This window comes from Pinus tabuliformis, chromosome 7 (assembly GCF_031772625.1).
Source record: "Pinus tabuliformis cultivar Carrire ecotype Pingquan chromosome 7, CPIR1, whole genome shotgun sequence".
Lineage (NCBI taxonomy): Eukaryota > Viridiplantae > Streptophyta > Pinopsida > Pinales > Pinaceae > Pinus > Pinus tabuliformis.
This window is the reverse complement of record NC_142293.1, coordinates 201,502,299-201,574,387: the sequence shown is the minus strand read 5'-3', so window position 1 is coordinate 201,574,387 and position 72,089 is coordinate 201,502,299. Positions and strand designations below refer to the sequence as shown.

At 40.8% G+C, this 72,089-nt stretch overlaps 1 long non-coding RNA gene and 1 other non-coding gene across 2 annotated transcripts; one reads left to right on the top strand and one right to left on the bottom strand.

Moving 5' to 3' along the window:
* The first annotated feature begins 47,509 nt into the window (after positions 1-47,509).
* On the top strand, positions 47,510-48,914 carry LOC149246548 (uncharacterized). The gene is made up of 4 exons (XR_016265568.1): positions 47,510-47,938; positions 48,171-48,337; positions 48,478-48,519; positions 48,729-48,914. It is a non-coding gene; the product is annotated as an uncharacterized LOC149246548 (long non-coding RNA).
* TRNAM-CAU (transfer RNA methionine (anticodon CAU)) lies at positions 47,896-47,982 on the bottom strand. Its single transcript is given in 2 exon segments — positions 47,896-47,931; positions 47,945-47,982. It is a non-coding gene; the product is annotated as a tRNA-Met (tRNA).
* Positions 48,915-72,089: the final 23,175 nt, after the last annotated feature.

The following is a 72,089-nucleotide window of genomic DNA, read 5'->3' as shown; positions in this document are numbered from 1 at the left end:
TCTCTGTCGACTCTTGGGAATACCCTGTAGATTTCCTGGTTCTACAACCCAAGGAAAAGCTTACTGGATATCCTCTCATTTTGGGAAGGCCTTGGTTAGCCACTGCAGATGCTTACATCAGTTGCCGTGCAGGAAACATGACCATCAAAAACAGTCCTATTTCCAAGCAACTAGTCCTATACCCTCCTTCCCAACCTTCCTTAGAGCATGACTTACCACTTTGGTTGGAGGAAGGAGAAGAGGATTAAGTGTACTCAGCACCTCTGTGCACCCTAGATACCACTAGAAGAGACCCCCCAACCGAGGATGACTTGATTGAGACTTTGATCCAGAATCCACCTTCCAGTGCACTATCCTTAGAGAAATTGGTGGAGGACGCCCAAGCCAGCACCTTAGTGGATCTTTGTACCACCAACCCTGTTACTCCCAGAGTCAAGAATGTGGAGTTCGGCCCTAAGAGATCGTTAAAGATCAGTTCCTCCCTATCTCCTTCCCAGGATAAGGAGTTGTGTAGCCTGTTGGCCAGTCACCTAGATGCTTTTGCTTGGAGCTATAAGGAGATGAAAGGAGTCCATCCCTCAGTCTGTACCCATCACATATACATCAAGGAGGATTGTAAACCGGTTAGGCAACCTCAGAGGAGAATGAACCCAACCCTTAAGGACATTGTCAAGGAAGAATTGCAAAAACTGTTGGATGCCGGATTCATTTACCCCATCTCAGATAGTGAATGGGTGTCCCCTCTGGTGTTGGTTCCCAAGAAAAATGGGAAGTGGAGAATCTGTGTGGACTATCGAGAACTGAACAAAGCTACCAAGAAAGACCATTTCCCTCTACCTTTCATAGATCAAGTGTTGGATGGAATGGCAGGAAAGAAGTTCTTCTCTTTCCTGGATGGGTTTAGCGGGTACAACCAAATCCAAATCAGCCCGGAAGACCAAGATAAGACCACCTTCACTTTTCCTTGGGGTACCTTTGCCTACCGAGTTCTTCCCTTTGGGCTATACAATGCTCCTGCTACCTTCCAGAGAGCTGTCTTGAGCATCTTCTCGGAGCTGGTCCATGATGCGGTGGAAATCTATATGGATGACTTCACTCCTTATGGGTCCAACTTCCAGGAAGCATTGTCCAATCTGGGAAAGGTCCTAACCAAATGCATTGAGATGAACCTGTCCCTTAGTCCTGAAAAATGTGAATTCTTGATGACTGAAGGGACTGTGCTAGGCCATACCATTTCTTGCCAAGGGTTACAAGTGGATCCTAACAAAATTGCTCTCATCAAGAAGGTTCCACCTCCCCAGAAGGTAAGGGATGTCCGGAGTTTCTTAGGATTAGCAGGGTATTACCGAAGATTCATTAAAGACTTCAGCAAGCTAGCCTCGCCATTGTTTGGTCTGTTGGCAAAAGATGTGGAGTTTAAATGGACTGACGATTGTCAGAGGGCTTTGAATGAATTAAAGGACAAGTTGGTGTCAGCCCCAATCCTGAGAGGTCCAAACTGGGCCCTACCTTTCCACATCCACACTGATGCCTCAAACAAAGCCATAGGGGCAGCTTTAGGACAAGTTGAACAGAAACTTCCATATGCCATTTACTTTGTTAGCAAAAACTTGTCCAAAGCCGAGTTGAATTACACTATAACCGAGAAAGAGTTCTTGGTTGTGGTCCATGCACTGAACAAGTTCTGTCATTATGTTACTGGCTATCAAACCTTTGTACATACGGATCATGCTGCAATTATATATTTAATGAATAAACCAGATGTGAATGCTCGTATTATTAGATGGTTACTTTTGTTGCAGCAGTTTGACTTGACCCTTGTTGACAAACAAGGTAAAGAAAATGTTGTTGCTGACTTTTTATCTAGATTGGATTTGTCTGCAGATGAGGATGGAACAGTGGATGACCAGATGCCCGATGAACATCTGTTTGCTATCTCAGTACTCTCTCCATGGTTTGCTGATATAGCAAACTACCTTGTTTCAACACAGTTCCCTCCGCACCTATCTTCAAGAGAGAAGAGCAGAATCATCAGAAAAAGTGCCTCATTTACTTGGATCGGGGGCAATCTGTTCAAGCTTGGCCCTGATCAGATCTTAAGGCGTTGTGTAAGGGAGGAGGAAGTCTTTGATATCCTCCTCACCTTTCATGATGGGCCTTGTGGAGGACATTTTGCAGCAAAGAGGACTGCCTTCAAAATCCTGCAGGCAGGCTACTATTGGCCCACACTTCATCAAGATGTAAGAAGGTATATCAGCCAATGTGACCGATGCCAAAGAATGGGGAAACCAACTCCAAGGGATGAGCTGCCTCTCCAACCTCAAGTGACTCTTGAGCCATTTGAAAAGTGGGGTATGGATTTTGTGGGTCCAATCAACCCTCCTTCGAGGCAAAGGTCTTACATCATCGTGTGCACTGACTACCTGACAAAGTGGGTAGAGACTAAAGCAATCAAGGCAACAACAGAAGAGAAGCTGGCCAAGTTCTTAACAGAAAACATCTTCTACAAATTCGGCTACCCAAGAGAGCTGGTCACCGATCAAGGGAGCCAGTTCACATCCAACGTGATTGAAGACTTGCTAGCTCACCACAAGATCAAGCATAGGACTTCCACCCCCTATCATCCACAGGCAAATGGGAAAGTGGAAGTCACCAATAGAGCATTGGAAGGGATTTTGACTAAGGTGGTGAGCAGCAGTAGGAAAGATTGGGCAGATCGCTTGGTTGAGGCCACATGGGCTTACAACACCACATGGAAGACCACCATCGGCTTCACACCTTATGAGCTGGTCTATGGGAAGAAAGCTTTGCTGTCCATTGAGTTCGAGTACAACACTTTGAGGATGGCAGCTCAGCTAGATCTAGATCTCAGCCATGCACAACAAGAAAGGTTATTGCAACTGAATGGACTGGACGAGCACCGGATGCAGGCCCTCCTTCACTCAGAAGTGGTTCAACTTCAGAGAAAGGTGTGGCATGACCAACATCTCCATGACAAGCAATTCCAGCCAGGAGATTGGGCCTTGTTGTATGACTCCAGATACAAAGATTTCAAGGGGAAGCTGAGAACCAGATGGCTAGGACCATATGCAGTGGAAAAATGCCATGACAATGGATCTGTTCTTATTCGAACCATTGATGAGGAAGCCATCCCCATGCTTGTCAATGGGCATCGCTTGAAGTTCTACAGGAAGCCTCTCTCAAGACAACAGTTCATCAAAACTATGGAGAAATCAGTGATGTTCATAGAGAAGGGTTCTGCCTTTGCTTTGGGCATACGCTGAAGGATTTAAAATAATAATAATAATAATAATAATAAAGATCCTTGGGTGAAAACCTTTCTGAGGCGCCCAAGGCAGGTGGTAGGGGTGAAAACCTCATTGAGGCGCCCCTATTGTCTTTCAAAAAAAAAAAAAAAAAAAAGAGAGATTTGAAAAAGATCCTTGAGTGAAAACCTCTCTGAGGCGCTTAAGGCAGATGGCAAGGGTGAAAACCTCATCGAGGCGCCCCTGTTATCTTTCAAAAAAAAAAGAAAAAAAAAGAAAGAAAAAAAAAACAATAAGAAAAAAGACAAGGACAACAAGTTCATAATGTAAAATTGCATGCAGGTTGCAGGTGTTCTATGGAGGAGAGGAGGCCTCTCAACTCAGAGCCAAGGATCCTTAGCATGCTGTCAGGAGACCTCACCAGCACCTCGGCCAAGAATACTCCTTTTCTCCAAGGTATGTGCACAATCTCATTACGGCTTGAGTCTTCTACAGGAAGATGCAGATTTTCTACAGAAAGATGCAGACTTTCTACAGGAAACGCAAACTTTCTACAGGAAGCTCTGTATTTCTACAGGAAACTTCCTGTAGAAGTTCGGGACGGCCCAGAATTCATTTTATGAGGAGATCTAACGACTAAGGATCAGTTTGGACGCATGCAAGCTATTGTTTTCACCCTTGCACACTGCTGTCACCTCGTTCTACCATCCTTGTCGACAAGCAATGAAGTTACCTGCACCAGCAAAGCAGATCGTTGAGTTATCAAAGAGAAGGAAATTTTTAAGATAAAAAAAAATGCTGAGATGTCATACCATATCCATCCCAGCCATCCATGAGCTCAGGGAGTGTGATCGTGAGGCCAAATCCTTCGTCGTGCAGCATGCACCCGAGGAGGAAGAACGGTTACAAGACATCCTGCGGGAGTCCTGTAACAGTTAAGCCCGCTAGAGTGTACACCATTCACAGCGCTGGCCATATGCAATGAAAACGCGGGCGCATGCAGCCAAGCATCAAATCCATCGTCGGCAGCCTGTAAACATGAACCTCCGGGCCTGTGCAAATTCATCAGCGGCAAACGAATCCACTCATCATCGTCCAAAAACCGAAAAATCGTGTTGCGGCCGCACAGGTAAGTGTCTCGACCCTTTCTTCCATCAGATTGCATGAATTTTACTTTGAAATTGTTTGCGAAGTGTGAAGTGAATGGGTTGAGCGGTTGTATGGCCATTTGACTGGCCACGTCGACCAGTTAATGGTCTAGTCGGATGTTTGGGTGGCGGCCATGAAAAAAGGAATGGGCAGCACACACGTGAGAGCAATCCCGTCGGGAAAAACGTATTTAGCAGAAGAGACGGCGGCGGATCTGCGGGGGGAATGATGCGGCAGTAAGGGAACTCGCAGGAAAATGATGGGACGACGTCATCCAACGGTCCGGCAGGGACAGCTCACCCCCGCGCCACGGATTCCGCCGATTCAAATCTAATCGGCTAGATTGCCACCCCATGCATTTATCATTCACCATTTGAAACTCGAGTGATCATCCGGATCCCTCTGCAGTTCGATACTCCGAGCCTTTGGCCATCAGAATGCCTGTGAAGCAACACCAAGGGCGCAGACAACTGCAGTCTTTCCCAGAAATCACACGTTGCTCCTACAGTAACGTTGTTTCTACAGGAAGGCGGGTTCCTCATGTCAAAAGGTGGCGGATTAAAAAGGTAAACCTGAAATCTCCATGCAATTGGCTTTTGAAGGTGGCAGAATCGTCGTCTACAATCTGGTCGTAGAAAATTGTTGCAATTGTTGTCTGTTGTGCATAAACTGTCATTCTACAGGATGTCAATGTAATTAAGCTATGTTAAGGTCCTCAGAGATAAGCTTCGTGGATTATATGCATGACAGAAGCGTAATTCTACGCTCTGTCTCAGTAGACCAAATTTCTTCTGCATTCGCCACCTCTAGCTAAAGCAACAGTTTTATCATGCCGGGTGGGTTCATTAGAAGGGAACCCACTGATCCAACAAAGTTAAGGGAAAATCTTGAGGTGGTGGAACTCTTCACATGAGCACAATGGATATCCTTCTGTGACAAATTGCAGGGTTATGACGACGAAGTGGCAGAAGAGTTTTTGCAGGCTCTGAGGCCGAAATCCAAAACATTGGCCACCGTGAACTTTAGGGGCCTAAGCCTCAAGCTCACCCCGCAATATATCAGTCGAATTACTGAACTTCCAATGGGTTTGCCATGGGATAAGGAAGAAAGGAAGTTGAGCCAACAGGCCAAGAAAGAATTCTTTCCCCCAGAGGAGGAATTCTCGGAAGACAAGAATGGGGTGCGTAGAACCAGTTTACTGCCACCATGGAATGAAGTTAGCCTGCAGATCATGAAGTATATAACCTGCGAAGGCCGTTTTAGCATTTTGTACGGGTATCACTTTAGGTTGCTTACTGAATTGAGGCACCAGATTGATCTTCCTGTAGAAAATAAACTGAGCATCCCCTATTTCCTGCTACAGTCTCTGATTGAGTGTGCAACCAAGCTGAAAGAAGGCATACCAGACCAGGTAGCCCACCATGGATTGATCAAACTTCTCGTGGAGGATGCGCTTCATTCATACAAGGTTCCCCTCTCATGGGAAGCATTCAGAAATTTGACAAGGGATGGAGACATAAGGATGTTGACTGAAGAAAGTGGTTCCTCCAGCAGTGAGGAGAAATAACCAGTGGCCGTGGGAAAGAAAGAAACAGGCCAGAAGACCCCGACCACAGTGCAGAAGAAAGAGCAAAAGAAGAATCATGAGAAAAAGGATGACAAAGAAAAAGATGACGCACCCATCTTGACAACAAGAGAGAAAAGGTTGCAAGGCAAAGTGGACAAGGCTGAGAAGGTCCACATCAGCAAGAGTGCCTCGACAACAACCGCAACTAAGTCAAAAAGAAAAACTCATGCAGCAAAGCAACCCAAGGCGGCAACACCTGTTTCTACAGGAAAGCCGAAACCGGCTTCTACAGGAAGCCCGAAAATTATTGAAAAAGGGTCTTCTACAGGAAGCCCGAAAATTACTAAAACAGGGTCTTCTACAGGAAGCCCGAAATTGACTAAAACAGGGTCTTCTACAGGAAGCCCTGAAAAAGTGAAACCCAAGGAGAAGAAAGTTGATATTCGTGAAAGGGAGGCAGCAGCTGTGCTGGCCGCCCTCAGCACGCCACCTAAGCCAAAGGAGAAGAGAAAGAGGGAGACCCCTCTATACTTTAAAGCTCGAAGAAGTGTCAGAATAAAGACGGGCAAGCCATAGCCTTCGTCCAGCAGCCCGATTGTTATTGAAGATGCCCCTACTTCGCCCAAGGAAAAGTCCCCCTCGAGGATATCAGTCACCTACGAGAGGGGGAGCCCAAAGAAAACTGCGTGGCAAGAAAAGTTAGACCTGTTGACTGAAAAAGCTCGGCTACAGGATGCTGAAAATGTTCTACAGGAAACTCTGGCCCGGCTACAGGAAACAGAGAGGATGGAAGGAGAAGGACCCTCATCACCACCAAGGGAGGGTGAGGTAGAGCCACCCAAAGAGGTAGAAAAGGAGCACATTCTAGAGCCCAGCCCTCAGCCAAGTCTGAGTTCAAACTACACCTTTTTAGAGGCTGGCAAAATTATACCTCAAAAATTTACTGTGCCACTGTTTTTTGCATTGGAGGAAGAGAGAGTCCGTACACACACGTGGATGAAGATAGCAAAGTCAAAGGGTGTGGCGGACATAGGTCCTTTACAAGAGCAACTCAAGGAGGCCAGGAGTGAATTAGCCATGGCTAAACATGTGGCCAATTGTCAAAGAGTGTACCTACAGGAAGAAAACCAGAAGCTAAGATTGCAGCTACAGGAGCTGAGGGCAGGGACAGGTACATCCTCCAAGGACACCACAGAAGATCAGCAAGGCAAAAACGAACTGACCACCGGTCTTGGGGAGCCAATGACACTTCTACAGGAAGCAGAACAACAAGCACAAATTGAAGTGCAAGCTCTAAAAGAACAGTTGCAACAAAAAGAGGCACAATTGGCCTGCATGGCCAGTTGGGCCATGGAGGCAATACAGTGCAGGCAACCTGCCAAGTCCTATGGTTTGTAATTGAAAGACCAATGGTTGCAGTTCCAAATAAATACCTTGGCACAAAGAGGTATTTCTCAGATCCAAGACCCACAACAATTTTCTGAGTTGTGCAGTACTAGTTCATCAGAGGATAAAGCCAAATTAGCGGAGTTTTACCTCCATAATTTGGCCTTGCCTAATGTAGTTTCCTGGGATCCCAATACTGCCTTGGGAGATATGCAATTAATGGCATTCGCTTCATGGTTGAACCATGAGGGTCAAAGAGCAGCATAAGCAAAATCGGTCATGAATCGAGAATTGAACAAGCCATTGCTGATTCGGGCAGAACCAGAGGATCCAGTTGCACTCATCTCAGCACACCAACACTTGTCTACTGATCCTACAGCTTCACTAAGATATATGGATCAACAGGCCCAAGCCATAGCTCATTTTGAAGACATGGAGAGACTGTTAGGAGAAAATGTTGTCCAAGCATGCACACGCAGATGGAATACATTAGCACACAGTTTGAAAATCCGAGAGTACCATACCCCAACTTGGATGAGGGAAGCTCTGGTAAGGGTAGCCCTTTACAAGAAATCCATGCAAAACCTCCAGGCCAGCTGGATTGGCCTTAAACTCAGCCCACCACTGCTGCTAGGATTGATGGAAGGCAGCACAGAGACAGATGATAATGAACAATGGGAAGAGGTAGACAGAAGGGCTGGGTTTCATATCAGCAAATAGGACACTACTACAGAGGCTTGGGATGTAAGGGTAGCAGTAAAGGCAATGAATGATGAAGAGTTGGACTAGTTGCTCAAGGATGAGCAAATATTTTAGCTGGGGGGTGATGATGAGCCCCAAATTTTGGTAACAATTTGGGCTCATTTGGCCTACTTACCTTGCTCAACCCTTCATATTTTTATCACTTATGCATCATTTCTTAGTATATTCGTGTTATTTGTAGGAAGAAGGGCAGTCATTATGCCTACGTAGCTAATACATGATGATTTCAGGTTTTTTGGCATTAAATGGAGCAAAGACCATGCAAATGGAAACAAGGAGACAACCAAGGTGGCATTGCGGGTTTATAGGGAGGTTGTCCACAGCCTTGAATGACCTCCCTCGTGATCTCCACCCTAACTCCGAGCTCCAACAGCTATGACCATCGAGCTAGAAGGCAGCCAACGGATTCTATAGGAACAACAGTTCACTTTCAGTTGGACAGCCAAGCTCCACTAATTTAGGAGGCCAGCTTGGCCCTCATCATGTATAAATATTAAGGCTGTTGCCTTCGCTGAGACTCTTGAACTTTTGTTATAGATTTTGGATTACGAGCTGTAGCTCTGTTTTTGCTCTTTGTAAGCCAATTTTTGGCATGTTGTTAGACTCATGGTTATGATCTTTTAATAAAGGCAGGTATATTTGGATTCAATCCTGAGTTCTTAAGAGGAGCTATAGCTCTCAGGTTAGGGCCCAACCTGAGAGCAATAGACCTCCTTCTCTTTGTATTGTTACTTGTCTTTCCTTTCAGCACTTTGTTTCTTTGTTTTGACATGCATTTGGAAAACACAGTCTGCTGATTTAATTTCTTTAATGTGATTGAGTAGGATTAGTTTATGGTTAAAGTGCTATCAGCAGTTTAGATTAGAGTAGGAGGATTAGAATTCATTAGAGCTCCAAGAAAAGGTTGATAGTGCACTCACTGCCATCTCTGTTTAGAGATTGGGGGTGTAGACCGTACCAACCACCAAAAAAACGTAGTCTTATATGTTCATGCAAGCTGCAACACAGTCATTTCCGTCATAGAACCGTCCATGCATTCTGATCTTGAGCAATACTTCTTCGTTCCAACACCATGCACGATTTCTCTCCACAATTTACATTGTTGTTCGTTGGTTAAATAACACAGTTAGAATAGGTTGATGGAATTCTCGGTTTTGTGCAAGACATAGAGGATTTGTTCCATTTACACTGCGCAGCATTGTTCTATTATCTTCTTCTTCTTCTCAACTGCGCCTAAAGTCACCTACTCATCCTCTGTTCAGCTCGTTTGCCTTCCAACCCTTTTACTTCTCACGTAGCTCCATATTTTTGACTTTTCATTGCTTCCACCCTTCTATCCACCAACCAACTTTACCCACTCTTTCTCCATCTTATCTCTCTGTCCCTGAGCCATCACAAGCTCCCTTTTCATCCTACCTATCCACCCATACAGCTCCTCGACTCCTCCATCACCCAAAACTCCAACTGTAGAACATCCTGTAGAAGTTAGCAGACTTCCTGTAGAAATCCCGAGCTTCCTGTAGATCCCCTGCAGACATCCTGTAGAAGCCTGCAAACTCGGTTTCCAAGAACCTGAACGTTGTGGACTTCTGTGGAATGATGTTAGGAATCCCCTGGAACCTCTCCTAGCCCTCCTGACCTTTTCCAAGCCTTCCTTCCCTTTGAACTACCCCTGCACAGTCAAAACCCAATAAGAAACAAAATCACAATAACTCCAACCACCTAAGCAAAAATATAAAAACAATGTTCTCTTCAATAGAAGTAGTTTAAATTCATGCATCTCATATCACTAGAAGTAATGGCATGATTTTTAGGAGTTACATTCCCATCGTTGCATTGTAAGGATTAAGCTAGTCAGATCAGGGTTTACTAGGGTTTCCATGTTTGGTTGGATTTCAGTTCATTCTTGCAAAGTAGGTTAATTTCCTTTGAGATAGTCCTCGTTCATCATTTAGAAAGCTTCTTCTGAGAACATATAGAAGTTGGCTTGAGCCCTAGCGGACTTGTGCCAGTTGGCCAAGTGACAACTGCGACAAGAGCTAGTACTTGTGCATACAGCACCGTCGCTTCCAAGTTTGTTACGAACTACCGGGTTGATAAAATTAGAGAAGGAAGCCCCAGGAGTTGTAGCATTATTGCTACAATACTGGAGCCCACCACTAGTCATCAATAAATATCATTTTATATTTATTTCCATTTTCAGAAGGAAGATGCATTGGACTGCATAAATCTGAATGAATGAGTTCAAGTTTTCTATGTGCTCAGGAATGTGAATCATGAAAAGACTGTTTGCTATGCTTTCCTAGAATGCAAGCATCACATTGCTTAAGTTTCCTAGGAATTGTAGGCAAACTAGTAACACCATTTTTCTTCAACAAGCAAAGGTTGTCATAGTTCAAGTGTCCAAATATAGCATGCCATAATAGACTTGATGGAAATGTACCTTCATCATAATGAGAACTGTATGAGAAATTTTGTGCATGAGCAGAGGTACCTTGCAGCTTGAGAAGCCTTTCTTCTTCTATTCCTGTCATGACAAGTGAGTGATATGATGTGTTTATCACCTCAACCTTTCCATCAAACATATGAATGGAGTGTACTTGCTGGCGGATGTGGACCAAGGACAACAAGTTTCTCCTCAGCTATGGGAGATATAAAACATTATGAAGAAGAAAGTCTAGAAGACTAGGCAATTTGAGCCTAATTGTGCCAAGCCCTGATGGCTTGGGTTTTGATTTGTCTACAAAGTATATTGCTCCATCAACATTGCCAGTAAATTCTTCAAAAAAATCCCTTCTAAAAGTCACGTGGTAAGTTGATCCTAAATCAAGAAACCAATCATTTTTCCAAGAAGTAAGTGAAGAATTAAACAAGTCTTCATTTACTCCAATATTACAATGTGCCACAACATAGTGAGCAAATTCAGGTGCTTTACCTTTCTCTTTGTCATTGGTTTTATCTTTGGGTTGATTTATTTCTTGCTCAATTATGTCCCAAGGAAACTTGCATGTGGATGCATCATGTGATCCATCTCTATTGCAACATATGCAATGAATATCAGAATTTTCTCCTTGAGAGTGTCTACTCCCCCTGCCTCTGAAATTTCTTTTTCCTCTGCCTCTTCAACCAGCTCTTCCTCTGGAAGAATATTGAGCAAGATTCTTCTCTCTATGTGCAAGACATACAACTTCTTCAGAAGACTGAGGAGTTGTCTTCTTTCCAAAATCTTTCTCTCCCTCAACAAATTTATTTACAAGGGAGTCAAAGGTAATTTCTTTGAGGTTTCCATTTGCTTGCAATGACACAAGATAATTTGAATAAGTGGGATAAAGTGCCTTGAAAAAATATATTAGAGGAATGTCTAGTTCAACATTAGTGACTTTGATATCATGCATAATAGATTTTACTTCTGATTCAAGAGCAAGATGATCATCATTTTGTAATTCAAGGATGAACAATTTAATCATCAGTTGGACAACTTCAAGCGCAAAGTGTGAGTCATAGAGTTCCTTCAATTTTTGTAAGGCTTCAAAAGCAATAAAAAATGGTGAAATATGGCGACTCACCTCTTCATTTACAGAAGTTGCAATCAAGGCATAGGCCTTGCTGTTCTTTTTTTCCCAAATGGAAAATTCCTTGTCTGAAGTAGACTTTGCCAGTTCATTATCTCCTTCTCCTACACAAACTCCTTTCCACAACTCATTGAAAATGAGAGTGTGTTTGATCTTTCGAGATCACTCAGGATAGTTCTCCTTCTCGATAAGAACCATTCCAACAATAGTATCAATGAATGCATTTTAAATTCTGTAAACTGTGTAAAAAAATGTACTGTGCTAGCAATATACTATAAAAAATTGCACTTTGTTTAACATTGGAAAAAAATAACGATGGATAATACATCATAGTTATTAACTAGGGGAGGGATTATGTGGTGGAGGGGATATCTGAAATGGTGGATTAAACGTATAGGGAAGGGGGTATATACACCACGATCTCGAGTCGACAAGTAGGAGTGTGTATGGGAGGGGTGACTATGTATGGGAGCTGACTAGAGTGGAGAGGGCCGAGATAGTGTGCAGAGGGAGGGCCGACTGTGCAATAGAGGGAGGAATGATTACGTATGGGAGCTGAATGGAGTGGAGAGGGCTGAGACAGTGCGTAGAGGACGGGATGACTATGTAATGGAGGGAGGGAGGGCCGACTATGCAACAGAGGGATGACTGTGTTATATAATACCACAGTAGCAATTAAAAAACACGTCAATTAAAAAAAGAGAGAGGTGTTAACCAACATGCAATGTGGATATGAGGGAGGCGATGTATTATATATGACCAAGCGGAGCAGAGATATAATGAATAGTGTAGCGGGTTGGTAATGGGATTGCATAGTGGAGCACGAGATATAATGCACAATGGAGAAGATTGCTAATGGGCCAAATGGCGTGCATTTCGAGTTTCAATGCACATCATTCAACCACATTTAACCTCCAACACAACACCTTCGACACACATAATTTGATGCACTTCAATGCTCTAGGTAGAAGGTGTTCTGCAATGGCAGAGGTCTCAGTTCTACAAAATAAGCAGAAGGGAGTTACAAGGGTAGAGAGAAGCCAAAAAATGAAGTTGGCTCTGATACCTTGTCAGGCCAAGAGGTAACTCCTCAAATGAATTATGTTTATTCATTAAGATTACACATGGTTATATACATGAGGGAATGAATCTTGGGTTTCACCTCCCGATGACTCTTCATTTTCCATTATTTACTATTTAGATTATTTACAAGTGTTCACCCAATCCCCATGATTAGGTGTCAATAGTTGGCTCAGTTAATTCAAGCTGATGGTCTAACTTGAGTCATGTAGAGTGTCTCTTACTTTTAGGAGAACTGGTTGAGTTTATTTTGGGTTCTAATTATGTAATTCAGTTTAACTGAGTTAAAGTTAGTTAAACTAGTTCCAAATGATGGAGGAATTAGTGGGGGATCCAGTAGGAGGTGTAACATGCAGTAGTGGGGTGTAACCACCACTGATCAACTAGTAAATTGAATATTCACTCATAATTAACTCATGCATGTCATATCAGAGAAAGACCCAATTGAGATTGGAGTTCAAGGACAATGTATTATCAGTTGTATAATCCTCTGAATTGTATAGGTTGTGCATGCAATCAGAGAAAGGCCTGTGAGGATTGTGCAATTCATATTTGTGGAATTTCCCAATTAAATATGGGCTAATTCCCTAGGAAACTACGCAAGGAAATAAGAGCATGGCAAACAACAAAATTGGCTAAGTATTGGCTTGAACTTGTCTAGGAATGTTGGGTCCCTATAATACTAGTGATTACCCCATTAATATTGTAGTTGCATCCCTTATTAATATTGTTGTGCCGATTGGAAATTGGGTAAGGCGAGGTGAGCGAGCTCCCGACTGTAGGCGATCCATCTTCCCGTGCCCGACTGGTTTCGCTCCCCAGGCTCTGCCTGGCAGGCCCCCTGCCTTGCTGCCTCCCTCCCTCCTGCGCACTACGATCTCATCCTCGGGCCTCCTGACCCAGCTCCACGCTGGGGCCCATCCCTGATCTCGCCCTCTTGAAGCTGGCTTCTCAGTCTTGAATGGCTGGGAATGCCCCCCCCCCCCTGATCCTGAGAACCATGCAGAGCTCTTCGCTTCCCTGATCCCCGATACCACCTCTGCAAAATCTCGCCCCTATGTCTCTAAATTTATCAAGAAACTGGATGAAATCCCCGAGGTATCTCTTCCTCCATCTCTGCCAAGGAAATCTGCAATCGCCCTCGCTGAAAGAGGTCTCGTAGGTCAGTTCACTGGCCTCTGGCCTTCCCCAAGATCAGTCCAAAAATGGGTGGAGCGCAACTGGGCCGTAATGACACAAGAGAAAATAGCCATCAGATTTTTTGGAAGGGGCTATTATACATTCATCTTCGAAACAAAAGAGGACAGGAATCTCATATTTAGAAACGACCCCTACTTCATGGACTCAAGAGGCCTCTATGTGAACAAATGGACTCCAGACTTTGATCTGGAGATGGACATCCCAAACACAGTTCCGGTCTGGGTCCGCCTACCACACCTGCCGCTCCACTGTTGGGGAGATGAATCAGTAAAGGCAATAGGGAATGTGGTCGGCAAATACATTGACAGATCCGAGCAAAGGGAGAACATGCATGCATGCGCCAGGATTTGTGTAGAAGTAGATCTCGGGAAAGGCCTGCCAGAAGCTATCAAGATCAAGATCGACCAATGGACGCACATCCAACAGCTGGACTACGAGCAACTGCCCTTCAAATGCAAGGTATGTCACGAATACAGACACTTTGCAAATAGATGTAGCAAATCAAAATCAAATGAATCCATTGATAATGAAGAACCTTCGGATGGCCAATGGGAACAAGTAAAAAAAAAAAATCTTCTGCCTCTCAAGGGCCTAGCTCTAAGGCCCCCCTGGAAACCCCCCCCCCTCCCTCCCCTCCCCCACCCAACTCAGCTCCTTCATTTCCCTCTACCTCCAACCCCTTTGAATCCTTGGAAGTTGAAGATCCCTCTTCTCCTCCCCCTTCCCCTTGCATCAACTCTCTAGCTGTCATTTCATCACCTTTGATCCCTCTGCCCTCCCCTCCCCTAACAATAGAGAGAATACTCACCAGAAATAAATTGAAAGAATCCAGTCTCCCCTTAGATCTCCCAAGAAAGGCAGGAAGAAAGTCAAACAAGGAACTTAGGGACGAGGCAGCAGCAAAAGAAATGGCTACTGGAGCACAGCAACCAATGGACTCCTATCTAGACAGGAAAAAAGGGAGTGGAGACAAAACCAAGGAAAGAAGCGGGACTCACCCAAAAACTGGTAAATGATGAATCTGGTCTCTTGGAACTGTAGGGGGATGGGCTCCTCCTTAAAAATAAATTCAGTTCGTGACTTAATAAATCAGGAGCAGCTAGACATTGTCCTCATCCAGGAGACCAAAATCTCAAATCCAGATTTCCAAAAGCAAGTAAAACGATTCAAAAATTTTGAAGGTTACTCAATAGGATCAGAAGGAGCATCAAGCATTATAGGAACACTCTGGAACAAGAATAAAGCTACTCACATCAACCTCCAATCTTGCAATTGGTGGATAAAAACAGATCTCAGAAACAAAGCCTCTCAAGAAGTCTACAGCATATACAACATCTATGCTCCAAACCATTACAGGGACAAATCAACGTGTTGGGATTCTCTATCCTTAGATTTACAGTCCTCCCATGACAATAACATAATTCTGGGAGGAGACTTGAATCTCATCAGAAATGTGGATGAAAATTTAGGAGGAAATTTTCATTCGGACCCCTCAAGAGAAGCGCTGGAGGCTGTAATCTAGTCTCATAATCTCATTGATATACCTCCCTTCAACGGGAAATACACATGGAGTAAAAAAAGGACAGGCTACCACAATATCAAGGAGAGGTTAGACAGATTTCTTGTGCAGGAAAGAATCGCAACAAGCTTCTCTACCATCAAGAGCAAAATCATTCAAGCTTCGGCCTCTGATCACAAACCTATGGTGATGAGTATGGAGAAAGGGAGAAATTTGGGGCCCCTCCCCTTCAAATACAACAAAGTATGGGATTACAAAGAATAATTTCGCTCCCTCGTTCAAAATCAGTGGGCAAAGGAAGTGTGGGGATCGCCTTACTACGTTTGGGAAACCAAATTAAAATCTCTCAGAATAGTCATTAAACAATGGGCCAAGGAATATGCAGCAAAGGAAAACAGGAAAAAAAATGGATCTGCAAATTCAAATGGAACAGTGGAACAAGGACAAGGAGAACAACCAATCCACCAATGAAGATATAATCCACGAAAATGAAATGTACAAGGAGCTATATAGACAAAACTGAGCTGAGGAAGAGGAACAAAGGCAGAAATCAAGGTGCCTATGGCTGAGGGCGGGCGACAAAAATACCTCCTTCTTCCACAACAGCATAAAGCTCAGGCGCGCAGGGAATCAGATAGATAAAATTGAGGCAGAAGGGCACGAATACAGGGACCAAGAATAAATTAAGGAGGCAACCTTCAACCACTTTAAATCTCTTCTAGCAGCAGCCCCACAGCAGTCAGACAGCTCTGACTTCCTTAGCGCAGTCAAGAATAAAATCTCAGACCATCAAAACAGAGAGCTGGATCAGGAGGTCACAGAAGAGGAAATTAGGGAGGAAGTATTTAGTATGAAACAGGACAAGGCTCCGGGGCCTGATGGTTTCACGGTGGCCTTTTACCGAAACCATTGGGACTCCATCAAAAAAGACTTTGTGCGGATGGTCAAAAATGTTTTTAAAAATCACAAGATGGGAGACAACACAAAATCCTCACATTTAGCTCTCATCCCTAAGGAAGTTAACCCTCGTTCTTTCGACCGCTTCTGTTGTGGGGAAAAGTATCCGACTCAGATGACCCTATCCCTACTCTAAAGGTGACAGTCTTTAGCAACAACTGAAAGTAAAGCTTTGATATTTTCCTTTATGAAAGTACAGAGAGAAGGAAGAAAAGATTAACCAACCTGGTGTCTTTCGCTTAGTCGATCCTTATCCTCTCTCTTTGTCTCTTGTTCCCAGCTCCTTGCTCTCTTTGCCGGTCCAGCTACACACAGATCCTGCACAAAACAAGAGAGGAAACTACAAGATACATGTACTCATAACTGATGCATGGATCAGAGTGAATCAAATATACAAGTAAATACAATACATCAATGCAATACAAGTATATAGGAGAACATGCAAAACTTTATTGATAGAAGTAACAGGGTTCTGAGAAGGTTACAACCATTGATGGCTCCAATCCAGCAGCACCTCCCCAGCAGCAAGAACTCTCCTCTTCACCTCTAGTAAAACAATCACCCAATAGCTCTAACTGTAAACCAACAGCACCTCCTTGCTTTACACAAAATTCCAGCCTCCTTAGACCTCATAGAAGAGCTCTATATATAGGAGAGAAGAAGAGAGGATGAGTCAGCTTGAGGCTGGCATAGAGCTGACTAGTGTCCTCTCCCTCTTCAGTTAATCTTCAGTTCTTGAGTCCACTTGGAGATCCTTGCTTACACATGGTGATCAAGTACCTCTTACTCATCACAGGGCGAATCTCATGAACCAAGTGTCAGTTTGGAAGCTTCCTGGGCAGTTGACACCTTGCAGAATGACTGTGCCACTTGGCCAATCTCGCCCAGCGCAGGTAGCCTTCATTAGATTTGACTTCCAGCGCAGGTACAAGGAGGAGCAGTTGCATTCCAGCGCAGATGCTCAGTGGAGCAGCTGACATGATCAAAAAATAGCCTGTTTTGAAGTGCTTTCAGGTGGAGAACTGATTGGAAGTGCTGTGGTTTGATGACCTTGTTCTCTTAGGGGTAAGAACAACATGTTTAGGGACTGAGGATCCCTGTAATTATTGACATTTCATGCTCAATGTCGCGAGGCACAAAAATGTCTATAACAGTTGCCCCCTAAAGTATGAGGCCGTTTATCGGGTGAAATGCTTTATCTAGAGGGTCCGAAGTTCATTCCAGTGCTGAGGAGGCGCCCTGTAATACAATACAATACAATACATTATTTTTCATTCTATTTTCATGATCTAGCTGAGGCGGGCATTCCCATGCTCAGATTTTATAAATACATTTTGGTACATATGACAGACGATCGTCTGAAGGTAGACTGATAATTTTCTGCTGAAATTATCATCCTTTGAATAGGATGATCATCTGCTGCAATGATGTACATGGCAAATGCTTTTATATTTCCTGAATATATATCGCAGCCCGGATGGATGGAACTAGATCCGGGGTCTTCAAACTCGTTCGATCTTCACTCTAAGTACAAGTCGATCCATGTGAGAATTTCGCTGAAGTCGAACATGGAAAGACATCGCTTGATTACCGGTCAATAATGAAAACCGTTAACAAGCGCGAGAGGAATCACCAATAATGACAATGATCCTCAAGGTACTGCAGTACAATTCACGTGGCGTGAATAAAGGACTTGGCGTCGAACGCCACGCAAAATCTTCTGGTCGAAGGTCATTGATGTATACCTGTCGCCGGAAGTGAGAAACTTGCCATTGAGGCATGCAAGCTTCAAAGTACTGATGGGGGTGTTCCTAGATCAACTTCTTGGATAATGAGCTGAAGTCGACAAGAAGCGATCCGTCAAAGGAGGGCCTTAATGAATCCCACATCAATGACACGGAACGGAGCTAATGATTTTAGTGGAGGTGAAAACAAACTGTGACATATGATTCAGGGTGGCGATCATGAATGGATGAAGGATAATGTATGGCAGTGGATGGGACACGGTTGACACTTTCAGAATGACCCCTCTTGAACATATAACGACACTGATGCGATGGATCGGTAGCATTACCCCAAATGTGGATGGTTTGGCGAGGACCATGGTGATGAGACCGGTGAATGAAACAACCCAACCCGATGTGGTACGGAGGAAAAGTGTCATGTTCAAGAGTGACTTGCTACCATTAAACTTTGATGTTCTCCCAATTTTTCCCCAGTCATTTCTGACCAGTACCTCTTTATTTTTGTCAAGCTTGAGGAGGATAACATATGCTTGTTCTATAACCTGCCCTTCGGGCAAGCCCATCGCTAAGATTTAACGAGCCTAGCGATAGGGAAACTCGTTCTCGTCTAAAGACAAGTTTGTTGCTATTTAATCATTTTAACGAGTCTAACGACAAGGAAAACTCGGTCCTTTTCATTTTTAGAGAGTCTAAAAAGGTACAGAAAGTTAACTCCATAATTCCTTTTTCGTCAGCTAATCCCTTAAGTCCGAAAAAGTATAAAACAATACAGAAGGGATGGCTGTTCGGTACTTTTAACGAGCCGAACAAGACAAGCGCTCGATCCTTTTGTGCAATAATCCCTCAGGTCCAAAAAGATTAAAATTTAGAGGAGGGATAGCGTTCCGGTCATTTAACGAGCTGGAAGGCCAAAACTCGGCAAACTTTTCATATTTTACGAGTCAGTGAAAAGAGCTCAAAGAAGACTCGTCTTTTGAGGAACGAGTGATAAACAGGGATAGCAGCAGATTCCAGGTACAGGTTGGAATTTTCCAATCACGGCAGTGTCACAAGGATGGCTAGGTGAAATCACTCTTCGCAGCTGTTTCTCAAAAGAGGTAAACACACAAATGGAAGTGAATGATCGGCCAAATGAACAGTGGAGGTCATGGATGAAAACACGATCAAGGTTCTTATGGCTGATGAATTTACAATCTCAAAAGGTTATTTACCGGGATAGGTTCATTTTTTCCATGAGCTTGAACTCTGGGGGAAACTTTTGCTCACACTTTTCTATTTTTTAACGAGCATAAATTCAGTCATAAAACTGCTCGAATTTTGCGTTTATTTTTTAAAGAGCATGAACTATATGCTAAAACTGCTCGATATACCAGTCATAATAAGAACGCCTCCTATGAGATAACTATTTTTTAAGGAGCTTTATCTCACAAAGCTATGCTCCAACTTTGGCAAATTTTACCTTTGCCCCACAGGCTTTCTTCATGCAAGGTCGGAAACGGCTAATCCTACGAGTTTAAAGGGTTAGACCTACATGTTTAAAGGGAGGACCTAAAAATTTAAAAAATAAATAGTCGTCCCTTGCTTACATTCCAAAAGTTTGCATGCCCCCAGGTATAGGATAGAATTTCGAGGCTGCCCCTCCTCTCCCCTACCTCTGCTTTTCTTTGGGTGTTCACAGTTACTTGTCATCTTGCCAATCTAATGTTAACGATACTTGTCTTCTCGTTATTTTAAGGGGTCTTACGCAGTACTCAGGCTTCCCGTCGGCCCACTTTTAACAAACAGCTATTTGTGACAATAGAAGAACACTACTCAAAGACAAAACATTGGTATTATTGAGGGAGGCTTGCCTCTTTCTTATTATCCGAAGAGGGTTCTATTCGCTGCCGCAAATCAATCTCTTTCTTCGGCGGTGTCTATCATTGGGTTGTCCAAAGATGGTTACCCTCTGTCACAACAATTTAGTCCCCTACTTTGTAGGCTGCCCCTGCTTATCCTTCAAAACATATGTTTTAATGGGCGAGGCTTGAATTCAAAGATGGTTACTATTCGTTGCGATAAGGGAATTCCTACTTGGGCATTGCCCACTTTTTTAGACAAAGGTGAATGACTCTGTTGCCAAACACATAACTTTAACAAAAGAACACTATTCCAGAACAACCCCACTTCCTTCCACGGACGGGGTACGGACTAGTCATATTCTTCTGCGGAAATTCTTCCTTATACCCGGGGTTTCTTCTGCCCGAAGCAGACCAGGGTGCATGCCCCCTGGGTCCTAGTCTTTCTTTCCGAATCACTCGCATTCATCGGGAAGGAGGACTGGGGGTGGAGGTGTATCTTGAGTGAACAGACCATTTAGGATTGGTATTTGACTATTTGCAATGCGAGATCCCGGAAATGAAAGTTGGTCTACGAGCTTGACCATCCTTCCTTCGTGTGGAAAACACATTACTCTAAAGAGTGAGGAGACTATCGCTCCCATGCAATAAATATAGTCGCGTCCGAGGAGTAGGTTATAATCCAAGGGTCCTTGGATGACCAACACGTTCATATTAACGGTCTTCCCTTTCAATGTAATAGGTACATTGGGGAGGATCCCTAATGGTCGACTGGTTCCTTTATCAAAACCTGAGAGATTTCTCAACTCAGGTAAAAGCGCTGGGGAACCCAGTGCTTTCCAAGCAATAGAGGAAAGGATACTCACAGACGCCCCTTCATCAATGATAGTACCAGCCATAATCATTCTATAGATCTGGACAATGATTCTGAATGGTATACTGGCTGGTAACCGGGGTCTGCCTAGTTGATTCCAATCAAAGGATACAACCAGGTTGCTTGGTGGTGGGACCGAATATACGGCCGGATATGACTCTGATGATGTTCCTTCCTGCGATAAAGGAATGGGCGCATTGCCTTGACGCTCATCGGAGTCGGTGCTGATGAAAAGAACCTGGATGGTGTCATCCTTATTCTCTTCAGTGAGGGTGTCGCATGAAGATGACTCTTCGGCGACGGTGTCATTTGAAGACGGGTCTTCAATGACGGAGTCATTGGACGATAGAACCTCTGAAGGAAGAACCGGGCCAACTGCCGTTTCGACCTTTAGACTTTCGTCTGGTCTGGATTCAGTAGGTTCATTCTCAATGACTGACACTTCAGCTGACCACTTGAGCGGGTCAACTGGATTTTCAACTATCGAGGGATTAGGCGCGAGTTTTCGGTATCCAGGAGGAAGTTGCAATGGTGAAACCGGGCGATCTTCCAAAACTCTCTTTGCCTCATCTAAGAATGGACATTTGTGGATGGCATGATTGCCTTCATACAATAGACAGGGTGATCTTGGTCCCCTTCTTCGTCCTTCACTCTCGCTAGTTGACGGAATGCAATCAACATGACAACCAGAGGTTGATGCTACCGGATTGTGCAACCTTGGGGACCAGTCCCTTAGTATCCGGGGAATACAAGGACAATCACGATGGAAGTGGATCCCTTTGCAAATGACACATGGCGATTTAGGCCCGATCGGTGTAGTTTGTGGGTTTTTGTCAGCTTTCTTCTGCTTGCCCCCAGTCGCCTTCGCCAGAGGCTCCTTCTACTTCTTTTCTCTCTTCTTCTTTTCTTTCTTCTCCTTGGGAGGCTGACTTTTGCCAGCTCTACCTTGCGAAGATGAAGGATCAGAGGAAGTATCATAAGAAGTGGAAGGCTGGTGGGTAGTTCTAGATTGTTCTGACTGTTGATTCGACTGCTCAGGATTAGTGGCGATCTGGACTACATTAGTTGAAAAGAGCCATACAGGGAGGCCGATTGTCAACCCTGGAAGTGACAATGTAGCCATATGAGGCGCACCAACATCCCCCCAAGAGGAGAAGGGATTTGGACTTCCGCCAAGGTTACTTCCTTGGTTGGTGGGCTCCATACTTTTCAACTGAAAGATCAACGTGGGAATAACAGGTGATTATGTTCCGCTTAAAATAAATTTTATTAACGACGCTTTTAGACACAAACTTGCTTTTTCATGTTTTAAGAGTCGAGAAAAAGCTAAAGATGACTCTAGTCGCCTTCGATGTATTAATGAGCCCGAAGTGACAAATGCTCGGTTGGACTTTTTCAGTTATAGAGTTTGAAAAAGGCCAAAAGAAACTGCTCTGGAGATCTAGGCAGAGGGTGTGCCAAACTTTTCGCGAAACCACAGAATACGTTTTACGGTACGGGTGGTCGATCTTCGTGAATGTTGTGTTCACTGCATCGCGATCAGTAGGGCGGCCGACACGGTTTCCTAAGGATAAAGGATAAAAGCCTATAGGGGTCTCCCAATATACGCGACGGTACGCGGGAGCACAAGTCCGTGTTAGTGCCACCGACTCTCAGGAGGAATCACCCACCTTCGTAGAGATCGACAGTCACTATGTTTAACGACGTCGGAACACGTCTCTACCTAGACCTCTAGATGTTTGCGTTATGTTACAAAGAGTTGTTATGTAAATTGGGTTTATTTTAATGTTGATCTTGCTTAACAGTTTGCCTTTCAGGGTCGCCACGAGATGTATATATACAACTTCCTATATGCAATCTAAGATGAGAAGCAAATCTTTTCAATCTTTCAACTTTGAAAACCTTAATCTACTGAGGGAAAAGAAAGACACAACTTTTTCCACAGATCATAGAACACACACTAAAAATGCACATTTTCCTAAATCGTCAAGCACACAGTCAAATGCAAAATGCACAATGCATGTATTTCTTTTCGTTATCCTTAATGTTGATGTAAGACAGAAAGGAAACTGTTGTATAATTTTGAATCTAATTTCAAGTAGAAATAAACAAGCTTGTCCAATAATCAAAAAGACACCTTATGATCGACTTGTTTAAACACAGGAAATGTATAGATCCAAACCATAAAAATGAAAAACAAACAAACTCAAACAGCCATGAACAGTAATAAAACTAGCTCATAAGATCACAAAGACACTTTTACAGTTCAGGATCTAAGAGGCCACAGCTATACTGGTTCGCTTTTCACAATGGGAAACTGTAACTGAAACAAGAAATACTGAAAGAACATTCACAGTTTCATCACACAACTGAGGCGGAATAATGTCAAGGAGAATGGTTTACAGCAAGTACAATGACCAGCAAGCAATCAGCAAAAAATTCAGTGAAAACAGGGCTCAGACACTAAGGGAAACCTCAGCAAGACACTGGCTAACTGGACCAGCGCAGGCTCTGGTCTGTCAGTTTGATTCTCAGCGCAGTTCCCGAAGGGAGTACCTGCGCTGAAATGCAGACTGCCTGTGGACAGCCTGCACTGAGACACGAGAGTTGCGTTTACAAGGAATTCCGGGTCATAAAAAGCTCAAAAATGCACTGTTTTTGCTGAAATAAAAAGCTATAGGTCAAGTACAGGCTAAGGGATGATCAAGAGGATGAAAAGCTATCACAAAGAGTAAAGAGTCTTTTGTAGATAAGCTCTTCAAATCTTGAATTTGCTCAGCAAATGAGCAAGAGTAGCAGCCCCTCTACTTCACTTTTGATATAGTCAAAAGCTTTTCGATTTGGTACTCTTTTCTTCAAGAAATGAATAGCAAAATACTACAAACACCAACAAGATACTAGGCTCCCCAGTGGAGTCGCCAGTTTGTTGTGGGGAAAAGTATCCGACTCGGATGACCCTATCCCTACTCTAAAGGTGACAGTCTTTAGCAACAACTGAAAGTAAAGCTTTGATATTTTCCTTTATGAAAGTACAGAGAGAAGGAAGAAAAGATTAACCAACCTGGTGTCTTTCGCTTAGTCGATCCTTATCCTCTCTCTTTGTCTCTTGTTCCCAGCTCCTTGCTCTCTTTGCCGGTCCAGCTACACACAGATCCTGCACAAAACAAGAGAGGAAACTACAAGATACATGTACTCATAACTGATGCATGGATCAGAGTGAATCAAATATACAAGTAAATACAATACATCAATGCAATACAAGTATATAGGAGAACATGCAAAACTTTATTGATAGAAGTAACAGGGTTCTGAGAAGGTTACAACCATTGATGGCTCCAATCCAGCAGCACCTCCCCAGCAGCAAGAACTCTCCTCTTCACCTCTAGTAAAACAATCACCCAATAGCTCTAACTGTAAACCAACAGCACCTCCTTGCTTTACACAAAATTCCAGCCTCCTTAGACCTCATAGAAGAGCTCTATATATAGGAGAGAAGAAGAGAGGATGAGTCAGCTTGAGGCTGGCATAGAGCTGACTAGTGTCCTCTCCCTCTTCAGTTAATCTTCAGTTCTTGAGTCCACTTGGAGATCCTTGCTTACACATGGTGATCAAGTACCTCTTACTCATCACAGGGCGAATCTCATGAACCAAGTGTCAGTTTGGAAGCTTCCTGGGCAGTTGACACCTTGCAGAATGACTGTGCCACTTGGCCAATCTCGCCCAGCGCAGGTAGCCTTCATTAGATTTGACTTCCAGCGCAGGTACAAGGAGGAGCAGTTGCATTCCAGCGCAGATGCTCAGTGGAGCAGCTGACATGATCAAAAAATAGCCTGTTTTGAAGTGTTTTCAGGTGGAGAACTGATTGGAAGTGTTGTGGTTTGATGACCTTGTTCTCTTAGGGGTAAGAACAACATGTTTAGGGACTGAGGATCCCTGTAATTATTGACATTTCATGCTCCATGTCGCGAGGCACAAAAATGTCTATAACAGCTTCCAGCCCATTTCCCTTTGTAATGTCTCCTATAAGATAGTAACCAAAATTCTAGCCAATAGGCTCAAAAAGCTCCTCCCCTATTTAATATCAGAGAACCAAGGGGGATTTGTTCCATAAAGGCAAATCACAGATAATGTCATACTCATCCAAGAGGCAATTCACAACAGCATCAGCAGGAAGGAACGAGGAATGATAATCAAACTTGATATGGAAAACGCTTTTGACAGAGTCGACCACCACTTCTTAACTGCAGTTCTCAAAAAGTTCGGGATTTCAAATAACTTCATAAGCACCATCTCTGGTTGCATCTCCAACCCTTGGACTGCCCCTTTGATTAATGGTCGCCCAAGAAGGTATTTTAGAAGCACCAGGGGATTGAGGCAAGGCTGCCCTCTCTCCCCTTTCCTATACATCATAATGGCAGAAAATCTGAGTATAAAATTAGAAAAACTCTGCAAGCAAAAAGAGATCACTGGAATTGGTATAGGAAGAGGGACTAAAGAGATCAATCATTCGCTTTTCGCGGATGATACCCTTCTCATTGGGGGAGCTTCAAGCCTTATGGCAAAAATATTCAAGAAAGTCTTGGATGCCTTCCCAGCTGCCTCTGGAGGGATGCTGAACAACAAAAAATGCAAGATCTATACCTGGAATGTCCCTGAACAAATAAGGCAAAGAATCTCTCTGATCCTGGACATCCCAATGCAGAGGAACTGGAGTTATTTCTCTTATCTTGGTCTGCCTTTAGCCAAAGAAACAGTTAAGGCTGAGATATGGGCCAAACACATAGAAAATATGAGAGGTATCCTCCAAAGTTGGGGAGTTTCTTGGCTAAATCTGGCTGGTAGATTGACCCTTATAAAGGTTGTTCTCTCTGCTCTCCCCATCTACCAATATGCTGTCACATTGGCTCCTGCCAGCTTACATAAGCACATGGAATTATTAATGAGAAGTTTTCTCTGGCAGGGGGGAATGCAAGAAACCAAGAAATTCATCCTTGTCAAATGGGAACAAGTCATCCTTCCCTATGACAAAGGTGGGCTCGCCATCAAAATTTCGAGCTTCTCCAACAGGGCTATGGGCTTTAAACTAATTTGGAGAATCCTCACCGGCAAAGGCTCCTGGTGGGTGGAAGTATTAAAGAGGAAATATCTGAATGGACCAAATTTTAATATTCTTTCCGAAACAATAGCTGAAAGATCTTGCACCCCTGTTTGGAAGCTAATTAAAAAAGTCCTTACTCAGTTCAGAGAGAACATTTCCAAAGTGCCTGGAAGCGGCCAGGAGGTCAACATCTGGATTGACAAAATCATGGGCACCAGACCAAGAATTCACAACCAAAATCTCAGGCCTCTGCACATATGGATGGAAGCTAAAAACTTAACCTCCGTGTATGAAATTTCAACTTGGGACAGGAACACATGGCAGGGCTGGAAGGACCTGCAAATTCCCAATGAGCTCAGAGAACTATGGCATAATCTCAAGGTCTCCCTCACAGGCGCAGCACCCACCATTAGAGGGGCTGAAGACAGGTATATATGGGACCCAAGTGGTGGGAAATTCACTGTCGGAGATGGTTACAAATTCCTCCAGGAATCCACTTCGACAACCAAATGGAACCTCTTCACAATAGTCTGGAAATCTGAATGCGTCCCAAAGGTCAAACACTTTAATTGGACCCTCCTCAAAGGAAAGGTGCTTACCGTTGAAAACCTAAGGAAAAGAGGGATCTTGGGGCCATCTATTTGTTGCCTTTGCTGCGCTGAGGAGGAGAGCAGCCATCATCTGTTCTACCACTACCCCATCACTCAAAGTTGTTGGACTCAAATTGTCAGCCCAATGAAAATTGAAGAGACTTTTGATCAGCTATCCTCCCTTCAAAAAAACTGGGCAAAATGTTACCCATATCCTAAGAAAGGTAAAAACATTATCATCCGTATATGGAAATTCATCCCAGCTACCCTTAGTTGGCAAATCTGGTTAGCTAGGAACAACTGTATTTTTAATGACAAGAAGCCCAACCTTGTCCGCATATTGGCAAAAACAATAGCGCTCATATCTGAAACACTAAGTGCAAACTGGGTAGCTCCTCCAGACCAATCAAGCTGGCACAAAGAAGAAGTGGAATGGTATAACAAATTCAGCATCAATCATAGCAACAATCATCTCGCACACCCCAAAGCTAGCACGAGAAGAATAAACTGGAAGCTCAGAGGCACAAGGGAAGAAGTAAGTCAATGGATCCTTGATCAGAATCGCCCTAATTTTCATTTCGACGGGACCTCCAAAAATAACCCGGGAGAAGCTGGAGCAGGGGGCATCATAAAGGACAGCCATGGCAAAAATCTGGTAAGCTACGAATGGGGTTTGGGCCAAATGTCCAATAATCTGGCTGAAGCTTACAGCCTCTACCGAGGTACCCTCATTCTGAACCGGCTGAGAATCAGGAATCCAATAATAGTGGGAGACTCAGCCATCGTCATTGCAGCCATGGTGGCGGGAACAACAGATAGATTGGCCAAGTCAAAGAAAATGATCTCATATATGAAAATCCTGTTCCGTAGCCGGCTTCGTTGCCTCTCAAAATCTCCGCCCAGTCATTCCAGCACCCTTTCGACCTCCTGCCTTATCACTCCCCACCCTCATTCTTGTGATCTCTGGCCTCAATCAGTCCCGTTGCACGCTGCTCGTCAGGCATTGAATTTCAATCCTCCCTTCTTCACTCCCACCACTCAACCTTCTTGGTCAGATCACAAGATCTTGAATCCCCAGCTCTCTCGTGACTATCACATGCAGATTATAGGTAGAAGTATTTTCATGATCTCCTTAGACTGCTGCAAAGATTTTAAGCTGATGGCTAATCACAGCAAAATCACAGAGTCTATGCCGCATCCTCGGCCCGCTCATCCTCCCTCCGCGCTATATATATTCACCTACCCTCCTCTTTTCGAGCACATCAGAAACTCGTTTCATTCTTCGCAGGAGAGTAATGGTTCTTTTCTAGACATTCAGCTCAGGAAGGTTGGCATCAATAGAGGCCGTCAGTGTAGACCGGCTGTGAGATCGTTCTCAAAAGCTCCCGGGGACGTCAGCAATCCCAAAGACCGGAACTATGCCTTCAATTTAGCTGCTCCTTTCCTCCTCGACTGTTTGGTAAATCTCTGTTCCTAGCTCCCTTCTTTATCAGTGTTTTCCTCCCTGCTCTGTTTCTCCTTCGTGGCATTTTACCTCAGTCGTGTTGGTCTCCTTCTTCTTCACCCCAACCCCTTTTCCCTGTTCCCGCTCAGCATTCATATCAGCTCCCTGGAAATGGTAGAGACCCCAGAAAACAGAGAGAAAACTGAGGCTCAGGAAAACCGTGAGTTGCCCGAGAATCCTCTGGACAGAGTGCTTGGAAACGCCAACTGCACATTTTGTAAAGCTCATTGCTTTATGATTACAAGGTTTGTCAAACATTTCAACGAGCTCAAAGAGGACTTTCAGGCTGATAGCAGATCAAAGAGAAAGAAACTAGAAAAACACAAGGTAGAGATAGAAAGCCTAAAGGAAAAATGCAAACACATGGAGGAGGCAGTCGCCCACATCAAAGCCATCACTCAAAGTATGCAAGCCAAGACATCAACCAGAGCAAGCGTCAAGAAAGAACCCCAGATTGATGACTCTGTCAATCAGCTCTAGTAATCTAACTAATGACTAGCAAATTTTGTCTTCTCGCAGGTCTGTTTGTAAGGCTATATAGTCGTTTTATTTTCCAATCTGCACTACTCAAGTTCGTCTATAAGAAGTCAGGGTTTGCAAACCCATTTTGGACTTCTCCTTACCTACTTCCATCCACTTATGTAACTGGATTTGGCTCCAAGCAGTTTTATAATATATAAGTATCCGATCATGTTAAAAAAAAAATATTGTTGTGCCCCTATTATCCCCATATTGTTATTATTGTGCCCCATAGAATCCCTCTATTATTATTTTTGTGGCTTTATATTATTATTGTTAGGTTGGCTGGGTTATATTGTGACTCCTTAGACTCCTATATATAGAAAGGAGGTTTTGTCATTTGAATCATCCAAGAATTGTTCATTTATGTAATGTAAAGGAGGTTTCCCCCTTGAAGAGGCTGAATTCTAAGGCGTTGATCTATCTTTTCTATCTTTTCTTGAGCAGGTTTCATAACATTTGGTATAAGAGCTTTGGATTCTAGGGTTTGGCTGCTCCAAATAGGTCATCATGGAATTTTCACTATAACTTTTTTTTTTGCGACGTTTCAAAAGCTAAAAAAAAAAACCATTTGAGAAGAAATCGCTCTAAATCTCAGGTCTGAATTTCAAAGCTGTTCGTGCTATATTTACAGAGATATGATATGAGGAAGTTGGTCTTCTTGCAGACTCCTGAATCTCATTCCAAACAGGTGACCCGGGGAAAATCGTCATAACTTTCTCTCTGAGCATCTGATTGAAATTTCGTAAGAAGGTACAGAAAGAGGATGGACTGTAGTTTCTTTTGTATATTTTTCAGAGCCAAAGGTCGAAATAGTGATTCGTGGCATGTCATACAAGTTCGCTCTACTGAACTAGTCTATAATCAAGTCACTGTGGGAGATTTCGCATAACTCTTCCTTGGAGAATCCAATTTGGATCAGATTGGTGCCATTGGAAAGAGGACACAGAGGGCTACTACAAATCACAATTTCAGAACAAGATGATCTGAAAGTACAGAGATACATCAGAGGAAATATCGAGCTCCTACAAAGTGAAAAAAGGTGTGTAGATTCTTTTAAATTTTGCTTAAGATTGATTTGAAAATTTATTTTGAAGGAATTCAAAGGGCATAGTAGAGCATTATTATCGGTAACTGATGCCCCGAGGAAAGAAAATGCAAACACCTAGTAAGCAACCTGAAAGCTCTAGCATGACTCATGAAGAAGAGGAAGAAATGCTACATGATATATCAAAATTACAAGAACAAGTGCAACAAATGTCACGCTCACAAAAGCTAATAGAAGCTAAGATAAATGGCGTGGAATCTAAGATAAAGGGCATGGAAGCTAAGATGGACAATTTGAAGATAGATTTGAAGACAAATTTGAAGAGAGACATGGCAGATTTGAAGACAGATTTGACAAATTTTCTACAAGAAATACTTACTAATGGTGAAAAGGTTGTAAAGGAAACTCATGATGCGAACAAAAGAAATGTTAATCATGATTCATAGACTCTAATGTTGGATCGAAGACCCACCATATTCCAAAAATCGATATGAGGAAGTTTGATGGCAAGGATCCCGCAACATGGATATTACAGATGGAGCAATTTTTCGATCTCAATAATGTGCAAAACACACAAAAGGTACGTATTGCAACTTTATATTTGGAACCAAATCAGTTTGTATGGTATCAATGGCTTTTCTTTCGTAAACAAATTATCACTTGGGAATTTTTTACGGAAGAATTGATAGCACATTATGAGGATACAAAAAGCAACACTTTTTTTAGCCAATTGATAAGTCTCAAACAAAAGGGTTCAATAATGGAGCACATTGAGGAGTTCCAAAAATTGAACATAAGGGTAAAAAATATTCCAGAGGAGCATAGGATTGATGTGTTCATAGGGTCTTTAAAGGATAATATCCAACATGATGTTCGCCTTTGGGAACCTGATTCATTAGAGAAGGCATTCAGGTTAGCAAGAAAAATGGAAAGCAAAATTATGGCAACCAGGAAGCATACCACTCACAACTATAAAGATGGAAGTGTTGTTGCTCCTAGTCTTCCACAACCTACAAGGTTGACACCACAACAATTGGAAGAAAAAAGAGCAAAAGGGCTTTGTTACAGTTGTGATAGCAAATACACTAAAGGTCATAAGTGTGCTGAGAAGAAATTATTCTACATAGATTGTGAAGAGGAAGAAGAAAAGGAGCAAGAAAGGTCAAAAGAAAAGGATATACTCCAGGAAAAAAGCCTAGATAAAGAAGAAATGAATCCGACCATATCTTGTAATGCATTGGCTGGAATTACCACTCCTCAAACCATCAAGATAGAAGGACAAATCAAGAAGAAAAAGGTAATAGTGTTGATTGATTCAGGAAGTACCCACAATTTTATTCATTGTAAGGTAGCAAAAGAATTGAATTGCTTCTTATATCCAGCACCAGAGTGTCAAGTGATGATTGCAAATGGAGGAACAATAAATTTCTCTGGAAAGTGCCATAATATCAAGCTATCCATGGGAGAATATGTATTGACTAGCCCAATGCTTTCCATTCCAATGGGAGGTGGTGATGTTGTACTAGGAGTCCAATGGCTACAATCCTTGGGTACAATAGCTTTTAATTTTCAAGAACTTTTCATGAAATTTTCTGTGGAAGGAAAGGAAGTTGAATTAAGGGTTATTAAGGGAAACCAGGAAAGATAATCAGCTCTAATGGTATGACAAAGCTTCTAAAAAAGGAACAAAGAGGTGTAATTGCACAATTATGTTCGCTAGATGTTTCCACATTGGAATCATCTATTTCTCCAGATCTCCAAAAAGTCTTGGACAATCATTCCAAGGTATTTGAGACTCCCAAAGGTCTCCCACCTATTCGTGATCATGATCATGCTATTCATCTGATTCCAGGAAGTGTTCCTCCAAACATCAGGCCGTACAGATATCCCTATGCCCAAAAGAGTGAAATTGAACGTATGGTTGCAGAAATGCTAGAGGCTGGTATAATTCAACCGAGTCAAAGTTCTTTCTCTGCTCCAGTAGTATTGGTGCACAAGAAGGATGGATCATGGCGCATGTGTCCAGATTATAGGGAGCTCAACAAGCTCACTATTAAAGATAAGTTTCCCATTCCTGTCATTGATGAATTACTGGATGAATTGCATGGATCAATTTACTTCACCAAGTTGGATCTTCGTTCAGGATATCATCAAATCAGAATGAAGACTGAAGACATTTCGAAAACAACATTTAGAACTCATGAGGGTCATTATGAATTTTTGGTCATGCCTTTTGGCCTTACCAATGCACCTTCAACATTTCAAGGTTTGATGAATTCCATTTTCAAACCATTCCTTAGAAAATTTGTGTTAGTATTTTTTGATGATATACTAATCTACAGCAAGTCTTGGAAGGATCATGTTGAACATGTTGACAGGGTGCTACAACTATTGGAGGAGAAACAATTATATGCAAAAAGATCCAAATGTTTCTTTGGAGTACAAGAGGTGGAATATCTGGGTCATATTGTATCTCATGAAGGAGTTAAGGTAGACCCTAGCAAAATTAAAGCCATTAAGGAATGGAAAATCCCCACATCCATAAAGCATCTGCGAGGATTTCTCGGGTTGACAGGGTATTATCGCAAGTTTGTTAAGAATTATGGGAGAATAGCAGCACCTCTAACAACATTATTGAAGAAAGATGCATTTTCATGGACTCCAGAAGCAACAAAGGCCTTCGAACATCTTAAAGAGGCAATGTGCCAAGCACCGGTCTTAGCTACACCAGACTTCACAAAAACCTTTATTGTGGAATGTGATGCTTCAGGAAATGGAATTGGTGCTTTTTAATGCAAGATGAAAGACCCATTGCTTTTGAAAGTCGTCCAATCAAGGGAAAGTTTTTACACAAAGCTATTTATGAGAAGGAAATGTTGGCAATACTCCATGCACTTAAGAAATGGCGACCCTACCTAATGGGAAGACACTTCAAGGTAAAAATAGATCATGATAGCCTTAAATACTTTTTAGAACAAAGATTATCCTCTGAAGAGCAACAAAAGTGGGTCACAAAGATGTTGGGTTATGACTTTGAAATCATCTACAAAAAGGGAAGCAAAATGTGGTGGCAGATGCACTCTCAAGAAAGGATGAGGATGTGGAAGCATTGTTGTGTGCCATTTCTATTATCCAACCAGATTGGATAAATGAAGCAAGGGAGGAATGGAAGAATGACGAAGAAGTGTGGGCACTTATTCGAAAGTTACAACAAGATTCCAGTACATCTGATACATTTAGCTGGAAAAATGATTCTTTATGGTACAAAGATCGCTTATACCTCTGTAAGAATTCCCAACTAAAACAAAAGATTCTTATGGAATTGCACACTTCTCCCTTAGGAGGGCACTCAGGATTTTTAAAAACTTACCACAGGGTTTAGAAGGAATTTTTTTGGGATGGCCTTAAATCAGATATTCAAAAGTTTGTGGCAGAATGTTTGGTTTGCCAACAAAATAAAGTTGAAACAATTAAGACCCCGGGTCTATTACAACCTTTATCCATTCCAAGCCAACGTTGGGAGGAGGTTTCAATGGATTTTATCACAGGTTTACCCAAGTCTGAGGGAAAGAGTGTCATCATGGTGGTAGTTGACAGACTTACCAAGTATGCACACTTTTGTGCATTATCACATCCATTTAAAGCCAGTACAGTTTCTACTGCATTTATGGAAACAATTCAAAAGCTACATGGAAACCCAAAGATTATTGTAAGTGACAGAGATCCCATTTTCACTGGAAATTTTTGGACAGAATTATTTTCTTGTCTTGGTACTCAGTTAGCTCATAGCTCATCTTATCATCCTCAATCTGATGGGAAAACTGAGATAGTAAACAAATGTTTGGAAGGATATCTTCGTTGCTTTGTATCTGATAAACAGACACAATGGGTCAAATGGTTGCCTCTGGCTGAATGGTGGTATAACACTTCCTTCCATACAACACAAAAATGACCCCATTTATGGCACTTTATGGATATCAGCCACCATCCATCACATCATATTTAAGAGAAAATTCTAAGGTTCAAGCAGTGGAACATCACATCGAACATCAACAACAAGTCCTCCAACTCTTAAAGGATAACCTCGTGTTGGCACAGAATAGAATGAAACAACAGGCAGATCAACATCGCAGCGAAAGAAGTTTTGATGTAGGTGATTGGGTATTCCTACGGCTACAACCATATAAGCAAATGTCCCTCAAGCAAGCTAAGAAGGATAATAAATTATCACCAAAGTATTATGGTCCGTACAAGGTGTTGCAAAAGATTGGTACTATGGCATACAAATTGGAGCTTCCTGCAGCTTCTCGATTGCACCCAGTTTTCCATGTTTCATGTTTAAAGAAGGTTATAGGCGACAAGCTCCCAGTTCAAACAATATTGCCAGAACTTGACGAGGAAGGAAAAATTATATTGGAACCGCAAGCAGTCACAGAAACAAGAACTTGACAACTACGAAATCGATCAATTTCGGAGTATCTTATCAAGTGGAAGAACTTATCTACTGAAGATTCCACATGGGAGGATGAGAATTTTATACATAAGCATCCAGAACTACTCAAGCGTCGAGGACAACACTTTTTTGAAGGAGAGGGGCATGTTGGGTCCCTATAATACTAGTGATTACCCCATTAATATTGTAGTTGCATCCCTTATTAATATTGTTGTGCCCCTATTATCCCCATATTGTTATTACTGTGCCCCATAGAATCCCTCTATTGTTATTTTTGTGGCTTTATATTATTATTATTAGGTCGGCTGGGTTATATTGTGACTTCTTAGACTCCTATATATAGAAAGGAGGTTTTGTCATTTGAATCATCCAAGAATTGTTCATTTATGTAATGTAAAGGAGGTTGCCCCCTCGAAGAGGCTGAATTCTAAAGCGTTGATCTATCTTTTCTATCTTTTCTTGAGTTGGTTTCATAACAGGGAAATAGTGAGATAGACAGAGATAGTGCAAAGGTTTCTCAAGCTTGAGCAAAGCATTGTAATCTTCTCATATTTATGATTAATGAAATATACATATAGTAGGGGTTTTTAGTTGTGGCTTTCCCCAGAAAATTATTGTGTTATGTGTGATTGAATTCTCTCTTTTATGCTTCGTGATTTCATTGATCATTTATTGTTTCCACTAATAAGTAGAGTAGATTCAAGCCAATTGTTTTAGCATATTACAATCTGCAGTTTGAATCTACAAGAAATTTCTACATGGTATCGAAGCAAAAATCACTATAGAAGAGGAGAATATGAGTTTGTCTTTTGTAGGAGAAATCTAATTTGCAGTATCATACTTCGGAGCCAGCAGGATGTCATTCTACGAATTAATACTTGAATATGCCCTTGAGGGTACTTCGAATAATATTACTTGGAAGGACATGATGGAGGTAGTGTTGGAAGACAACTAGCTTAAGGAATTCATAGACAAAGACATTCCTAATCCAATTGATGCTTAGGATCTAGCATAGTGGATAAAGTTTGTGGCAAAGGCGAGAAGGATTATCCTAGAAGGAGTTTGAGATCATATTGTTTCGAACCTCCACGGTAAGGAAACTCCATTTGCAATGTGGAAGGCCTTGACATACCTGTTTCAAAACATCAGTGACCACATGAAGCTGGAACTAAAGGATAAGTTGAGAAAGATCAAGATGGAGAAGAGCGACATAATATTGAAGTACTTGACCAAGTTCACCAAATGTTGAAATGAGCTTAGAAGTGTCAGTGTTATAGTTTTTGAAGATGATCTGGTGAGCCTAGAACTTTTAGGCCTTCCCAAGAGCTAACACAACTATCAGGACTTAGTTAATGGGAGGGAGAATCTACTAGAGTGGGAGCGATTGTGGTCTGACTTGGTACAAGGAGAGATTCGACGAAACACCAGGGATGGATCCTCATCCAAGCATGATGATGAGGAGAACTGTGCCTTAGATGGAAAAGCGAAGAAAGGGAAGGGCAAGTCATCCCATTCCAAATAAGATTCCAGCCAAGGCGGCAAGAAGAAGGAAATATCGAAGATTAAATGTTTTCATTGTCATGAGCTAGGACACTATGCTACAAAGTGTTCGCACAAGAAGGCTGGTAAGAAGCCCTCAGGAGCAATGTCAGGTGAAGCTATTTCTTTGCAATTCGAGCTGGATTTCACCCTCATCACTTGCATGGTGACATCGGTGATGGGTAGTATGTGGTACCTGGATAGTAGAGCCTCATTCCTTATGACTGAGAACAAATAGTTCTTTAGTGAATTGGAGAAGGACCTCTAGATGCACATCAAGATGGGAGATGATGGGAGGTATAGCATGACTGACATCAATATCGTTACCTTTTAGAGGGAGTCTAGTTCTCCTCTCACATTAAAAGATGTCATGTATGTATCGGGTTTGAAGAAGAATTTGGTTTTAGTTGCCATGTTGGAGGGTAGTAGCTATGATGTGATATTTAGCAAGGGAAAATCTTTCCTTCGTCACATAGCCTTAGGACAGGTGAAGAGAATCAGGTGAATAACCTCTACAAATTGGATGTAGAAGACTGTGCTACTTTGAGCACAAAAGAAGAGAAGGTGCAATGTCGAGACAACGGTGAGTTGTGGCATAGAAGATTGGGTCAATTGCATCACGAAGCTTTGAAGATCATGTAGAAAAGTTTTACAAGACTTCCCAAAGGTACAATAGAGAAGAGAGACACATGCAAAGGGTGTACATTGGGAAAGTACACCAAAGCTTCCTTTCATGAAAAAGATAGTCGAGCACAAACCATCCTTGATAGAGGTCACTCATATGTGTGTGGATTGTTCTCGACAACATCCACAACCAAGCACATGTATTATGTAATATTTGTTGATGATTTTTTTTATAAGTGTTGGATTTTCTTCATGCAGAAGAAATATCAAACGTTCGCTAAGTTTTGTGAACTTAAATCACTTTTCAAGAAAGATACTAGTAGCAAAATTAAATCTCTAAGAAGTGATAATGATGGAGAATATCTGTTGAATGAATTCAAGACAAAATTTGCATTAGAAGGCATTCAACGAGAGTTAATAGCACCTCATAATGCACATCAGAATGGGGTGGCTGGAAGGAAGAATAGAAGTATTGTGGGAGTTGCACAAATGATGTTACCTGATCAAGGCCTACCATTTCACTTTTGGTCTTAAGCATGCAACACAATTGTTTATTTGTAAAACACAAGCCCTCATCGAATTCTCGGGATGAGTACACCAAAAGAAGTTTTTTCAGGTAATAAACCAGATGTGGCACACTTCAGGATCTTTGGTTCACCATTTTACTGTCATGTTACCAAGGATGCACATAAAAAGCTAGAGCCAACAACTGAGTTGGGAATATTTGTGGTGTACACTGATACACCTTACAACTATCGGGTGTACCTGTCATCCAACAAGATGACACTGGTTCAGAGAGATGTGAAGTTTGATGAAGAGAAGGCCATGAGTTGTTCCCTTGAGAGGGAGCTTTAGTTACATGTTGATCCGGATTTAAACAGGAACGCAACAAATTACAGAGATAACCATATACACAAAGATGCAGCGGAAATAATACTTCATTTCATTAATGGAAAATACTGAAATATGCTTACAAACAGAAATGGCAATAAACTAGCTAGGGTGATGGTAGCTTATCTCTGAGAAGAGATGTGATGGCTACATGCCTCTGAACTGTGTTACAATGAGGCTCGAAGGCCTATTTATTGTTGAGAAACAATGGAAAAACCCTTAACATTCCAAAACCTAACCCTAGGAGATGAAACGCCAAACTGTGGGCCCCGTTTGGGGGTAAGTTGGTACATCAACTTCCCGGGGTCGTAACTTTGGCATATGATCTCCGTTTGACGCGTACAATAGCTCATTAGAAAGATCTATCCGAGCACTATCATTGTTGGAACGAGCAACACCAGTCCATTCCATGGACTCGTGTTGCCCCCGGATTCCCCAAAAAACGTCGTTTAGGGCCTCAAAACGGCTCCGGAAGTTCAAGACCCGAAAAACTGCTAAAAATAGTAAGTTGTGCTACAATTAAGGAAACTGAAAATGCTGAGAAAGACAATGGTGGGGGTCCAGGTGGACTTGGAAGGTGGCCACCAATATCCACCTGGATCATTCCTCCCCCCTTAGGAAGCAATGGTCCCCATTGCGTTGAGCTCCTCCATGAGATGAGAAAACTTCTGCTGAACTTGTTCCCTGGTGAGCCACTTGCCCTGCTGAAGGAGTTGGCCCGCTTTGACAACTCGATACAGTTGGATATTCTATTGGCGAGTGTTCTTGATCTGTGTGTCCATGATCCGATCAGTTGCAGCTTGTTCCATGCAATCTGGATTTAATTCTGTGGGTTTGAGCTGTTCTGCAATGTCGGATGTGTCTAGCAATGGTGGAAAGTATGGCCGAAGGCGGTCCACATTAAATACTGGGTGCAGGTCAAGGAATGGGGGAATGCTGAGCTCAAATGCATTGTCTCCCATAGCCTTAGTAATGGTGTAAGGACCATATCGGAGTGGTCTCAATTTCCGATAGGCTCCAGTAAGGCGTTCCTTTTGCAAATGCAACCAGACTTTGTCGCCCACCTGAAACTTGTGTGGCACCCGATGTTGATCATGTCGTTGCTTGTACTTGGCATTTGATTTCTCAAGAATGTCATGGACCTGCTGGCGAACATGTTGGATGCGCTCAATGAAGCTGGTGGCCTTATCTGTTTCGGACTGGACATGAGCTAAATTCATGTGAGTAGCTGCAAGTGGCATGGCCACATCAATGGGGCATAGTGGCTGGAATCCCAAACCCACCTGAAAAGGGCTATGGCCAGTGGAGCTGTGAAGAGCTCGGTTGTAGCTGTGCTGAATGTAGGGGAGGCTCTCGTCCCATGTGCGTGGATGCTTTGAGTTATACATGCGCAGAATGTGCACAATCATCCTATTGACAACCTCTGTCTGGCCATCAATTTGAGGATGGAAGGCTGTGGACTTCGTGAGTTTGGTGTCCAGCATTGACCAGAGACTGGACCAAAAGGTACTGAGAAACCGACTGTCCCGATCTGAGATGATAGACTGTGGGATCCCAAAGTGCACCCACACTCGTTCAAAGAAGAGTTTAGCAGTGGCTTCTGCTGTGATATTCTTCTTGCAGGCAATCATAATGGCCATCTTTGAGAACCTGTCGACGACCACAAAAACACAGTCATTTCCATGCTTAGTGGAAGGAAGGCCTGACATGTAATCCATGGAGATGGATTCCCAAGGTCGACTAGGGGTAGGCAACGGGGTATAGAGGCCTTGCTTCTTAATGGTCGGTTTGGCAATGGCACAAGCAGTACATGATCGGATGTACTTCCCAACATCCTGTCGAAGATTCGGCCAATAGAAATAGTTTTGCAGTACTGCCACTGTTTTCTCGACCCGAAATGCCCAGCAGCCCGACTGTAGTGTGCTTCCCAAATCATCTTGGCACGCTCGCTTGAAGGAACACAAAGGTGACCGAGGTGGCATAATAGGGCATCCTGGAGGTGAAAATCTGCAACCTGCCGACCCTCCAAGAGTGTCTGGTATGTGTGGCCGAATTCTGGGTCGCTTTTGTAGAGAAGTGGCCAATCAGAAGTCTCGTGCCCGCAAGAGTTGAGCACGGTGGTTAGCGCCATGATCGGTGGTCGACTGAGGCAATCTGCAACATTATTGGTGCTGCCCTTTTTATACTTGATATTCAAGTGAAACTGTTGCAGGTATGTAGACCACTTCTGATGGCGATCATTCTGCAATTTCCCTTGGGTCTGTATGAACTGCAGAGGTCGGTGGTCTGTGTGGATGACCGTTTCCTTCCCCAAAATGTAATGCTTCCATTGTTGGCAGGCCTGTACAATGGAATACATCTCTTTATCATAAGTGGGGTACTTCCGGACTGTGTCTGAAAGTGTTTCACTGTGATATGCCACTGGATGTCCATGTTGAGTAAGGACTGCCCCAATAGCATAGTCAGAGGCATCTGTCTCGACCTCAAATGGTTGTTGTAAATCTGGTAACGCGAGCACTGGTGCCGTGCAGAGGCGATCCTTCAACTCCCTGAATGCCTTCTGTTGAGATTCAGACCAAAATAATTTTGCTTTCGCCCCGCCCTTGGTGACTTGACTCAAGGGCCAAGAAATATGAGAAAATCCCAACACAAACCTGCGGTAGAAGTTGGCAAGACCTAGAAAGCTGCGGAGCTCTGTTAGAGTGGTTGGAGAGGGCCAATCCCGAATGACTTGGACCTTGGCTGGATCGACATGCACCCCCTGTTCATCAATGATGTATCCCAGATACTGAACCTCGGTCATGCCAAAAGTGCATTTCTCCAAATTGGCACATAGCTTGTGTTGCCGCAGTGTTTGGAGAACCTGTCGGATGTGGTGGAGGTGCTCTTCCCAACTCTGGCTGAAGATCAGAATGTCATCCAAGTATACTACTACAAAGGAGTTGGTGAATGGCCGCAAGATGTCATCCATTAGCCTCATAAAGGTTGCAGGAGCATTCGTCAATCCGAAAGGCATGACCAACCATTCGAAGAGGCCCTCCTTGGATTTGAAGGCAGTCTTCCACACATCTGAGGGTTCAATTGGTACCTGGTGATATCCTGACTTCAGATCGATCTTGCTGAAATATTTCGCCCCCTTTAGTTGGTCTAGGAGGTCATCAATCCGCAGGATCGGGTACCTATTACGGACAGTGATCTTGTTCAGCGCCCGATAGTCAATACAGAGTCTCCACGTCCCATCCTTCTTCTGTACCAACACTATCGGGCTCCCACAGGGCGAAGAACTCGGACGGATGTGACCTTTCTGCAGGAGCTCCTGAATCTGCCTCTTGATTTCATTGTTCTCCAGAACGGAGCGCCGATAAATTGGTCCATTGGGTAGCGGCGCACCTGGGGTCAGATCGATGGAGTGCTTGACTTGAAAGTGCAGAGGAACCCCTGACGGGGAGGTGAAGATGTCTTCGTACTCCTCCACAATCTTGTCCATCTGTAGTTGCCGTGCAGAGGGACCCTGTTTGGAGGCCGCGACCACTGTCTTCTTCTTCCCTTGAGGGCGTATCATCAGGAAAACAAATTTCCTGGTTTTGGAAATGATCTTACTGCATTGTTTTGCAGTAATCAAAGAGATGGCGGCAGGTGGTGCTACCTCTGGTATCCTGAACAACTTATTTCCCAATGTAATAATAACAGCACGGGGCCTTGATTCATACACAGCATGTCGCTTCCACAAGTATGGTTGTCCTAGTAATACATCACAAACTTCAAGGGGAGCAATGTCACACAATACCTCATCCGTGAAGGGCTTGATGTTGTATGGAAGGCGACACTGCTGGCTCACGCGAAGATCTCGCCCTTGGTGAAGCCACCCAATGGTGTATGGTTGTGGATGTGCTGTGGTCGGTAAGCCCAACCGCTTCACGACCTCTGCCGAAATGAGGTTCTTTTGACTCCCGCTATCAACAATGAACTGTATCGGGGAGCCCTTTACCCACATCTGGGAGTGGAAGAGACGCTCCTCCTCCTCTGGATCTTCGGGTTCATTTTTCTGGATCTTTGCGGTAGCAACAGTGGCGCTGGGATCCGCATCAATGATCTGCTTCCCTTTTTCATACCCCTTATCGGGTTCTGACTCAGAGTCGGAACATGCATCTGATTCTGAAACCTTTAGCTCAGCCACCAGTGACTGCTTGGCCCGACACTCACTTGTGTTGTGAGTGGAGCTCTTATGGAACTCGCACCATTTTCCAGTGTCCTTTCTCGGCTTCGCGGCGTTGCTCTTTGCTTGCAGCTTCGGCTGGTTGTCTTGGGCTATCCCGCCTTGGCTTTGTCCTTTGTTTTGTGGTTTAGGGGCACCTTTCCCCTGCTTTGGATTCGCAGATCCAAAGTCTCGCTTCTTTTGTTTAAAATTCTGCTCGACCTTGACGGCATACCGGTATGCTGCGCCGAGCGAGGGGATGTTTAGGAACTGTATTTCTTCCTGGATGTACTTGTGTAGGCAGCCACAGTATTTGAGTATCAAATGTTGCTCCGAATCCTTGATACCCAACTTTGTGTGAAGGGTATGGAAAAGATTGGTGAACTCCGGCACGTCTTGGTCCCTTCCCTGCCGCAACGTGGTCCACTTTATGTATTCATCCTCATAGCTTCCGACAGGGTAGTACTGCTCCTTGATGGCATCCCGGAACGAATCCCAGGTGGGTGCGGCTGAAAATAGTGAGCCAGTACTTTCATCCTTCTGCTCACAGTAGGTTTCCCACCAGTCCTTGACGTGGGGGGCTGCTTTGAGAAGAGCAAAAACAATCTTTTCCCGACTCGAAAATTCATGAACAGAAAAATAACCCTCTAGCAGATTTAACCATTTATCTACGGCATCGGCGTCTATCTGACCCTCGAATATGGGGATTTCAAAATTAACTTGTACCTTAAAGGGTGTGGCGTTTCCAGAGGAGCTGCTGGAAGCTGATGCGCCGCTTCTGGGTAGCCGCTGAAGGATCTGCGCAAAGCTGTCCATCATCGCGTTCCGTTGTCGCTCGAGCGCTTCTTCGAGCAAGATTTTGATGGGATCTCCTGCCCCCTCGTCTTTCTTCTCGTCCGCCATGGGAGGCCGTCGGGATTTGCGAGGCTGGTCTTGCAAAGGTTCAACCAGTTCAAGCCCTAACTCCTTATATCCTGACCTTGTTGGGGACATGCAAAGAAAAACAGAGAAAAAGCAGACCGCTCTGATACCACTGATCCGGATTTAAACAGGAACGCAACAAATTACAGAGATAACCATATACACAAAGATGCAGCGGAAATAATACTTCATTTCATTAATGGAAAATACTGAAATATGCTTACAAACAGAAATGGCAATAAACTAGCTAGGGCGATGGTAGCTTATCTCTGAGAAGAGATGTGATGGCTACATGCCTCTGAACTGTGTTACAATGAGGCTCGAAGGCCTATTTATTGTTGAGAAACAATGGAAAAACCCTTAGCATTCCAAAACCTAACCCTAGGAGATGAAACGCCAAACTGTGGGCCCCGTTTGGGGGTAAGTTGGTACATCAACTTCTTGGGGTCGTAACTTTGGCATATGATCTCCGTTTGACACGTACAATAGCTCATTAGAAAGATCTATCCGAGCACTATCATTGTTGGAACGAGCAACACCAGTCCATTCCATGGACTCGTGTTGCCCCCGGATTCCCCAAAAAACGTCGTTTAGGGCCTCAAAACGGCTCTGGAAGTTCAAGACCCGAAAAACTGCTAAAAATAGTAAGTTGTGCTACAATTAAGGAAACTGAAAATGCTGAGAAAGACAATGGTGGGGGTCCAGGTGGACTTGGAAGGTGGCCACCAATATCCACCTGGATCACATGCCGAGGATCAACTTTTAGCTCCTAAGGAGGAACCTCAGGATGATGTGGAGCAGCCACATGTAGAGGAGCGGAGAGTGGAAGCACCCACTAATGTAGAGACTTCCAAAGATGGAAGGAATTGCGCTAAAGAGGCTGACAGATTGACGCATGATGCTAGAGAGAATGTGTGAGCACCCACATCACAACGCAGGCAAAGGCAATCACGAGATTGCTACACTGGCTACATGGATCTGATGAGCGGGAGTGTAGAGGTTGATCCATCCTCTTTTCAGGAAGCAATGCAAAAACTAGTATGGGTTGATGCCATGGTTGAGGAGTATGACTCCATTATCAGAAACAATGTTTGGGAAGTGGTCCCAAGACCAGCAGACAAGTCAGTGATGATCTAGATGTCTTTACAATGTAAAGAAAGCAGCAGATGGGAGTGTGGAGAAACACAAGGCCAAATTTGTGTCTACAAGGTTCTCTTAGGAGGAGGGAATTTATTATGATGAGACCTTTGCTCCAGTATCAAGGTACTCTTCAATCATATATATTCTAGAGTCGTCAACGCAGATGGGATGGAAGATACATCAGATGGATGTGAAGACAACATTCCTCAATGACATGATTGAGGAAGAGGTGTATATTGAGCATCCAAAAGGGTTTGAGACTTTCAATAGAGAGTTGCATGTGTGAAGACTCAAGCAAGCATTGTATGGACTAAAAAAAGCACCCCATGCTTGGTACTCCATAATTGACATATATTTCATCGGGTTGGGATTCACCAAAAGTGAAGAAGATGCGAACCTTTACTATATTGTGTTTGAAGATAAATTGTTGATTATAATATTATGTCAATGATTTGATTCTAACAAGTGATGAGAAGTTGATAAAATATTGCAAAGAGGATCTTGCAAGAGAATTCGAGATGCAAGACTTAGGGCTTATGCATTACTTTCTTGGTATGGAAGTATGGCAAGGAGATGAGGAACTGCTTGTCTCTCAGGGAAATTATTCCAATGAGATATTGAAGAAGTTCCACATGGAGAGTAGCAAACCCATGGAGACTCCTCTTGCTGGTAATTGGAGGAAGGAAGATGCTACTTCAGGTGGAGTAGTGGAGGATAATATCTATAGACAACTTGTGGGTTCACTTATGTATTTGGTGAACATATGACCGAACATGTGTTTTGTAGTTAGCCAACTTAGTCAAGCCAACCAAAATTTATTGGAAGGTAACTAAACATGTGTTGAGATATCTCAGAGGCACCACCCAGTTTGGTCTTTGGTACAAACAAACATAGCGAGTGAAGTTTCAAGGCTTCACAAATGCAGATTAGGTAGGGAGTCCATCCGATAGGAAGAGCACATCAAGGGGAATCTTCAGTATTGGGTCAACAACAATTTCTTGGTACAGTAGGAAACAAAGATCAGTTGCACTCAGTTTAGTAGAAGCAGAGTACATGGTTGCTAGTCAAGCAACTTGTGAGGCTATATGGATGAGGAAGATCCTTGTTGGGTTATTTGGTTAGCAAATGGATCCTACAATGATTTACTGTGACAAACAGAGTTGTATCAAACTCTATGAGAATCCAATTTTTCATGATCAGTCCAAGCATATTGACATTCGGTATCACCATCTACGAGATTGCATGCAAAGGAGAATCATGTTGATGAAGTACATTCCTACAGAGGAGGAGGATGCAGATATTGGCATTGTTAAGATGAAAAGCTGAGTTTCACAGAGGTAGGATCGGAGTAGCAAATAATCCATTTCTTGTTGAGAGAGAGTGTTGAAAATGCAACAATAAAATCCTAATTTAATTTTTTACTTGAATTAAATTAGGAATTAAATTGTAATTCCACATCTCATGACAACTTGTAATAGTTAACTAAGTTAATTTGACTTAGTTGGCTCAATTATTCGAGTTGAGTGTCTAACTTGAGTCATGTAGAGCATCTCCTACATTTTAGGAGCCCTTGTTGATTTTATTTTGAGTTGTAATTATTTAATTCAGTTTAACTATAGTTAAAGTTAGTTAAACTAGTTCCAACTGATGGAGGAATTAGTGGAAGATCCATTAGTGAGGTGTAACCTGTAGTAGTGGGGTGTAACCAGTTTTGATCAACTAGTAAATTGAAAATTCACTCATAATTAACTCATGCATGTCAGATCAAAGAAATACCCAATTGAGATTGGAGTTCAGGGACAATGTACTATCAGTTGTATAATCATCTGAATTTTACAAGTGGTGCATGCAATCAAAGGAATGCCTATGAGGATTGCACAATTCATATTTGTGGAATTTCTCAATTAAATATGGGCTAATTCCCTAGGAAATTGTGCAAGGAAATAAGAGCTTGGAAGACAACATAATTGGCTAAGTATTGGCTTGAGATTGTCTGGGAAGCAGTGAGATAGATAAAGATAGTGCAAAGGTTGCTCAGGCTTAAGAAAATCGTTGTAATGTTCGCATATTTTTTTATTAATGAAATATACAGATAGCAAGTGTTTTTAACTGTGTCTTTCCCAAAAAATTATTGTGTTATGTGTGATTGAATTCTCTCTTTTATGCTTCGTGATTTGATCGATCGTTTATTGTTTTCATTGATGAGTAGAGTAGATTCAAGTCAATTGGTTTAGCATATTACAATTTGCACTTTGAATTTACACGAAAATTCTAAAAACAAGAATTTGCTTGAGAGTGTCTTCATTCTCTAATGGAGTTATGTTGTCTGTAGGTATTGGCTCAATTGTCTACATGTATTACCTATTAGGAATGCAAGCTATTAGGGACATTGTTACCTCAAAGTCTGACATGTATGCCCACTCCATCGCAACATCCTCTTCCACATCCTTCAACTATTTTTTAATTTCGTTCGGGGTTTGCTCGTCAAAAGCACACGTTGATTCCACAACCCACATTCGAGCTCGTGAACCACCTTCTATCCCCCAACCCCCTCCACCTCTGTTATCTCTACCTTTGTGGCAACGAGTTTTCTAGTGTACCATGATAACCAACCACAAAGCCCATGAAACTAGCCTACTATCCTTGGACAACCTCAACTGCAATGGGAGTGAAGAAGAAAATTCAACAAAAAACCAAAGATTCCATTAGAGAAATTTTGAGGTCTAAAATGGACTTCCTAAGGAATATTATAAAATAATAGTGAAAATAATAAAATTAGGTTAGATTACAACGTCAAATTTTAGAGGGGAGAATGAAAAAGCTATTTTTTCAACTTATCTCCCTACGGTTTTACTCAAATTTCGAGCAAGAGTACTCGTCAGATGTAAAATTTAATTCTTCATCCAAAGAGTGCACATGTTGCATATTTTTATAGACCCTGCTACACAAAAAATGAGAAATATATGAAAAAATATGATTGCAATCACATTTTTCATGTAGCCGGGTCTATCAAAAGTATGCAACATGAACACTCCTTGGATGAAGAATTAAATTTTGCATCCAACAAGTGCTCATGATCAAAATTTGAGTAAAACCATAGGGAAATATGGTGAAAATACGAGTTGAAAAAACAATTTTTTTTATTATCTTATTTTTTAATCTTTTTACTTTTTTACTCCAAAAATTGTGAACCATCTCCCATGGTTGACATCATCATCTTGAATCCTATTGGTTCTTATAAAGTTGATTTTGATTGTATATTTTTGTTTTAAGGCCCATTTTAGACTTCATAATTTCTCTAATGCTAATAGAAGTTGACTAGACCAGATGCAAAGCACAAAGTATGCTCACCAGTCACTTTAGATTGATGAAATATACAAAATATCATATTGTTGCATAGTCAAAGTGCCCATTAAATTACTCCATTGCCTCAAAGAAACCTTCAACATTACAGACTTAACTGCAAACCATCTAAGAATGAAGTTAGCATTTGCAATAATCCAATCCCAAATATAATTCCATTGAAAAGATTTAGTTCACGAGATGTATCATTATGACAACTCCTCAAAACGAAACACCAAACATATTAATCATACATAATTAAGGAGATAACACAATATGAGATGAAAACATGCTAACCTTGCTCACCCTCCTAATCATCACATATTAAGAAATGATTTACTATTTCAAATATAATTCTTTTAATTAAAAAACCCTAAATTATATACATACTTCCATTACAACTATATATTCAATATTATTAATCAAATATCATTTAAATACCATGCCTATCAAACCATATATTAATGCAATGACTTTTTTTTTAAGAACACAACCTTATTTAAAAAATAATTTATGGGAAGTTGGATTTTGTTGTTGTTATATATTAATTTATAGAGATATAGATGATATGTGTCTGAAATACTATGTATAAGAGAAAAATAATTTAAATTTATAAAACTGAAATAAAGTGAACAAAGGCATGTCATATGATAAGCAAAAAGAAATAGATTTCAGTTTGCTCTTGAAATGATCCCGTAAGAAGAATTAACTTTAACGTTGATATGTCCGAGTGGTCAAGGAGACAGGCTTGAAATCTGTTGCACTACGCCCGCGCAGGTTCGAACCCTGCTGTCGACGATACATAAAATTTTTCGTTTACGTTTTAATGGTTTTAAATGCGCTTCCCCGTGCCGGTTCGATTCCTGCTGCTGAAGGAGGTAGAACTCTTCATTATGTTCGGAAGTTTCCAATATTGAGTTAATGTTTGTTACGCTGCGTTGGGAGCATAATCAGCACATAAATCCGAGGGGTAACACCGCCGGTTGATTAACTTTTTTCAGAGAATGCGCCACACAAACTGTTTGGCGTACATAGATCACTGCATTCAGAAGTTTTACGAGTGACAAAGAAAATTTAATGGAGCTCAACACTCTGAACAGTAGGCAAAAATGTAAATGGGGTGAGAGAGGCTCGAACTCTCGACCTCAGGATTTCTCAGGTAAGCTATGAGACCTACGCGCTAACCAACTGCGCCACCACCCCTATTGATGTGCACAGTCTTGAATTGAACATATTCTAATTTTAGAAAAAAGAAACCATCCAAACCCCATATATCTGTACGATGATGTAAAGGTAGATGCTAGGGTAGGGTTTTCTTGGTATATCATTGTTTGTTTTTAGTGTCTTTTTTTCTTTTCTTTTTGATTCACTGTATTTCTTGTATAAACAAGATTCCTGAAGAAAGATTATGAGGTGACATCATGAGCCCGGTCCATTACGGAAGTTGCAGCCACAGTTAAGAGATTTCTTTTCTGTAGCGAAGGCGTCATCTCCTTGCAGTGGAAAAGATTCGAAGCGTTTCACCCTCCCATCGGCGTCTAAACTAACTACAAAAATTGTATGTTTCTTTTGTCTGTGAGTCCACTTGCTTTGTTTGACATGGGATTTCGAGTTTTTTTGAGGTTAGAACTCACAAAATTTATGGATTACCACCGGCATTCTGTTTGGTTTATGAGCAGATTCATCCTAACCGTGCAGGTGTCCGCATCAATTGCAGAGCAAGAGGTAAAAGTTGCAAAGGTATTGTTTGGGATTTGTAAGGCGAATTACCAAATTATGCAGAAGAAATTTAAATGATTTGAAGGCCGCCTCATCATCTTATCGTTCGGCGCCTCTTCTCTGTCCTTTTCGGCTCTACTCAACCGATAGGGCGTATGAGTCCAGCCTCATGTTTCGTCTTTCTATTTTATTTATTTTTTCCATTGAAAATTGTTGAAATTTCCTTGCAGGTCCAAGAAGAAAATGTCTTTGCCTCACTTGGATCGAGTTGAATTGGATCCCCTGCTGCCCCTTCAACTGCACTCACTTCCTGTCAATCTGCAGGGATTGAGATTGTTTCTGCTGCTAATGCAGATGATGTTGGTGGGTTTATCAATGCAAGTACACATTGTGGACAATTTCGCTTCTCTGAAGAACTTGCTTCAAAATGACAAGTCAGCCAACGATAGCATCATAAATTAGTGTGTTTTGGCACTCTCTCGAGTCAAGGTTAGGTAATAGCATAAGCAGTAGAGCAATGGGCTCTTCTAAGGCCATGGAAAAGGAGTCAGTGGACTGTGGAGCTCTTTCAGAAGGCGCAAAATGTCGCGGACAAACTGCTATAGATCAAGCAGTGGAACAATGATGCTTCATAATACAGTTACTGATTACATATTACTAAGTAACATAGTTATGGTTTACAGATTACTGAATAACAGTTTATCAATATTATTGATATTGATTGCAGAGATTTAAGGTTGAACTTCAACCCTGATAAATGACAAATTGGGGCAGTTTCTGAGTAATGTGAAAATAAATAACTGAACATATAGACAATCACATGGCAGATTCGTTGTAAGAAGACGCTGAATTGGGTAAATAAGCTTTCAATTTTTTGTTAAAAAATGAACCATCTTCATAAAAAGAGAATTAAATTATATCATTGCCTCTATTAAATTTTTTTATTCAGATTGTGATATGGAAAACATATCATGCAAGATTTTGGATATCTGTATTATGTCTTAATATAGATATGTTTGAAGAAGTGAGCTTTTTTGTCCATCCAAAAAAACGCTTTCTTTTTATTAATAAAAAAGAGAGTATATTCACTGAGATTTTCTTTTCAAAGTTTTATGGATTTTTCTATATGTAATAATAAGTGTTTTTCTACTATATTCTACTTTACTACAGTGGTAAAAAAAACGAGAATACATTGAGATAAAAACGAGAATACATTGAGATTTTCCATATATAGTCCTCAATTTTTTGGATTTCCCTGACTTAAACAAGGAGTGCAAGGAGTATCTTTCTACTATATTCTACCTAATTTTAGAAACAAAAAGATTGTAAATCACCTTTAATTCTACAAGATCATGTAAAGCCAACAAAAGTTGTTGGTACCAACATATTTAGAAATACCATATCATAATCAAAAAATAGGGAAAGGGTTCCCTATATGGAGTTGATAGTTCCAACATTCATTAGTGTGTCTTGTACATATGCATCAAAATGAAACTTACTTGGCTCTGAGTCGATACCCCTCTTAGAAAGGTCTGCTACTTGGTTCTCTTTTTTGTATATGTGTGAGAAAGTAATGCTCTGAAAATTGTTTGCCAGAATTCTAATGCGCCTCATCCAGTTGGATAGTATGTGGGAGCTGAATAGAGTGTAATCCTTGACCCAATCTATGATGCTCTTAGCATCTCCATGTATGAAAATTTGTTCCATTCTCAACCATTTGGCACATGTGAGGATACCCCAGAGTGCTATGAATTCAGCTCTATTGTTTGTTCCATGTCCTTCCTTCCACCATAAGTGGTAGAATCACCCCGAATCTAGTGTAATGACAACACCACATCCACATCTTCTCTGTTGGCATGCCCCATCAAAAAATCCTCTAGGATATATCCCCTTTATGTCCTTAATTTTAACCTTCCTCTTACTACGCACAACCTTCTTGGGTCCAATCTCTGCAAAGTATGAAATGGTTTTCAAGACCACCTCCCAAATCACTGGCCTTTTGTGGTCAAATATCCAAGCATTCAAGCTGCGCCAAATGGTCCATATGACATAAAAGGGTAATGCACAATGCTCAATTCTGTTCTTGAACCATGTATAGAAGCATGTACTCAGAGAATGTTGTGGTCCCGAATGTTCTAGATGTAGTAAATACATTACCCCTGCCCACACCTCCATGGAAAATGTACAACCTATAAATAGATGGTCAATCTCCTCATTTTGATTCATGCACATGGGGCAAATGCTAAGGCCTTGAAATCCCCTGCCTTGCAAATTATCCCACATTAGCACTCTATTATGAATGGCCAACCAACCAAACAAAGGAGTTTTATTCAAGAATCCCCCACCCCCACGCAACTTTGTACCATGTTTTATACTCAAATTCTCTCTCAACCAAATGGAGACTATTGTAAATATCCTTGACTCTCGGCTATCCTTTACTTGTTGTACCTTTCCACTGCAAACTGTCTTTGCCTTCACCAATGTAAACACCTGCATTGTACAGTTTTCTAAGATAATCTTCCCACTCGATGGCCAAGTTGCCATGCAGTCCAAGGTCAATAGACCTCAACCATGATTGTTGTGAGATGAAATGGTTGTTTCTGCAATTGATACGTGCAAAGTTTATAATGCCCTTGTCATGAAGGGTGTTAAAAAGACCATCCGAAATGGAGTGGTTACCATATAAGCCCTTCAATGCATCCAGTCCCACCTCCACCTGTCTACCATCCTTAAGTTCCCATCGCAGAAACCCAATCATCCAGTGACATTTTTTTTCATACTTCTCTAAATATACAAGGAATCTGAGGTCCTCCTTGCCCCCTTCCTGGTCCAGATAGTGAAAGATTGACCATTCATATACTTGTCTCTGATGATGTATCCCCAAATTCCATTCTCTGTTGACACCCTCCACAAGTTTTTGATGATCAAGGCTTTGTTAAAATTGGGAGTGTCTAGTATACCCCAGCTCCCAACTTCAATCGGCCTTGCTATGGTTTTCCATCTTACTAGATGTATCTTCCCCTTCATATCGGGTCCATGCCCGAATGAATCTAGCCATAATATCAACTATCTTGTGACAAATCTCCATAGGCAACATAAATAAATGCATCCATAATATCGAAATGTTTTGTAGGACAGATCTGACTAAAGTCATTCTTCCACCAATTGTTAACCACTTGTGTGCCCACCCAGAGAATTTCATGTTATATCTGTCGATCAACCATTCCCAGTGTTTGTTGCTATATTTATTTGCCTTAAGACGAAATCCCAAATATTTGATCCCCTCTTCTAAATGTACCGCAGTGACCCCAAATAGGTTACATATCTCCCTGCATCGAGGATCCTCCTTATCATATATGATCAATACTGATTTATTTTTGCTCATATATAGGCCAGATGCTTCGCTAAATGTCTTGGTGATTTGTAGTATTGACCCCCATTCCTCATGATTGTTCATAACACCAAATAGAAGGTCGTCTACAAACTTCAAATGTGTAACATGCATGTTCCTAGGGACTTGCACTCCCTTGATTCTACCATTGTCCCTTGCCTCTCCTAGCTTGTGGCTAAGGTAGTCCATAACCAGAATGAAAAGTAGTGGCAATAAAACACACCCTTGTCGGAGTCCCCTTTGAGCCCTAAAGAAACTAGTTGGTAATCCATTGATAATTATTGTGAAATTCATAGATTGTAAACAAGCCATGATCCAACCAATGTTTGATGAAGATATGCCCACCTTATTTAAAACCATTCTCATAAACTTCTAGTCAATGGAATCACATGATTTGATCAAGTCCACCTTGAGTCAACTTGCCTTCTTTTTTCTTACCTTCATGGAATGCAAGCACTCCTATGCTATGCCAATGGCATCTTGAATTTGTCTACCATCCAAAAACCTAAATTTTTCAAGGGAGATGAAGGTGGATAATGTCTTCTTGATCCTCATGGAAATCAACATAGAAATTATTTTGTAAATGGCATTGCAAAGAGATATGGGCCTATAGTCTGATAAAAATTTCGGATGCTCCTTCTTTGGGATTAATGCTATGAACGAAGCACTCATAGCCCCATTTATGTGACCAATGGTTCTTGATTCTTCTGTAGCCACAAGAATATCTGGTAACATTAGTTCTTGGAAGTGGAGAGATAGTTCCACCCTCCAATTGTTCGACCCAGGGCTTTTCTCTTTCACACTAGACTTTAGTACTTCAATAATCTCTTCTTTCTAGATAAGCCTACCGAGGAACTCATTTTCCTCCTGATTAAACATGAGAGGCATAGTTTTGTTCCTTTGCTTCGTATTGACTTATGAAATGTATAGGTTCTTCTTGTTCTATACCTTGTTGATCTAGTAAAAGTTGTCCATCTGCACCCCTGATGCCTCTTATAGAATTTATTTGTTTCCTATGGTTGGCACATGCATGAAAAAATTTGGTATTTTTGTCCTCGCCTGCCACCCATAGTGTGCAACTCTTCAATTGCCATTCAGATTTTTGTGCAAGCAGAATCCTATTCTTCTCCCCTTCCAGTTCTATGATTTTCTCCTTGTAGTGCCCTGAGAAAAATAATTGGTCCACAGGATCGTTAGAGTACCTTAGAGCTATGTCAATATCTATAACTAACCTAATATCTTCTCCTTTTTTCCTCTTTATCCATATTTTGGCTTCCTTCTTGAGGGACCACAATTTATCACATATATTCCCCAACTAGCTGCACAGGGTAGGGATGACTAGTCGTCTCTATATGTCTGTTGTTGAACATTGGATAAACCAACGCTCCCCGTGTGTTTCACGACATGGACTAACCACGTCTCATGGATCCTTATCTCTAGTGATTTGATCATTGACTAACACCTGTGGGTTTTGGTTTAACGCAAATCGTGATTCCCAAAAAGTGGTATCAGAGCATAGGTCACGTGTTCGATACACACCCAGCTCGCATTGGGGGAGATTGTTGGACATTGGATAAACCAACGCTCCCCGTGTGTTTTGCGACATGAACTAACTGCCTCTCGTGGATCCTTATCTCTGGTGATGCAATCGTTGTCTAAACCCTGTGGATTTTGGTCCAACAACAATTGTGATTCCCAACACCTGCAACCAATTCAACAAAAGCCGTATTATGGAGCTAATAGAGTTAAATTTGAAAAGGTAATTCATCTTGAAATCCCATCCCTTCCATGAAAAAATAATCAATTGATGGTCAGATAGAAAGGAGGGAATGACCTTGAGGCTACCCCCAACCAAACACTGGCTGATGAGAAAGTGATCCAGGTGCTTCAAAATGCCTTTCAGCCCTGTACGGCCATTCCGCCAAGTGGGTACAATGGTCTCTAGGACAATATCACACATTGCAAAAGAGTCCATCATGATCCTCTATGGCCTTTGAACCCTAGATTTCGTGTCTTCCCATGTCAAGTTGAAATATCCAAACAAAATAATTGAGTTCAATCCCAAAATACCAGAAGTTCCAAATTTCTCCGAAAATGTCCGCTACCAACATATGGGGCATATAGATAAATGAAACATACTCTTATGAGAAGTTCCCAACAGATGCCCAGACAAGAGAATGCTTGCATTAATACAGAAGGCATGTAAGGATAAAATATTTGTGTTCCACATCGCTCCTAGACCTCAAAAAAAGGCCCAATGCATCTGATGCACAAAAACACCAATCGGGGCAGACAGACATCATAACAACCCAAGAACTCTCCCGAGGGAACATGGTTTCCTGAAGAAAAATTATAGAGGGATTATGAAGCCAGACCAAACCCCTGAGTACTCTAGCTTTATGGGCCGCACCCAATCCCTGAATGTTCAGAGACATGATTATCATGGGGCACCTGAGAGATGGGTACATCCCCTTTAAGGACATGAGAAACGAAGGAGTCTTCGTTCAAATTTTTCCCACAAATACGTTCAGAATTATCCAGTGAGCCTCCCACAAAAGATTCACCCAAATCCAAAAGAATGGGAATTGCTTGTTTGCAGACATAAATTTTCTTGTATTTAGTAGCCCATTTTTTTTTTTGGTACAGAGGACCCTGGTGGAGCGACCTTTTCCTTCCCTTTCCCAGGATCGAAGAAGGACATTCTGATTTCCAGGGGCTCCATTTCAAAAGATGAGGATTGTGACAAAGCCTCTAAATCCTTATCTGGTGAGATGGGATCTCCCACGACAACTGTAAAGGATATTGGGATGTAAGGACAATCTGAAAACTGTCCGAACTCAGAAATCGCAAGACCCTCCTTAAAACGTGACAATGTAATGGTCTGGGTTCAAAATTGTCCTCCCTCGGCTGATCAATCGATCCATCGAAAGGTAGATTTAGAACAAAACGTCCTTAGGACCATAATCAGTCAAACCGGTTCCAGATGGACTAAATCCTCACCCAAACACAAATTTTCTCAACTGTCATGCGTCATATTGAAAGTGATTTCAGCTTATTGAAAATTATTTCGTGCACAGTCTTTCTGAAGGTAAGGACTACTCGATTTCATGTCCCGAGACCGTGCCTAAAAATATAGGGTTGAATCTCCGGATCCCACCTCCACTTTTTCCGCTGAGTGCTTCGAGCTTCGTATGCCTCCAATTGTAAAACTCTGAGGGAAAACATGTTTTAAATGACCCGTCTCATGGTATAGTAGGCACCGAAAGGGTATCCCCAGTAATCGATAATGATTCTGATATAATATGTCCTCCATTTGATCTCCAAGTCTGCAAACAATCCCTTCCCAAAATCCATTTCTACCAGAACCCATGCCATCCTCTTGTCAAGTTGTTCGAAGCTCCCCCCATCCTAGAAGTAAAATTTGCCTATACGATTTGCTATATTACCAATTGTCGCCTCGTTCCATAGTTCAAGTGGCATCCCGGACAATTTGGAACAAACTAGATTCCGACGTGAAATTTACCTGAACGGTTCGAATCCGGCTCGCCATCTTTGCAGCACAAGGAACCCCCTACCCTTGACCTAGGGGGACGCCAAAATGAGTTCAGAGTCTTCAGGGCAGAGGAAGTGGAAGCAAATTCACCGTTAGACAAACTGCTTACTTTCAGATGATATTTCAGGACAGGAAACCATTGTGTTTCCACCCAAGACTTGACCTGCTCGCAAGTCATCGTCAGATGGTGCCACCAACCCAACAGTGCCCTCTTCTTCAATCACTCCAAACTTTCCCAAAAGGCATCTGCCCCGAGAATAAGAGGTTTTTCCAAGAATGTGGTGCCTCTGACTGATTGACGGTCTGATACGTATGTCCCCCTTCGACAAAGAATGGTTCTCCTTGACACGTAGAGGAATAACCAGAATAGAGAGTTGAGAGGATGTTTTGCCCAGAAGGGCCTCAATTTCAGCCTGTACCGTAATCTCAATCAACCTCTCTGGAGAGAGATAAGAAAGTCCCATCATGCCCACCATGTGTCTCCACCAAAAGAGTAGTGATGACCCGAGACCCCCATGTCACACAACGTTGGTGGAGTCGCTCCAAAGGTGTGTAGACGGGATCAACCAATGCCCCGAAGAAGTGGTTTTAACTATTAGTGATTTAAGCATTTGGGATAGTTTTGTTTAAAGTAATTCAGGATTAAACGAGATGGAAAATTTGGAATAGAAAATACGTTGAGGTAACTAAGGCCATAAGTATTGTCCATGGCAACGGGCACCGGACAAGGGCAAGATTATTGTCATGGCAAGGAAAACCATATGAGGAAGCACTATAGAAATAGGTTTGCTGATTAGAAGAGCAACAATGGAGAGCTTCAACACCAGGTTCATGTTGCAAAGTAGATAGAGGAGATGGAGTTAGCTTTCTATGTATTCATGGCCACAACACAAGTAGATTGACCCTCGTCATTTGTGTGGTTATGTTGTAGCTGCTATAAACCCCCCTCCAAAATTTTTCCTATTCTTTGATTTTGGAGCTACCTTCAATCATAATAATTGTCATTCTAACCGGCCTCAAGTGTTCTTGTTGTTTATTAAGTGTCACAATGAATTATTATTTCATGTTAGGCTTGTGATGTCTAAACTGTGTCATCATGACGAAAATTAGGCCTTGTCGACAACAATTGCACAACTTCTGAAGACAAACAAACTCTTCTCAAACACAAGCTAAGTCTTGCGTTGATCAAACACCAGTTGCATGCCTTGTATTGAGGAACTGTGCACTCCTCTGTCACAAGGAACTGCAGAACTCATTATGAAACTGAACTATGCAACCCTTCAGGCATGCAGTTGATGAAACTGCGCAATTCATTGTGCAACAGAACTACACAATCCCTTGTCACTGGGAATTGTATCTCTTCAGCCAGTGAACTATGCAGTCCCTGGATTAGTCAACTGCGCACTCCTAGAAAATAGGAGGTACACATTCTTATCCAACAATGTGGCGTATGTTTCCAATTTTGATATGAAGACAAGTCAATCCCTCCTTGATTTTAGGCATGCATGTCAGAAACCCTAACCCTAATCTTGTGAGCACTAATCTATATAAGAGCAACTCATATAGGTCATTCTCACACTTGTCATTGGAGCTCTGGCCATCCTCATGAGTTCAAGGATATTTAGATTCAATTTGTGTTGCTTTTCCAGGTAAGTTTCTCAAGTGTCACCTTTTGTCACTTTTCTGTTTGCAAATGTCGTTTTCCCTGATTCTTCTTGTAACAAGTGGCATTTATGTTATTATTAACTTGTACAAGTGTCGTTTCAATCTGTTGAGCTTCTTTACACATGTCGCATCGCATTTCTTGTCTTTTCACCTATCGACAATTACTATTGTTGGGTATATTTATGCATGCATGTTCTTCTCTTTGCACAATCTTGTTTGCTCGATGTTTGTGACTAATCTGAGTGATCCTTTGGCCAATCTACACCCTTCCCATCTTCAGTGACAGATCCAAAGCATGCCCTTCTCCCTTAAGAAACTGCACAATCCTTGAGCCTTGCTAGCCTCTCCAACTACGCATTGCGCAATCTCTTCCAGCAAAAGCCCTTCCTTGCCAGTTGCAACTACGCACTGCGCAGTCACTGGCCTTCCCCAGATGCACATTGTGCAATCAAAAGAAACAATGACCCCTTTTTATCAGTTTCAATTGCGCACTCCGCAATCCAATCTCTCTCTCTCCTAGAAGAACTTGCACGTTGTGTAGATCCAATGCTCAGTCAACTCCCTTGCGATCCTGAACTGCACAATTTTCCTCCACAACTGCGCAATGTGTATTTCCAGTGCTTAATTTGCCCCTCTTGAGCCCAACATTGTGCAATCCCTTCCCTTAGTGATTGTTTTTCTGCTTGAAATTTGATTGTTGAATTGATCTTTCTTGAACTAACTTGTCATTGCCATGAGTGCATCTTTTGCAATAGGTACTACAGATCTGGAACACGTCAATCTCTCATCATTAGGTAGCACCATGCCTCCCAAGAAAGAAACATCAAAGGAGGTCACAGAGACCAGAGAGGCCATTGATAGTACCATGATAGGGGTTCCTATCTTGTGAGATACACAATGCTACATTGAAAATGATTCCACTGTCAGTGGGCTAACCATTAAAGATGTATTCACCTCAACAGTGTTCAAAGAACATATGGAGCATAGGCAAGTTTATGTAAACATCCAACGATTAGGGTTCTACAAGGTTTCCTACAGATATCTAGTACTACCATGTGCATATATTATCAAGTGGATATTGTAGGGTCTAGACACCAAGAACATGACTTTGAACAATGTTAGTGGGAAACAACTTTCCCCTTATTGACCACATGAAATTCACTTGATTTACAACTTGCCCAAGCCTAAGCAACACTTGGATTCTCAATTCTATGCAAGTAGTGAACTATTTTGCAAGTTAATTAACGATTCTCTCGTATGCTCGTACGTCTCTTTTATGATAGTACTATTACTTTTCTTCAATGGGCTCACTCTTTTCCCTTTTGTGTGAAAGAACCTCTTATACATTACAATTAATATTTCACAAAGTTTAATAACTTTTTTTCACCAAATCTATGTGTATATCATCTTATGTGTTCATTGCATCCAAGGCACATTTTTTAGATCATCATTTTGGCAACCGTTCATATTTTCGATTAGGGCTCCTACTCCAAACAATGTGGGGTCTAATTGGGACTTCACATTGGGGAGACCCCCTTCCCTGTTGTCGACACCCAACATTGTCATTGTCAACAGGTTCATTAATTCAAGTGCATCATGTCATTTCACCAACAAAGATGACATAATACAAGCCTTGTTCATCCAATTATTTAGTGATATTCAGCGATGGGGAAGAGTGTACAATAGTTGGTAGAGGAAATTCCCATATTTCCTTTGCAAGGAATATGTTCATGTTCCTTAGTGTCTACTATGTGCTAGGTATCGAGCTTAAGCTACTTTCAATTAGTTAGATTATGAGACATTGCCTCCATTGGGATGTCAACTTTATCAATCAAAAATCTTACATGGTTGACAAGGGGAACCAAGAAGACTGTTGCTCGTGGTGTGCAATTTAATGAAGGAAAAGCTTGAAAGACCAAAGAGTCCTTCACTTGGTTCATGGAGACATTTTTGGACCAATGAACATGACACCAATCACCGATGCTAAGTTTTTCCTTGTTTTTGTTGATGATTACAATAGAAAAATGTGGGTATATTTTTTGAAAGTGAAATCTCAAGTGTTTAATGAACTTCAAAGTTCAAAGCCTCAATAGAAAAAGAGTCAAGTTGCCAAATTACCTTTCTTATGCCTGATAATGGTGGAGAATTTTATTCCAGAGAATTCAATAACATTTGTGTTAAACATGGAACCAAGAGGCAATTCACTACACTCTACACTTCACAACAAAATGCAATGTTTGAAAGATATAACTGCAAAATCATATGGCCACATGTATGTTTCATAATAGGTGTGTTCCACATAGGGTTTAGGTTTAGGTAGTATTCACAACAATATACTTGCTAAATATATCTCCTATGTTGGCAGTGAAATAGAAGACACAATAGTTAGATATCTAAGTATTTGGTTCTACTACGTACACTTGGATTCTAGCTAAGAAGAGAACCAAGTTAGATCCAAAGAGAAATAAGTTGATGATCACAAGGTACAAAGACACTCATAAGGCTTACAAGTTGGTTGACATTGACACTGATAAGGTGATCTTCAACTGAGATGTTGTTGTTGATGAGGAATTCTTTGTTGGACCTTTCCAAACTTATTTTGAGTTTAAAATTACCAAGCTTCTAGAAGTGGCACAGGGTTCATGTATCAAGATTAGGTAGCTCCACTTGAAGGGTGGGGATATTTTGAGCATAAGCCTCCTAGAACGATAATTTCTACTCCAAATATTCCGAATCAACAGTCGACTAGCATTCACATGGATAGCCCAAGCCATGGTGGCAATATTGACTTGGATGAGGAAGATACTAAGAAAAGGCCCAAGTGGTGGCACAACACTATTGGGGATGTTCAAATACGAGAAAGGATTGAGGGAATATCATTGAGAGGAAAGAGAAAACATAAACCAAATATGTTTAAATATGCTTTGATGGCTAATAGACAAGAAATATATGAGCCACAACACTTTGTGTAGGTGAAAGGAATACCCAAATGGGGATATTTAATGGCATCTAAACATGAGAGTTTGATGAGAAATTATACTTGAGATCTCACATCTCTTCCACTAAGGAAGAAACCTATTGGTTGCAAATGGATGTTTGAAGGGAAATTACAAGGAAGATGATACAATTGACCAATACAAAGCATATTTGGTTGTAAGAATGGTTCTCTCAATGAAAAGGAATTAACTATGAGGAGACTTTTACTCATACAACAAATATGACCACCATTTGACTTATTCTAGCCATGACATTGCAATTTGGTTGAAAATAGATGTGAAGAGTGCCTTTCTCAATGGAAATTTGTAATAAGAGGTATATATGTATCAACCATAGGGGTTTCAGGTTTGAGGGAAGGAGCATCTCATTTGTCGACTGATGAAGGATTTATATGGTATGAAGCAGGCACCTCAAGCATGGAACTTAGATGAATAGGGGTTCCATCATAGTCCTTTATATTCCAACATGTATTGCAAAAGAGTTAGTAATATTATCACCCTTTTGGTTATATATGTAGATGCTATTATTATTATTGGTAGTGAGGAAAATGCAATACTACATATAAAATCTAGTATGAGTGACACTTTTGACATGGCTAATCTAGGCCTCATACAATACTGTCTAGGTGTAGAAGTTTGACAAATAAGCAATAATTTTTTTCTCATAAAAAAATATATTAAGAGTTTGCTTGACATGTTTAGAATGATGGGTCACAAAATCTTGTCTACAACTATGGATAAAGGGTTGAAACTTTTAGCCAAAACTGACTCTAAGGCAATTCACAAGTTGATATACAGGTGACCAATGGACAACTTGATATATCTTACAACCACTTTACCTGATTTTAGTTTCGCTATTGAGCTTCATTTCCAAATTCATGACAATGCCAAAAGTTGGACATTGGATTGCAACAAAGAGAGTATTGAGATATGTGAAAGGAAGGCTTGAATTTGACATTCCATAGAGTAGAAACAAACACCCTAAGCTATGTGATTATATAGATTCAAATTGGCTAGTTTATGTCAATGATAGAAAATCACTTCTGGATATGTCTCTAACCTTAACATGTGTGCAGTCACACAGATCGACAAGACAAAACATGCAATAGTCCTTTTTGTCCTTCAGGGCTTTTTTCCTAAAGTAGTAAATAAATAAACTTGCATAACCATACAAATTAGATGGTTGGTAAATGCCGATAGGCATTAATCCATGATAACCATAATTTTTTTTTTCTTCATGATACATCTCATGATTATAACTTTATTTTAATCATCATTATTACTATTTATAAAAAAGCTAATGTACTTTTTAAACATGTATACATTTAAGAAAACACGTAAGAAGATGCTTAATAATGGAGATTCACATCCACTTTACCATGGAGATGCTTAATTTGTAAATATACTGTGTTACAATATCGTGGGCCATTACCATAATTTATAAATACCACATGCCCAAAAAACCATAACTCATTTCATATGAGACTTGTTCATAAGACAAATTTTTAATTAAATAATTTAATTAAAAGGGAAAAAATTAATATAACCACTTTGGAGATATATATCAACATTTGTGAATACTACTATGAATATTCTAGAATATTTCGTGGAGGCTAAATCCATACCATCCACTTAATAATTATTAATAATCAAATTAAAAATTTGGAATCACTATTCCAAAATAGATATGTCTATCGACGTAATTAGGAGAATGTAAAGGGGCCCTTAGACAATGACTTTGAAGGGTTGACTCTTTGTATAAATTTAGTTGTGCATCAATAGAAATGGAAAGTGTGGAGTTACTCATTTTTTGCCTATCATGGTATTAGAACCAACCCAACAACTTTCCGCTCAGAAACATCTTAGGCCCATCTACCCATGAAATCTTCCATTCTGGTTGGCATGTCAGCTATGACATCATTATCTATGTGACTTGTGAAGTGCTTTAGATTCTTTTCTATGCGTTCTCTCCATGAGATGTAACACTTACCTCTATTTCCCTTTTTTCTTGCACTCTCCCAATGGGTCTATCTCGGATGTGTACCCTCTATGGTAGCACTATTTGCATGTGTCTTGGACATGTATTCTAATGTTTCTCTTCATTCACTCGGTCCTCTCTCAATATGTGGGTATCCTCAATGCAATGATCTCAATGGTTCAATGCCTAGGTCACTGTAGAAGTTTCCTACAATTTCTTTTTATGGCAATGCTTGGATTTGCGAGGTTCCATTAACATTATGCATTTATTATTTTTCCTATCACCAATGTCTCCTTCATGCCTCAAAGGTCTAAGAAATTGAAGTCTCCACTAGTGTGGTTGTGACCACCATTGTTTTTTCGAGAGACACTCTCCATCCAAGTATGATAGAGATGTTGTAATGTCATGTTTAACATTTTGACTTGGTCAAATTACATAAAAATAAAAATAAAATAAAATAAAATAAATAATAATTATAATTAGCACTAAAACATTTTGACTTGGTCATATTACATAAAACTAAAATTAATTATAATTAATAATTGAACCAGCCTAGGTCCATCTTAACTTTGGATCTACCAAGCATCAAGAGGGATCACATCTCTTCATATGCAAACCTCATTTAGAGTGAAAAGAGATTTGATCCCTCTTGATGCTTGGTAGATCTAGAGTTAAGATGGATCTAGGCTGATGTTACATAATGGTCAACATTGGCATTAATTGTCTAACCACCAGAATTGCAAACATTCAAAAGCTAAGTCACATAACACCATGTGATAAGGAGGTGAGTCTTTGAGACATAATTTTATTGGAAGGCTCTTGTTACTCTATATAGGGGAGTTCTCTGATTCAAATCATTAAGTGCACTCGAGTACTCCTATACATTGTTGCTTACCTCATCTATTTGAAGCATTCACAATTGAAAAATGAAGGAGATGTGAGCTATGGCCTTGTGAATAGGCTCATAATAAAGTCCATGAATTGTTGAACTTATTTACTTATTTTGGTGTTGGGACCAACTTTGAAATTTATAATTATTTAATATGTCTAAATTTCAAGTATGTCAATAGATAAGCACGAAGTGAAATTATATCACATATTATTCAACAATTTATTTTGATATTTTGTTCTTAATTTGACCATATAAACTTTGGGAGTTTGAACTATATTACTTTTCTTTGTTACTGGTTTGCTTTAGAAATTAATGCACTCTCTCATCTCTATCTTAGTGTACTGTTGTCTAGCAAGGGGATCTAAGGAGAATGGTCCAAAACGTTCATACATACTCTCATTTTTAGTGACTTTGTGGAAAGGCATATATGAGGATAGGATTGTAACATGCCTACCAAGCCCGCATTAGCTTAGGAGCTATCCACCTTCGAGAATAATGATAACAAATTATATTCCTTGATTATTGCATCTATAAGTGAGGAGGTGAGATTTCATAAAGTTCCATTACAAATCCTTATAGTGTATTAAAGAAATTAAAACATCTAGATGACTCACACTTAGAATTAGAACTTGTTCAACTGATGGTCAAACTCTTCAACCTTTCCTTGAAGATGATGATCCATTGCCCTTAGCCTCTAAAATCAGATGCATCATGCATGATATCAATTCCACTGGTGTGAAGATAGACATTCCTCTCATAACCTTCGTTAGGGCCCTCAACCTTACACACTCTCATTATCTTGAATTGTTACAAGCTGGTAAGTAACTCAAGTCAATTATGTTAAACTCTCCGATGGAGAAAATTTTAGAATGAGAGAAATATTTCGGGAAGAGGAAGAGAAAAACTCAAATCCCATGAAGGAATAGTGTTCCTTACTCAGACATGGAAAAATTAGTCACATGATTCTCCTAAAGGAAGTGGAAACAAAAGAAGATGTAGAAGAAAGAATTTTAAAGGCGAGGAAAACACCATCAAGAAGAAAGATCCTATCTTCACTGCATTCGTTGTGCCAAAGATGGACATGATACATCAACATGCAGAAACCCTTGAAAGAGAATCAAAGACATTTGAAATAAGTAAGAAGACATAGGTAAGAATCTACTCATTTATTGTTTCCCATTGCAAAATTGGAGTAATCGAATATTTGTTTCACACTTCATTTACTTCTTGGAGAGATGCATGGTTGCTTGATACAAGTGCAACATGCCACATAACCATTCAATGTGACTTCTTTGAAAACTTTTGTGACAATGTATATGGAGAAATGTATTTCTTAGATAAATAAAGTCTTAAGCCCTCATGCCATTGTACCATCATGCTTAAATTACCTGGATTTCTTGATTCTCTTATGCTTGGTATACTCTACCTTTCAGAACTGCAAAGAAATTTGATGTCCATTGTTCGAATTCTCCTGCAAGGAGACTCTATTCATGTATTTGATGGAAAAATAGAAATAGAAAGCATATGTCAACATGGTTGTCATGATTGGAGTGGATGATGAATGATCGCTAAAGCTGAATGGGACATTTTCTCATACACAAAATATTGCATAGATATCTCATCACGATGAAGGTATTGTTGTGTAATTTCATTTTTAGTTAAATTACTTGTCATTAAATTGTCAAACCCAAGGTTCGTGAACTTGCGAAGTATACTTGCACAATATATGCTAGGAATCAACTTTCAATTTCAAAATAGAATCCTAATCTATTGAAAGAAATGACAAAACTAAAATAAAATCTATTCATAAAAAATGTCTAAGATGACCATGCACACACTTTCTTTTTCAAAAGTCTCAAATTCAGAAGTTGGGAGAAAATATGTTAATCTATGAAATTGAGATGACAATCGCCATGAAATTAAACTTACTCTATTGAAATAAAATAAATCTATTCCAGTGACATGAAAGTAAATATATTTTACCAACAGGAAAGTAAATCTATTCTAATGACTTGAAAAAAGAAAATCCTATACCAAGAAAGCATTGAATTCTGAAACTATGAAATTTAAAGGCAAACTATTCTGAAAGAAGTGAGAGATAAAATGGATTTACTAATGTGTGCATTTTCAAATTAGAATCATTCATGAGTATATATCAAATAAATTGAAAAGAAATGGATCTATGAAATGAGAGAAATTGAACGCTTAACCTACAAAAGAAGATAAATGGAATGGACATGAAAGATTATAAACAATGCATCTAATCAAAAGGCTTAAAATGAACATAAAGAAACTAAATAAAACATTATAATACATCCCATACTCATTAGGTGGCCATCCCAAAGTGCATGAGAGGTGGAAATTTGAGAAAACTCTTGATCAAACACCAAATGAAGGCACAACCATATCAAAGTGAACTACAATGGTATTCATTACATCAATCATAAGCATAGTGCCAATCCTTAACATCCAAAACTCTACATTGAAGCATGAACATAGCTCCCAAACTTTTCACACCTTTTGAGAGGAGAAGACACTCATATTTATACAAAAACTAATACAATTAACTCATAAATGTAGATCCACAAATTTCTCCTAGATCCACAAATAACTCATGTGTTGACATCTAACGATTAGCATATCTTCATATCCTCTCATAAATCTCTCCTATATTTGATAGGAGACACTTAAGGAAACTTTCATGATATTTCTCCATGCAATGTGCTTAAGCAATGATCTCAAATCTTCCTCAAATATTCAAGAGTTTGAAGAGGAAATTCGAATTTGAGTCTTGGAGGCCAAATATGACTATCATGGAATCTTCAAATATGCCTACACGTCACACAACTCATCCAAATTTTATATATAAGTGAGTACATGTTATTTTTCTAATATTTAACCATAAATTCACTCAAAATACCAAAATAAATGTATTGGAAAATAATGTGTCTAAACCCATATTTAATTATGAAGATGGTCTTAGCGCATGGTTATGGAGCTGTGAAATATGGAAAATTCTAAAGCAAAGTGAAAGAAAAGAGGGTGAAATGAATGACATTTTGGAGACCCAATAGGTACATTTCCATTAGTCTTCTAAGACATGCTATATTTGGACATATTAATTATGTCATCTTTCGTCTATTGAAAAAAGAATGGTGTTTCTTGTTTTCATATTATTCTACAACCCTTTAATGATTTTACTTCTAGAGCATGTAGAAAACTTGGATTGATACATTATAATTTGTGTGGTTCTATGACTATTCCTTTTCCTAATGGAAATAAATATAGGATGACTTTTATTAATGATTACACCAAAATGTGTTGGGTGTACTTATCAAAAAGTAAATCTCAAGCTTTTGAAACCTTCAAAATTTTTCATGCATGGATTGAAAATGAATCACAATAACATTTTGGCTCTCTTCGTATTGATAATGTAAGAGAATATACCTCTAATGAATTTGAAAATTATCTTTGTCAACATGGGATTCGACATCAAACCATGGTTCCATAAAATCCTCAACAAAATGGTGTAGTTGGAAGAATGAATAGGACTATCTTGAACATGGTTCATTAAATGATGCTTTTTTTAAAAAGGAAATGAATACTAATTTATATTAATAAAAGGTTGGATTCTAGGCCAATTCCCTTACATATTCTTCAAGATCCAGATACTCCATGACGCTTTTGAAATATGTAATGTTGATGTTGTTCTATGTGAAATGTATGTTAAAAACATATGTCCATCTCATGCTATCAAAAATAAGACTCCTTATGACATGTGGTATGCCCACATTTCGTTGGTAAGGCATCTCTGGGTCTTTGATTCCACCATCAGGCTTACTTGCTAACCATCAACCCAAATATCCAGGTGTGTATCCAAAACAAGGCTCAAAAACCAACACCATCTTTCCAACTTTGGGATCCAAACATCAACGCAAAGTGTCGGCCAGATGTCTTCCCAGACAATGATTCACTCACAAAGCCTCAACACCCCTTGATCCAGCATGTCAAGGATGACCAATCTCTCCCATTCAAACTGATTGGTAACCAACATGCTATCAAAAACCTTCGAGAGATTTACTTGTACAAACACAACCCCAATCAATAATATACTTTCACATGTACATAATCAAATAAAAACCTTTGGGGTCGTTCTAAATGTTTCTCCACAACTCAGTAGGACTATCAACATAATATTTTACAAAATATTCCTCAATCATACGTTTTCCTACTTCTCATGTAGCAACATATCCTCCAAAATTCATTCTTCATCAAAACCAAGCTATACCCTCCATCTCAACTAGGGAGCATCTTGTTATCTAGACTCCCTATTAATCTTAGGGAGATATCTTCTATCATGCTTCCTCAGGGATATCAACTTCTTCCTTTCCCCATCGGAGAATATTTCACATATTCTAACCATTTCATCAGATTTATCCACATCATGCTTATTACATCAATGAGCATCTTCACCATATTGAAGATAGTGTACCTACACAACTTAAATTGCAAGTACAACCAAGTCTATAGTAGCATGAAGTTAGCCATATTAGAATCACGGAAGCATTTCAATTTTATAAATATAATATACCCATACTTGATTACAAACAAGAAACATATACTCTTCAACATCTTGCTAGGGACTTTGTCATAAACCCTAGACTACTTCATAACAACTTTCATTCCATCTATGGTTTCAATGTTTCTTCCAAAGGTATGATATACCTTGCTATAACATATATCAAACCCTAGAAACAATTCAAACAAATATAAAACATCCAACAACTTTTCAAAATTCATAAGTTAGACTTCTCACTAGGGTTTCATACAAATCCTAGATTTCTTACAAAGGAATCAATCAAAACCAATCACAACTTAGTCACTAACATGACCAACTTCCACTAGGGTTATTTTCAAACCCTAGATTTCTGATCAACCATCAATCCCAACCAAAAAAATCAGATTTCAAGAATCTTACACAAATCTCAAATTATCATATAGTCATCATACATCAGAGATTTCTACTTCTACTAAGGTTCAACTCCAAAACCCTAGAATTCCATTTTCACAATCTTAACAATCATTATATAAATAGATCTCATATTGTTATATCACACATACTAGACAATGTAACTACTACTAGGATTTAGCTGCAAACCCTATATTTCCAAATTTCATCATCCTAGAATCTCAGATAAGGACTTCCATTAAATCCTAAGACTTATGACCATCAATGACTAGGTCAACACACATATCTAGGAATTCATATTCATTCATAAGCATATCATATGTCCGACAACATTAATACATCCAACCTAGACCAAGCTAGGGTTTCAACCAAAAGGGCATATCTATATATGCTTAGATTTCATCATCATGCAAATACATTTCATATCAAGTGTTAGTCAAACCCAACTTCACAAAAATTATCAAATAAGAGTTAGACATACAAACTTGATTAGACTAGAGTTTGATAAGAAAAACACACACATACCAAGGAAATTATTTCAAAGACATTATAAGGGTCTTTCTCACACATTCCACCAACCGCTAATGAACTATGGTTTCAATGTAGAAGCATAGAAAATCCAACATTACCAAGACTTCAAAGGTTTAGGATTTTAGACCTTATCATTCAACCCTAAAAAGTTAGGTTTTCTTGATCATACCAAAATCCCAAACATGATATCATCAATAAAAAGTTCAAATAACATTTCACAATATCCCTAAAAAACTTAGGGTTTCAGAAATTCACATTAGCATAATGTTATGAAGAATTTGGTATCTACAGATAAGTACTAATTCCCTAGATAAGTAGCCACATCTAGAACAACAGTTTAAAGCACTTTAACCTTTTTCTATAAATAATAGATAAGACAAAGAGAATGAGAGGACCTACTTGTGCTTTCTCTTTCCTCTTGTCTCCTTTGTATCAGTACCATCGCTCCTTCCCGTACTTAACACACTTGAGAAGTACCTGTAAACATCAACAGAAGACAAAAAACCAATCAAAGCAAAAGATCTATTGATTACAAGTAAATGGAATCAGATACATTCACACATATAAGCATTCATATATCAAGATAAGCATATGGAAAAAGGTGTAAATACTTTATTGAATAGAAGGAAGAATTACAACCATGAAGCTCGATTCGAAGTCACTCCTCCAGATTTGGTTCCATCCACATCACATCATAAGCATGACATTCCGGCAGCATAACAACACTTCACTGATCTCAAACTAACATTATCTCTTTACAATTCATCAAATTCCATCCCTTGATCACTTAGATGAGTGCTTAATTTATAGGAAGATGGAGGAGGTTATGTCATAAATGGGGGTATTGAATGACCTTCTATACTTAGAATTAGTTCCATGGAGGAAGGGATTAGAGAATAGAATGCATCTTAACTCATTCCTCATCCATTTTCAAGCTCACAGGAGTTGATAAGTGAGGGAAAATTATAGAAGACTCCAAGAGATCAGAATATTCCCTAAACCCTATGTGAATTTCACTCAATCTCGCCCAGCGCAAGTCAAAGAGGGCCTAAGTGCTCTGCAGAGCACCCTGGCATGGACTTAACTACTCTGCAGTGCACCCTTACATGGGCCTTCCTACGCTGGTCCCTTTAGAGATCATTTCAGGATGTATTCAAGTCATGAAACTGTTTGGGAAGGAGGCATTCAGAAGGTTGACTTGTTTAGGGCATGTAGCAATTGAAATTAGGGTTTGGTGAGCCCTAAAACACTGATCTGGATGATGGGACTGATATACCCAAATGGATCTGTAACAACTGCCCCCTAAAGCATGAAGTTGAAAAATGTAAATGTTGAATGAAATGCTTTACGATGTGATGAGGAGGTTTCGAAGTGGAAGATGACCTGCATCAATTACAATACATATGATATATTGATTTTTTCATGAATCGCTAAGGGAAGGCATACCCATGCTCAGCATATAAACTTTCATCACATGTACATAGACATTCTTCTACAGATATAGACCCATGCATGGATGACCACCAGTGTAAGGCCATTGTACATATGATTTAGTACTCTTGAAATTACAGCCTGGATGGATGAAACTAGATCCAAGGTCTTCTATCTCGTTTAATCGTTCACTCAAGTATGATTCTAACCATGTGAATATGTGATTTGAAGTTGAACACGGGAAGACACCCTCTGATTACTAGCCAATGATGTAAGTTGCTAGCAGACACGAGAGAAATCACCAATACTGATAATGATCCTCAAGGTAATGCAATTAATTCTACGTGGTGTGAATGAATGTTTTGATTTCGAACACCATACAAAGTCTTTCGGTCAAAGGCCAGTGATGTCAACTTGTCACAGGAAGTGAGAAACTTGCCATTGATGTATGCAAGCCTCAAGGTACTGGAAGGGTGTTTCTAAGTCACTTCTTGGATAATGTGTTGATGTTGACAAGAAGCGACTCATTTGTAGGAGGGCCTTGATGTATCCCACATCAACGACATGAAACGAGTGTAATGATCGGCATTTGACTGATGACACAAGGTTCAAGAATTGTGGTCATGAAAATGAAGGTTTACGATATTGCAAAGGATGAATTTTAACTGGATGACTTCTCTTGAACATGTTGGTGACACTGAAATGAATTGGTAGCATTGACCCAAAACAAAGTGAAGGATGGTATGATAGACCAACGGTATGATAACTCCAACCCAAATAGTCACAGTGATGAAGTGAAAGTGTCATGTTCAAAAGCGACTTGCTACCAAAAGTGGTTTACCCTTTTTTCCATTTTCTGTTAGGTAAACTTGACTCAGGATAGAGTCAAAGTTGACCAGGTTAAACAATGATGGTTTTGGGGCACATGGTATTGTGCACCCATAGTATTCTGCCCGTGGTATTATATGTAATGGAGCTTATAAAAGGCTGGAAGGACTTCATTGTAATGCAAGACCTGGAGGTGAGCGGTGAAGGCTCACTTGGTCGGATTGGCCAAGGTTTTGGCCAATGCTAATGAGATCTTATTAGGTTGGGTTTTTCCCTGGATTTGAGGTTTTCCCGGATAAACATTTGTGTTTATGTGTTTATGGTTGTTGCTGGTTATTTTTATATTTATTCCTCTCAGTAATTATTTATGTTATGTAGTAAATTTCTTAACAACTGGTATCAGAGCCAGGTTTTGGCTTCAAAGGGATCCTTTGATGCCAGGGGCAGGTTTTGGCTTCAAAGGGATCCTTTCATGCCAGGGGTTTATAGTGCTTGATGAGATCAATGTAGCCTTTTTACAGATCTGGGTTTGGAAAATAATGGTGGAACAATCGTACGCGGAAGAACCTCGAGGAGAATGTGCGGAAGATAGTGGATTGCAGTGCATTTGTGATATTTACCGGTTTGGAACATGCTCACGAATTGTTCGAGATTCATGCGGCTTCAAAAATTGTTCGTTTTCTGCTACATGAGGTGCATTTGTGATATTTACCGGTTTGGAACATGCTCACGAATTGTTCGGGATTCATGCGGCTTTGAAAATTGTTCGTTTTTTGCTACATGAAATTGTTCGTTTTCTGCTACGTGAGGCCACCAATGCTGGGATCTACGAGGTTCTCGTCGGGCTCACAGTTGGAGCGGTTTGATATAAGTTTTTTAGCAAATCAAACTGAGAGAGGATGGATCAGAATCGCAACAACAATAAACAAAAAATAAATTAATGAAGTCAAAATTATCACATGTAAATGAGCATACTACTGTAAGACCTGGTAAGGCATGTGTACCCCTCGGTGATCACCGGTAAATTCTGGGTTAGATCTAGGTGATAGGGGGGGATGTCGGGTTAACAATGCTCTAGGTAAAAACTTTGAGGGGGGTAAGAGCTAGAGTGAGCGAGATTGTCTCACTTAGCAGGTTTGGCTGGAGTTAGTCAAGGAACCCCAAGTCAAGTTTAAGGGGGGAATTGTTAGGTAAAATTGACTGAGGATAGAGTCAAAGTTGACCAAGTTAAACAGTGATGGTTTTGGGGCACATGGTATTGTGTACCCATAGTATTCTGCCCATGGTATTATATGTAATGGAGCTTATAAAAGGCTGGAAGGACTTCATTGTAATGCAAGACCTGGAGGTGAGCGGT